The sequence below is a fragment of the Bos indicus x Bos taurus genome, chromosome 7, assembly GCF_003369695.1.
Source record: "Bos indicus x Bos taurus breed Angus x Brahman F1 hybrid chromosome 7, Bos_hybrid_MaternalHap_v2.0, whole genome shotgun sequence".
Taxonomy (NCBI): domain Eukaryota; kingdom Metazoa; phylum Chordata; class Mammalia; order Artiodactyla; family Bovidae; genus Bos; species Bos indicus x Bos taurus.
This window is the reverse complement of record NC_040082.1, coordinates 66,587,591-66,650,011: the sequence shown is the minus strand read 5'-3', so window position 1 is coordinate 66,650,011 and position 62,421 is coordinate 66,587,591. Positions and strand designations below refer to the sequence as shown.

Sequence of the window (62,421 nt, the reverse complement as noted above, 5' to 3'; positions counted from 1 at the left end):
GCGGGCGGGGCCGGGCTGCCTGGGGCAGTCCGCTGGAGTTCAAAGCGACGGACGTGGTGGAAGCTGTTAGCCGGGTGCCAACGGGCCTGAAACGGGCGGCGCGGGGGCGGGGCGGAGCGGAGCTGGGCGGGAGGGCGGGGTCTAGGGCCGGAGGCGGGGCCAATACCAAAGTAGGGGCGGGGCCGAAGGCGGGGTCGAGCGAGGCCAAACTGAACAGAGTCAAAAGAGGCGGAGCCGAAGGCAGGGCCCAGTGACCTCGAGGAACGGGGAAAGAGCGGGCGGGGCTAAGGACGGTGCGGGCGTCGAGGGCGTGGTCTGAGCGGAAGATGAGAACCAAGGAAGAAGGGCGTTACCCAGAGGCAGGGCCAATACCGAAGGCGAGGCGGGGGGGAAGGCGGGGCCGAGAGTCATCCACGCCGAACACGGCTCCAGGCGGAGGAGCCTAGTGTGACTTCGCGCAACAGAGCTAGAGGAGGCGGGACCAAGGGGGAGGGGCCGAAGGCGGGGCCGAGTGAGGCCTTGCCAGTGGGGCTTGATGGAAGAGTCTTAATCTGGGCTTTTGTATTAAGGGGCTATGACAAACCTGTTAGTTCATTTCAGTCGCTCAGTCGTGTCCGACTCTTTGCAACCCCATGGACTGCAGTATGCCACGCTTCCCTGTCCATCACCAACTGCCAGAGCTTACTCAAACTCATGTCCTTTGAGTCGGTGATACCATCCAACCATCTCATCCTCTGTCGTCCCCTTCTCCTCCAGCCTTTAATCTTTCCCAGCATCAGGGTCTTTTCAAATGAGTCAGTTTTTTGCATCAGGTGGCCAAAGTATTGGAGTTTCAGCTTCAGCATCAGTCCTTCCAATGAATATTCAGAACTGATTTCCTTTAGGATGGACTGGTTGGATCTCCTTGCAGTCCAAGGACTCTCAAGAGTCTTCTCCAACACCACAGTTCAAAAGCATCAATTACTTGGTGCTCAGCCTTTATTGTCCAACTCTCACATCCATACATGATTACTGGAAAAACCAAAGCTTTGACTAGATGGACCTTTGTTGGCAAAGTAATGTCTCTGCTTTTGAATATGCTGTCTAGGTTGGTCATAACTTTTCTTTTAAGGAGTAAGCATCTTTTAATTTCATGGCTGCACTCACCATCTGCAGTGATTTTGGAGCCCCCCAAAATAAATTCTGTCACTGTTTCCATTGTTCCCCATCTATTTGCCATGAAGTGATGGGACCAGATGCCATGATTTCAGTTTTCTGAATGTTGAGTTTTAAGCCAACTTTTTCACTCTCCTCTTTCACTTTCATCAAGAGGCTCTTTAGTTTTTCTTCGCTTTCTGCTATAAGGGTGGTGTCATCTGCATATCTGAGGTTATTGATATTTCTCCTGGCTATTTTGATTCCAGCTTGTGCTTCATCCAGTCCAGCATTTCTCATGATGTACTCTGCATATAAGTTAAATAACCAGGATGACAATATGCAGACTTGAGGTACTCCTTTCCCAATTTGGAACCAGTCTGTTGTTCTAAGTCCAGTTCTGACTGTTGTTTCTAGACCTGCATACAGATTTCTCAAGAGGCAGGTCAGGTGGTCTGGTATTCCCATCTCTTTAAGAATTTTCCAGTCTGTTGTGAATGACAAACCTAGACAGAATGTAAAAAAAAAAACAAAACAGAAACATCACTTTGCCTACAGAGGTCCGTATAGTCAAAGCTATGGTTTTTCCAGTAATCATGTATGGATGTGAGAGCCGAACCATAAAGGCTAAGCCCTGAAGAATTGATGAATTTGAAAAGTGGTGATGGAGAAGACTTTTGAGAATCCCTTGGACTGCAAGGAGATCAAACCAGTCAATCCTAAGGGAAGTCAACTCTGAATATTCATTGGAAGGACTTAGGCTGAAGCTGGGAGAAGGAAATGGCAACCCACACCAGTGTTCTTGCCTGGAGAATCCCAGGGATGGCGGAGCCTGGTGGGCTGCTGTCTATGAGGTCGCACAGAGTTGGACACGACTGAAGCGACTTAGCAGCATGATGGAGCTGAAGTTCCAATACTTTGGCCACTTGATGTGAAAAACTGACTCATTGGAAAAGACCCTGATGCTAGGAAATATTGGAGGCAGGAGGAGAAGGGGATGATAGAGGATGAGATGGTTGGATGGCATCACTGACTTAATGGATATGAGTTTGAGCAAGCTGCAAGAGATGGTAAAGGACAGGGAAGCTTGGTGTGCTGCAGTCCACGTGGTCACAAAGAGTCAGATGGGTCAGAAGTCAAAGTCTTCTCCAGTACCGCTTTTCAAATGCATCAATTCTTCAGGACTTAGCCTTTATGGTTGAACTCTCACATCCATGCATGACTACTGGAAAAACCATAGCTTTGACTATATGGACCTCTGTCAGCAAAGTGATGTTTCTGTTTTACATTCTGTCTAGGTTTGTCATTTACAACAAACTGTGGTCGCAAAGGACACGGGGGCAAGTCCTTTAGTGGTGGAATCTTGTAAAGCTTGCACTCGGTGAGGTGGGTTGGACCTGGTTGAAGCTGGGTGGGCCCACAGGGTTGGGGAGAGGCTAGAGGTAGAGGAAGGATGCTGGGGTGTTAGATAATCAGGAATTGAGTCTGAGCCATGGGCCTGGGTTCTCTTTCATTCATCCCATTTCAATTCAATGAGCATCTCCTATGCATAGGTAGAGTGTTGGGCGTCTGGCTGGGGAAGGCTGTTAGAACCACTGAGACCATCCTACCAGGAAGCAGCACGGAGGGTTGCAGCCTGGAGTTTGCCTACCCAGCACTCAGGTAGGGCTCCGGGGGCCTTCCTGGAGGGGGCAGGGGTGTGAGGCAGCGATGAGGTTTGGGCAGCATTCAGGCCAGAGGTGGGGTACTTGGATCAGGGTGGGGCAGTGTGTGCGGGGCACTACTAAAGGTAGGGTCCTCTTAGGAGGGGCAAGTTTGAGGGTTCAGGGGAGGTGATTAAGCTGTTTTTCATATTCTTTTAAAGAACCTTCTGAAGAACAGAAATTAGGAAGGTACTTCCCAGCTTTGGAGTCAGTCGCTCCCTCTGGCCAGCTGTGACTGAACAGGCCAAATGTACCTGCCTGTCCTGCCTTCCAAACTGATGTTGGGTGAATGAATGATGGAGTGGAGACAGAACCCAGAAGCTGACCGCCCCATCAGAGCAGCAGCCTCCACCCCCATTTCTTGGGAAGCCCTGCACATTGAGCAGCATCCTGCTCTTCCAGCCCCATCCAGGGCTTACTGAGAAACACCCTGGGGAGGGGCTTGGACAAATTGCTCCAACAGCCTCCGAGACACCACCACCAGGCGTGCACCTATGCAGAGGGCATTTGGTATTCAGCACCCCCCTTCCCACATGGTGACAAAAGGGAGTTTCCCAAGCAGGCAGATCTGGTTTGCAAAAGCTCTTCTGCCTCTGTGAACCAGCAGTTTTGGCAAGCTGAAAGCTTTCGTCCCACCCCCAACTTGACCCCCTCCCCTGCATCCGAAAGCCCCTCCCCCAGCTGCCCAAGGCTTCCCTGGGGTACTCGTGCTCTGGGGAGGGGGAGAGGGATGGAACCCACACAGCAATGTCCTTCGGAGACATGCTTGCATCCTGTATTTAGAAAACCACTCCTTGTTCAAAAAAAGGGGGGGAAAGTCAATAGGTCACTAGAACATGGGTCATAATGGGTCCCAGAGGGTCAGGATGGCCAGTGGCTGGTGGCAGGGGCCTGACTCTTGGCTGCTGGCTGTAATCACCAGCACTGGGAAGGGTCTGGAAACATGGGGCCCTGGGTCCACGAGGGAGAGCAAGGTCCTGACACCCGCCCCCAACTAGGGGTGAGTGACCTCCACTGTGCATGGAGAGCCACACCTGGCACCAAGAACACGACATGTCACAAGCTCTAAAATCCATACAAACATTTATTCTGCCCCTGCCTGGGGGTGGGGAGGGGATCTTGGAAGGGGGTGCTGTGGGGCTTTACAGAGAGCCCCCAGGGGAGGGCGGCGCTCTGGTGGGAGGACAGTGTCCAGAGGCCAGTAGGCCCTAGGGTTTCCAGAAGGCGAGGTCTGGGGGGCTGATGGAGGCGCTGGATTGGTTACCAGAAGCCCCAGGGTCCAGGTAGGTTGGGGAGGCCAGATCCCACTGTCCAGGCCCAGGCTAGGTGGAACTCCCAGGTCCTGGTGGCCTTTGGGGTGCCAGCTGCACTCCCAGCTCCACCCCCACCCCCCAGGAGGGAAGGCAGCACCGGGGTCTTGCACCTCCGGGTGGGGAAGACAACTGTCAAGTCATCAGGTTTAAATTCAAAATAATAAAAATAACAATACAAAATAAAAAGACAAACCCCTGTCACAAACAAACCCTTGACAAGCCTGCCACCCCCGCACCCTCCACCCACAAGAAGGGGCACCAGCAGGGCCTGTGGGGGTGGCAAGCCGGCCCCGCCCGTTGAGTCAGCAGCAGTCTGAGGACAGAGGTCAGGGGCAGAGGCGGGGACGGGCAGGGGCGCGGAGGGGCTCAGGGCTCCAGGGTCGGTCTCGGCGCTGGGCTCTCTGCCGCCAGCTCATCTGGTTCTCTCGGTTTTCTGTGTCTCGGCGACGTGGACAGGGTTAGCTCTCGAGATTTATTGCACTGTTTTGGAAGAGGCCTGGGGTAGAGGACGGGCCGGGGCTGTGGGAGAGGCGAGCGGGCAGGCAGGCGGCGGTCACCGCTTGGTCTTGGCGTCTTCTCGGATCTTCCAGATCACCAGGTGCATGCAGGCACTGGCATCCTCGCTGGAGCTGTGCCCGTCCACTGCAGGCAAATGGGTGTCAGAGCCGGGAACCTGCAGCCCCCATATCCCCCAAGGCTCCCACGTGCCTGTGCCCCAGCACTCACCATTGTCCTGGATGATCTGTCTGAGGTAGTCGGCCATGAGATTCCGCAGGGAGCGCTTGTAGGGGAGGCCCAGGCGATGTGGGAATAACACAGACGTGTCCACCACGGTGCTGTGGATGACCTGCAGGCAGGTGGGCGGGCGGTCAGGGAGGGTCCCAGAGGGCACGCCGGGGCCTGGCCTCAGATTCCACAGCTCCCTCCCTAGATTGAGAACAATGGGCCCCAGCCGCCTTCTGGGAACCAGGATGGAGGGGACAGGGTACCTTCAAGGCCAGCAGGTCGCTCTCCAGACTGTGACCGATGAGGACGGTGTCTGAGCTGAACATGCTAAGCAACACGGCCTGGACATCCCGGAGCGAGATGCTCGTGTCTGCAAGGTCAGCCTCAGTCACTCCTGAAAACCTGGGTGGGAGGAAGGAGGCATTATGGAGCTGGGAGGCCCCAACCTGGGGCCGGGCGGGGACTCGGCTGCAGGCAGGGGGTTGGGCCGTGGTGGGGAATGGGCAGAGGACGCGCACCTAGTGTTATAGTCGACAATCTCGTTGTCTGGCCTGACAAAGGTGTCATACACAACCTGGAGGTCCGTGTCCACCACTGTGACGCGCGTCAGCTCCAGGCCATACGTGGTGTAGGACTGTGGGGCCAAGGGACACGCCTCAGACGGAGGGTCCCGACAGCCCTTCCCGCTCCACAGCCCAGGGTCCCTGAGCCCCATACGTGGCAACTCAGGCCCTACTTTTAGATACAGAACCCATGCCAGAGGCCTTCCAGGGGCTTCTCTGGGGGGTCAGAGGAAGATAAGAACATGGGTGCCCTCCCCGCGCCAAAGCTGAGCCAGGGGCTGTGTTGTGCACCAGGCCCTCAGGCTCAGGTGCTGGCCAGGCTGTGACATGAGCTCGGGGGAGAGGTGGACTCACTGCCAGACACCCTCTTCTTCTGACGCCAGCACAGCCTGAGGTTCTGCAAGAGGGACTGGGAAGCCCCTCCCAGGCAGCAAGCTCCCTGACGGCTGAGGAAGTTCAGGGTAGCCGGGCCCACTCACCATCTCACAGTCGAGGGCGTAGACTCCTGGATGCGCATCTCCTGAAAGCTCTTTCTCAAAAGTCTTCACAAACCCTTCCAAGTTTTCCTTCCGGCCATCCTGCACATGTTGCTTGGGGTGGAAGGAAGGGAAGATCAGGTTGTGGACTCGGAAGGGCAAGGCTGGGCTCAGGGGCTGGGCTGTGCTGGCAGCAGTCACGGACTGTCCTTTACCCAAGGTCCCCACACCAGGCGGGAAAATCAAGGACAGGAAAAGGGAGGCTTGGGGCCAGTGCTCCCCAGGACAAGGAATGACCCAGGACACTTACCTTGGCGACCTGACAGCCGGTAGAGCCTATGGCAGCTGAGCAGCATGTATACTGAGTCTCCCAGCCACCGGCCACTATAAACAGATGCGGTCAAGCAGGTCCACCCAATGCTCCGGCCCAGTCTAGAACACTCGGTCTGCCTGGTGGGCAGGGGCTTCCCAGGCCCCTTCCCTAGGGGAGCGCCAGGCCCAACCAGGGCGTGAGGGGCAGAGACACCTGGCAGACCCCATCCCACCCTCACCCAGCACTAGTTCTCCTCACTAGGCAGTGAGGACGAGCTTGGTGTGGCCCCAGGGAGGCTTGCCCACCCAGAGAGGGTCTTGGGCAGCCAGCGGGCAGAACTTAAGGAGCCCTGTATGTGCCCGTGAGTGGGAAATGGCCACACTGACGACAAAAGGAAGCAAGCAGCCACAAGACAGGATGAAGCCTTGGTTCCCTTGGGCTAAACTGCCCCTGTTCTTCAAAGGCAACAGGGGTGGAAAGGGCACCCGGTGGGTGGGGCCGGAAACCTTCCTTTTATGAATGCTGTCACGGGAAGCCCTTTGTATTATTTTTTCCATAAAAACCCACAGTGGAAAAAAAGTTATAAACAATCAGAGCAGGTGGCCAGCCCAGCCCAGCCCGGCAGGGGTCTCACCTCGGTTCCGGCGGAGCCGCCCCCAGTGGTAGTAACACTCCTCCTCACGCACGCAGCGGCCAGAGGAGGACACGAGGTACTCAGCGCCGCAGCGGCAGCAGATCCTGCAGGAGGCTACCGGGTGGGGGGGTGGGGGTGGGGTGCATCAGGCCAGCCTGCCTGGCCCTAAACTCTGTGTCCATACCCATTGGCTGGAACACTCCCTGTCCCCAGACGGCCCCCTCCCCAGCCCCCCGACCCCAGGGCGATGGTGCAAGAAGTACTCACAGTCCTTGGGTTTCTTCTCCTCGGCTGTGAAGATGACGGCGCCACCAGGCTTCTCGGGGTGCGGGAAGGGGTAGCCATTCTCCTTGAGCTGGCCCTCCGTGAGCAGGTACTCCTTGAGGCGGCTGTACAGGGCGGCCCCTGGGGACACGAGAAAGGTGGTCAGCCCACGGCCACACTGGGGCCACACTAGGGCCCTGGGAAAGAGGGCTGAGAGCTGCCGGGGAAGCCCTGCAGGAGTCAGGCTCACCTTTCAGATCCTCCACACGGGGGCTGCTAGGGCGGCTGAGCGAAAAGCTGGTCCTGGCAGCCAACTTGCCCCCCAGCACCACTTCATGGGACACCACCCTCCGGCCGCTGGTTTCTGGAAGAGGGTAGTGAACACAGTTCAGCCTGAGTCCTTCCAAGTGCTCCGCTCCCCAAAGAAGGGAACAGCCTGACCTCCTGTGACCTTAACTCTTTGGGGACCAGTAGGCTGCCTGGAAGCCTCTTCCCCTCCCCGGGGTCTTCCCCGCTCAGAAGGGAAGGGCAAGACCTCTACATGGGAGGAGGAGGGGGCTGGCCTGCGGCAGACAAAGTGCAGAAGGCGCTAATGCATCCCTTAAGAAGCTTAGAAGTACCCTCCTGCCTCAAGCTTTTGAAGAGCCCCCCCCCCCCCCCCCCCGCCCCGCCCACCGCCATTAGCAGCGGCCCCACAGCTCACTGAGAAGGACAGTTAACAGTGAGAGGAGGCTCTTTTGAGGGCGCAGGGCCAACGTTATCCTCCACAGGGGCCAGACAACCGGGCACGGCAGAGCCTCTGTCTGACAGCCTCCTGACGGGAGGGGGGCTGCTAAAGGCCGAGGCCTGGGTCTTTTGGACATGACTTACTGTTGAGACCAGCTCCGGCACCCGGTCCCAGGCCGCGCAGCTTCTTGAGGGTGTTCACAGCCACGTTCAGGTAGATGTTCTTGCTGGGGCTGCGGTCGTAGGCTACCTTCTCCTCGTTGAGCGCCTGTGGGAGGACATGGACTCAGCCCCACTCGGCCCCGCCTCCCATCATCCCCCAACTCTCCCACCCTCACCACGCACCTTCTCTATGGCTTCCTGGTTAGAAGAGCAAAACTTGAGGCACTCTTCAATAAACAGGTTGAGATACCGCTGGCGGATGACAGTAGGGACTTTGCCCCCGAACTCTTTTGGGATAATGGGCTTCTTTAAACTCTAGAGAAAGAGACCAGCAGAGGGTGGCAGGCTTGCTCCCACCTGGCCCTGGCCTGGCCCAGCTCAGGGTCGACTCAGTTAAAGGGAGACAGCAGGCAGTACTGAGTGCTCACCTGTAAGGACGGGCTGTGTGCCACACGCTTCGGGGCCATGGTGGTGGTGGTCTTGGACGCCATGCCCGACAATGTGCGCGTCTTCAAGGGCTGGCTGCCTGGCTCGGGGCCGCTGGGGGGCTGGCTGCTGCTGGCCGAGAGGGTCCTCTTGGCGCCTGTGGGGGCTGTGGGGGGACAGGGGCCATGAGAGCAGGAGGAGAGCACGCCCATCACCGAGCTGCAAAGCACCAGGCGGCCGCGGCCGTGGAGCGCCAGCAGGACATGCATCTGGGAGCACAGAGGGAGGGTCCGGGGTCGGGCCCGAGGGCTGTGAAATGACATCAGGCTCTATTGGCTTTCAGGTAAGTCCATCGAGGGGGTGGGGGCGAAAATGGGGCTTCAGAGGCCAGCTCAGGCAAGGTCACCGCCAGGGTGGTGCGGCGAGTGGTGGGGGGTGCAGGGAGCCTCTGCCACATGTTCCGGCCCCCGACTCCAAGGCATGGAAGTGTGAGGGACGAAAGGCCCTGGCTCCCGGGTTGAGCACCAGAGCATGCGGGTTGCCCCCGGCCCGCTCATTGTGACCAGCCGGCTGTCTGCAGCCACCCCAGTGTTCTGCCGCTCCCCTTGATGAGGTCACAAACCAGACAGAGGAGGGGGCCACCAGCAGGGCTGTCTCCAAGGGCCCCAGGCGGAGCAGCAGCTGGCAGTGAGGCTGGGGAAGGGGCATGGGGACAGAGTGAGATCACCAAGGAGTGGACAGAGCGGTGACCCAAGCCTGCCCACAACAGGCTCAGCCATGAGGGAGGTGAGCTGGCCACCAGCCTCGTTTCTAAGGATGCACACTTCTCAGTGACAGGAACGCTTTCAGGGTTATGTAGAGTAGGAGGCATCGGCAGGAAAGTACTCCTGAGGCTTGGGGAAACCGCCCTGCCGCCACAGTGCAGGCAGTGACACCACCACAGAACTGTCCTAAGTCAATGGAGATGACCAGACAGCCAAGAGTAAGGTTAGGCTTCTGAATGTGCGCCTCAGGGCCACGGTTCAATGCTCTCTCCCTTCCTGTCCCCTCATGGCCTGCTGGAGATGGACTGCATGGTCGCTGGGAGCTGCACCTCAGGCACCGAGGGGAGGGCCAGGAACGCCGAGGGCTTCTCCTATGGGAGGCTCTAGCACCAGGAAACCTAAAGAGCCTTCAGAAACCTGGAGCTGTCTCCTTGAGGGGTTTGGAAGCAGCAGCAAGGACACCCAGGGAGTTAGTCAGACAGCAGGGTCTCCCACCCAGGGAAGCCCAGTTCTCTGCATCTGGATGAGCCTTCAGGGGCTGCACAGCCCTGCTCCCTTTGTACGCCTAAGCCCCATGCTTATAGCACCATTGAGGTGTAACAACTTTAAGACAAGCCCAAGTTAGAGGACAGTGGCCTCAGGGTAGGAGGGGAGGAAACTCAGGCCCAACCCCTACCCCAGATCCACTGGTTTGACTGGAGGGTTGAGGGCCTCCAGAGCCACCCCCTCATTAACACCTTGTAAGGTACCACACCTGGGTGGGAGCCTCCTAGACCCAGCCGGCAGGGGAGGCACGGAGAGTCACTCTCAGTCTGGGGACAGACAGGGAAGAGAGGAAGCCACCCTCGGACTCCCCAGGATAGCCCCGCCAGGCACCTCCCACTAGCATCGGGGCTGCTTCACAGGTAAGCATAGACATCCAGCCAGCACTGCTCAAGGCCACAGCCCCCGGCAGAGCAGGAGCCAGGCCGGGGCTCTCCCTGCTGGTGGCAGCATTCCCCAGCCTCTGGGACCCACCTGCAGCCAGGAGGGGGTTGGGGACATGGGCGATCCTCCGCTTCTCTCCTGGGGCCGAGATGTGGACAGAGCTTGGCTTCTCACCCAGCTGCTGGGCGGCCTGGAGCCAGCCGGCTGACTCCCTCTGTGCCTGCTGAGCCCGTCGGTAGCACACCTCCTGGGCGGTCGGGGGCCGGGCAGGGGGTGCAGGGCCTCTCCTAGTGGGCTCCACCTAGGTGAAGAATTCCAAGTCCAGGACGCTCTGGATCAGAGGCCAGAACAGGCCTTCCAGGGCATCAGGACAGAGGTAGCACTGCAGGATGGGGCAGGCCAGCCCAGGGACCTTCTCCTGGGCGGGCAGGTGCCCTGGAGGGAAGCAGCTGGCCTTCATCTGAGTCTGCTGACCGCCTGGACAGAACGAGCTGGGTTTCCTCCCAAGTGTGCTCATACCCAGGCAGGAACCAGCTGGGCACTTCAGCACTCAAATTCACCATGACGCTCCACTCTCCCCAGCCCCATCCGGCCCTGCCCTGCTGGCTTCTGTGTGCCCAGTCCCCTCAGCCCTTCTGTAGGCACAGGCTGTGTGTTCCCACCCACCCGTTAGATTATATCCTGCTCGATCCAATCTTCTCTGAACGGTACTTTCAAAATGCCCAGCAGGGTGCAGAGGGACTGATGAGTGGATCACCTCCATTTTTCTCTTCTGCCCCAGCCTTCCGAGTGCTGGCTCACTGACTAGCCCCACGGTGACTGACAACTGATCCTGTCTGTACACTACAAGGGAAGAACCCTAGGCTCAGAGATGTGGCAGCACTTGCCCAGGATCACAGACCACCTCCGAACTGGGGCTGGGCAGTGTGACCCTGCTGGAGGGCTGCCCTCACCTGGCTCACCATGCTCGGGGCTTTGCCCCCCAGCACTAAGCACACCTTGATGACCGGATATGGATCCTAAGAACTGCTCTGCAGGACACGAGCAGAGCCAGAGGCCCCAGCAGCAAGGGAGCGTGAGGAGGCCCTGCCTCTGTAGATGGGTGCCCATTCCTTCAGGACCCAGAGGCAGACACTTACCTCCTTGCCTTGCTTGGAGAGGTGAGAAATCCTCCTCTTCTGCCCAGGAAACAGTGTGGTCAGGCCTGAATGCCCCTTGTCCTCAGTCTTCTCCTCCTTAGAGGGCTGAGACACAGATCTGTCCCTCAGCGAGCCCACCCCACATCAGCCACAGCTCTTCCACTCGTCCTGGCCTGGGGTACACCCAGGCCTGAGACAGGAGCAGATGGGAAGACACTAACTGGCTGCCCGGCTGGAGAAGGGGTTTCAGGGTTCTCACCTCCCCCCAGAACGTGCACAGGCCCTGCCTCCAGGTGAGGACACAGACTTGGCACCTTGGGCCCACCTCTCAAGGTCCCCAGAGGGTGAGTTCTGCAGACCACCCAGCCCACACTTCCGCCCACCCAGCACAGGGACCGGTGCAGGTTCACAATTGTGGGAATGAAGAAAGAAATGAGAAAAGCAGAGGGCCAGGAACAGGGATGGGCACTAAGGAAGGGGGAGCAGGGGGTGGGGCAAGGGTCCCACTAGGGATCCCCCTGCAGCTGCAGGTTGCCTGTGGGACTGGCTGTGCCAGCTTTGTTCAGAGCAAAGGTCCCTCTGGTGGTGAGGTGGGGACACTGCAGCAGGAAACCAGAAAGGTGGAGGCTGGCTGAGTTTGGGGGTCTGACAGGGAGGAGAGGGGAAAGGAGGGGAATGGGGGCTGCAAGGAATAGGGAAGCGGTGAGAGAGGTAGGGAATAAGCAGGATCAGGAGCGGGCAAGTGGTAGCCATCCAGGGGTCTGAATTATGAATGAGTTGCGAGGCTGGTGCTGAGAAAGCCATCTCCACTGGGTGCCGGGACTCTGGTCACAGGGGAGTCAGGGAGGTGCCTGGCTTGCCTGCCCTCACCTGCCGGGCCAGGCGGCCCTTGTCCTCAGTCTTGACAGCCGTTGACTCGTTGAAGATGCGCAGGCACTCCTCCATGGGGTCAGAGTCAAAGTCAACCTCCTTCTCCAGGGCTGAGTAGTCCACGTCAGAGCCCGCCCCCGAAGAGGACGAGGAGGAGGGGGGCGGGGAGGCCTTGAGGCGCTTGGGCGGCCCCCGCGCAGCCGACAGGCCCAGGCTGGAGTCCGAGTCTGAGTCCGAGTCCGAGCTGGAGCTGAGGCTGGGGGGAGCGAGAGGCCGGGTGGCCGGCGTCTGGGGCCGCGGGTCCTCGTCCTCACTCTCATCCCCGAAGAGCTCAGCATGGCTCAGGGTCCGCCTGGGCAGCTTGGGGGCGTCCCGGGGGGCGCCCTCGTCCAGCGAGAGGGCCTTCCTCTCTGCCAGCTTCCCTGACAGGGTCTTCCCAGCTATCCTATCTGATGGTTGGCGGGCTGCCCCCTGTGCGGGGCTCAGCAGCGGTCCTGGCCATTCTGGTCGGCCTTTCCCTGAGCTGGCCACCGGAGTGGCTGAAGATGGCTTTTTCTTGGTCCCTTGGGGCCGCTCTGCTTTGTGCCTGGGGCTGCCGGCCTGCGGGCCCCTCCTGTCTGCAGCGGGCTTCTCAGCCGGCCTCCCTCGTGCACCATCCTTACCCTTATCTGTCTTCCGGACACTGTCCTTGTGGCTGGCGGTGGGTGACACCCCACTTTTCTTCTTAGGCCTCCCCTCCTTGGGGCTGCTGCGCTCTGGCGCAGCCCTGGCTGGTGAGCTGGGCTTAGCCAGGGGTGGCCTGCCCGGGCTCCGAGGGGGTGGCCCAAGATCCTCTACGTCACACTGCACCGCCATCTCCTTGGTCTCCCGAAGGCTGCCCTCCTCCAGTTCAGGGCCCTCCCTGGAGCCCGGCTTCCCCGGGGCCTTGCTCTCAGCACCCCCTTGAGCTCTTGGGGGGCTGGTGGTGACAGATTTGTCACCTGGAGCGACAACAGCGTCATCGTCTGAGTCCGAGAACCTGGCGTCGCAGCTGCCAAAGGGGTCACAGGGCTTCTTGGGTGCAGGTGTGTAGGGCTCGCTGCCACGGGAGCTCCGGGGCCGCTTGGGGGCCCTTTCGTCCTTGGTGCTGGCCCTGCTGAGCAGGCGGGCAGAGAAGTTGGACAGGGGGTCATACTCCAGGTCTGTAGACGGCTTAGAGTTGTCCACCACGTACTTGCTGCTGGAGACAGGGCGGCTGTACCGCCGGGGCTGGCCCACGGCCTTGGGGACATACTCCAGGGCGCCGCCACCCCCTCCACCATGGCCCTGAGCCCGGTCTGGCGAGGCCAGTGAATACTTGCAGCCAGGCTCAGCGGTGGCAGCCAGTGGGGTGGGCTGATAGCTGGCATCAGGGCTCAAAAGGCCATGGCCGCTGGGGTTGTAATCGAAGGACAGTGGGAAGGCGTCCCCATCCAGGCTGGTGGCGGGGCAGGCAGCAGGGCCATGAGGTGCCAGGACGGGGGCCTCGGCTGAACCGCACTCCCGGGCCGTCTCCAGGAGCTCCTGGTAGCGCCTCTGCTCCAGCTCCACCTCAGAGCGCACGGCCTCGATGGCCTGGTTGACCAGCTCCAGCTCCAGGATGTCTGAGCGGGAATCAATGCCTCTGCCCAGGGCGCCATTCTCCCTCTGTGCAGGGGGCTTGGGCAGCTCAGGGTTGTACGGGTCATAACCAAGCCCTGAAACGGAGAGGAGAAACAGCCATGAGCAGGCTGGTGCAGCAGCGGCCACCTGAGCCGGTGACCAGCCACTGCCTAATCCCAGGCCTTGACCCTTGGGGCCAGCAGGGAAGAGCAGACAACCAGCCTTTCAGAACCTGCCAGGGCCAGGTCTACAGCTGACTGCACAGAAGCTCTGGAAGCAAATCAAGGGTCCTGGAGGGTTCCTCTGTGCAGGTCCTGCCACCAAGTGGGGTGTGGGGCACAGAGCCTGGGGTCTTCCTGACCTGGAACATGGATGGTGAAGTCTGGGGAACTGGGCAAGGGTGGGCTTTCCACATGGCTCAGCCCACACTTAAGCCATACCACACAGCTCCCTGAAGCCAGGGGGGCAGGAGGACACTGGCAGAAGGCCGGATAGCCAGCCAGCCAGGGCCAAAAGCACAGGGCACAGAGCCGTCTGACTTGGGGGCAGGGAGCAGAAGGTGGGCCCGACACAACCCACCCAGAGCAGCGGGCAGACATGCACAGCCCTGCCTGGTGACTGTGCCTTTAAGGCTCTGTCCTCCCACAAGCTTTCTCGCCCACAAAAAAATCCACCGGTGGCGCATATACCAGTGAGGACATGGAAAGTCCTGAAGTGTCGACTGTGAGGAGGTGGCAGCTGGGTGTACGCAGAACATGGCAAACTTCACAGGGGAAGCAAGGCATACTGTCCCCAGAACGATGCCCAAGTTTAAGATGTTCAGACAACGCGTGACATTGGGGAAGCACAGTGGGGTGGACGACAGGGCGGGCATGGGACACACTCATGTCTGCATCGGAACAGGGGTGGCGGGGCAGCTGGCGGGCAAGTGGCTGCTGTTACTGACCCGCCTCCAGGGTACATTACACAGGAACAGCCGAGCACCACACAAGCTGGCAGGGACCTCACAGAAGACTCCCTTATGGACAAAGGTGCAAAGCTTCTCCGTAAGGTGTGAGCAGGTAAAGCCCAATGCTCCCAGAAGTGAGTAACTAGATTCAATTGTTTCAGAATTTAAAATGGTTTCTGGTTAGAACGTCTCCCGGACACGAGTCTGTGAAACTCTGAAGAAAAAGTGACTTGTTCTGATGCCCTGTGCTTGGCCATGCTCCAGGAGCCTCAGGATGGAACCAACTGTGCCCCACTCGGGGCCTCTGACCTCCAGAACCGCCAGAGGAAACCCTGTGCTCTTCTAAGGTACCTGGTGAGGAGGGCTCTTACTGTAGAAACCCCAGGAAGCGCAAACACCCTTGAGAGGGGACGCATAGGAGAACTGGCGCTGCTGCAGGACAAGGGTGGGTAGCTGGGCTGCTAGACGACCAGGGGGCCAGGGGTGCAGGTTCCATCACAGACCTACTGTCCAGCTTTTACCCTGGAACCTATTTCTCAAGTGACACTTGAGAGGACGTGTGTGTCTGTGCTTCAGACCACCCCAGACACACCCAGCCTGCAGGTTATAGACAGGGTGGCAAAACCAAGTCGCACAGGCCACAGCGGGACTGGGTGCTGGTGACTGGTCAGAACACACAGGCACTTGCCCCTCTGCCCCAGAAGAGGTTCAGGAGGAAGCGACCATCCAGAGGTCCAGAAACCCCCAAGGGCAGGATCCAGGACCCTCCCCACAGCTGACCCTAACCCACAGCGGGCCCACAGGCACTACCACAGACCCACCCCAGCCACTTGCGGCCCATGCGAACAGAAAAGCCAGTGCTCTCTCCTCTCCTCGAAGTCTTGGTTGCCCAGCAGAGTGGAGGGCCTAGAACACAACCTGGGGGGCACTGACAGGGCATGTCAGCAAGCGGTGGACTGGGTCCTGCAAGTCTTGGGGGACCTCCAGCCCCAACCCCCCTCACTCCCTGACCTCCCTCCTCCTGAGGCTGAGATGGCTCCCAGTAGCAGGGCTCATCTGGGGGAAATGCCCCTCACCCCGGAGAGAGTGGGGTTCTAATGGATGGAGGTCCTCCCCACTCTGACCAGCTCTGGAACATGTGGCAATGTGCCCCAGCAACACAGAAACCCCCCGGAGTGCCTCATGCCCTTCTCATGCCAGAGTTCAGACCTCTGCACTTCACGGTGTGACAGGAATCCCATCACAAGCAGGCCTGCACTTGGGAAGCAAGGAGAGGAAGGAGGTGCCCAAAGGGCCAGGCCACAAGTAAGGAAGAGGGTGGCAGGCTGCCAAGGCCCCAGGGGGCCCGCTGGGCACCCTGATGGGGAGAGGAGCTCCTGCTCTCTGATGAAGGCCTGCTCTAGCATCAGAGGGCTTTCTGAGGGCAGTACTCCCTCCACTTCCTGCAGCCTCCACGGCCCAACACTCAGACTCTGAAGAGAGTAAACCCCTGGCCAGGCCCAGCCCCCGAGATCTGGGCATCCCAGAGCCCTGCCGAGGTGGGATGTTTCAGTACCAGGGAGGCTCCCTCTCCACACCCCACCATGCTAAATTGAAAAAAAGAAAAGAAACATCCCCAGAAGAAAGCAGAGGGTCTAGGTCAAGACCCTCCCCTCTAAGCCTCAGCGTCCCTGAGGTGACACAAGGCTGCAGGTCTAGGCACATCAACCACACAGCTGCTGGGGCTCGGCCGCAGCCCCTGCAGCTCAGAAGTGTGTGGGGCCCAGAGTTTGACCCCCATGCTCCTGCTGAAGCTTCTGGAGGCCTCTAGGGGGAGGCAGGTAGATGGAGAAGGCATTTGTGATGCTACCTAGCCCCCACCCCACCCTGCCTCAAGGGACCAGCCCTCAGGGGACCAGGAGGAACTGGAGAAACCAAGCGACAGGTGACCCTCAAGAGGTGGAGAGGGGCCGCGGCGCCGCAGAAGCACCTTCCCGTTAACAGGGAGTTAATCTGGCTGGAAGCCAACGGGCGCTCCTTCGGGGTTTGTACCAGGGAAGAATGCCTTTGGTAAACAAGACTAATTGGCTGTTTTTCAGCAAGGGGTCGACTCTCAAGCTGACTGGGAAACCTCCTGGAAGGCCTGGCTGCCGGGGTTACACTCTCAGGAGAAGTTCCTGCCCCAGACCCAGGGCAAGAAATGGGCTGGCAAGCAGGGCCACCACGGAAGAGACACCCTAGGGAGGCCCCTGGCAGCTCCTGGGCTGTCCCCGTGCCCGGTCTTTGTGTGCCAGCCCCCTCCTGGTCTGGCACCCGAGGCCGCTCTCCCCGTGACCTGGTCCCAACATGCCCTGGTCACCAGCTCCAGGTGGCCAGGTATCCAGCATGGCAAAGCCCAGGCCAGCTGTCCCATCTCCAGCCAGGAACACACACGGCCACAGTGCTCAGGGAACAGATCACCCAGAGCTCACTTTGGGTGGAAGGACAGTGTGGGGTGGCAGCTGCCCCAATACCTCTGAGCCCTGTCCTCTGCTCCCCCCTACCACCCTCAATTGAGGAAACACTCTGAAGACAACTGGCCCGCAGCTCCAGCTGCAAGTGCAGTTAATGAGCAGACAAGTGGGCAGGAAGGCCTCACTGGGAGGCACGGGCCCCAACCCAATCGACTCTAACTCTGAGGCCTTCCCCTTTAATCCTCACGCCCATCCTGCCTGCTTTGGCCTCCCTCACAGAGGAGGCTGGGACTGGGGCAGTGCCATACCCCAAAACCCTGGCTTCCCTCCCCAGACCAGAAGACCCAGTGCCACCTGATTCTCTACGGTCCAAAGGACTCTCCACCACCCCACCTTCCCCTTACGCCTCTGCCCCCCATCAACAGACGATATGCACATGGCAGTGCCACCCCCTACTTTGTGCCCTGGTTAGACAACAGTGGGGACTCTTTCGCCTCAGGGGATGGTCACAACCCAAGGGGGCAGGCCAGGGGGTCAGGAAGGGACAGGCACCATCCCTGCTACATGAGAGATGAGTAGGACAAAAGAACCAGTCAAAGGAGAGCAATGAGGCCCACTCCTTCGGCAGGAAGCTGCCCAGGCGGCAGAAGCCTCGAAGGCAGAGAGAGGACTATCAGCTTCCAGACACCAGGCAAACTCCTATTCATCCCTCAAAAGCCAGCTCAGCAACCACTTGGCTGCGGATACTTGCCCGACATGTTGCAACCACAGGTGCCAATGGCTCGCTCTCCTGGATTCTGGCCCAGATATGTCCTGCTGGACACTCCTTCCCTCCCAGAGGATCTACAGATGAGTATTGAATTCAGACAGACCCGAAGAGCCCTAGAGGATGCCAGAGCCAGCTCCAGATTTCACAGCTGACTCAGAGGCTGGGTGGACCATGCCTGTGTATCTGTGCCGAGCTCACAGCTAAGATGGCCAAGCCGCCCTCCCCGCCACCCCCCCCCACCCCCCCCCCACCACCCTCCACGAGTGCTCAGGTCCGTCAGCCACCCGTCCTGCTCCCTACACTTTTCTGTGCTTCCAACCCTGCCTGCCACCTGTGCAGATCGCTTGGGGCAGGGTCAGCCTTCACAGAAAGCCTCAGCCATGGACCCATCACCCTAAAACGACTGGCACAGTTTTTGCTGTGAGTTAGATCACACTGACAGAAGTCAACCTTCCACACGGGCACGGCTTCGACACCAACAAACCAAGTTCCTGCACAACCACTGTTCAAGTCCAGTGTTCTGGTCATGGGGATTCTGAGGGAGGAGCCGGGGCAGAGGAGGATGGCAAGGCAAGGATACTGCGCAGGACAGCTGGGTGAGACAGGAGAGGCGCACTGCTTATTGAGAGGCCTACCTCAAGACCCCACCTGGCAGAAGGGGTGGCCAAGGCTGAGGCGGTGACACTGAGCAGTGGGAGGCTAGGCTCCTCGCACCATGGAGGACACTGCCCCAACGCCTTCACCTGAGGCTCCACTCCGCCTGCAGGGCTGCAAGCCTGCCATGGGGCTTGTGCCTCCCCTCTGCCGTACACTCTGGGGATGGGGTGCACTCAAGCATCTTGCATAGCCCCTGAGCTCGCCGGGCTGCTGTGCTGTCCTCACTGATCCAACCCTGGCGCTTGGGCTGCTCTGCCTCTCACCTTGGGTCCCGGAGGAGCTGGGGCGGGAGGGGTGGGGGGGGTTGGTGTGGCAATTCTCGGGGTGGTGCTCTCTCAGCAGGCCAAAGCCGGCTCTCTCAGCCCATCCTCAGATACAGAAACAGGCCAGGGCTGGGACACTGTTCAGGCTCCTCCATCTCGTTTGGCAGCACTGACACTTGGAGCTGGACAAGGCCACATGTGTGCAGGGAAAGGGAACTGCCCCGGGCACTGTGAAGTGCTGAGCGGCATCCCTGGACACCCCTTTGCCAGGAGCCCCCTCCATCCTGACAACCACAGATGTGTCCCCAGGAAGGTCAGTGTGAACTCCAGGCAAGACACTGCTTTGCTGACACTAAGCAGAGAACCCTAAAAATGCCAAAAAAACCCCCAGCTCTGGGGGCAGCTGTATCCTTATTCAAATGGCCCAAGCCTGGATCTGGGCAAGAAGGCCAGTCTAGAAAGCTCCCCAGGTGCTTCAAGAGGGGCCACCAGGTGTGGGAACCAGAGGCACAGGGCAGGCCTCACACCTCGCTGGGGTTTCTGCAACCTTGACAGAAGGACCCAGCTCCCCAAAAGGGCAGGGTTACAAGTACAGGAAGGACAGACCATGTCCCAGGCTGGGAGGAGGCACAGAAAGCCCGCTGATGCGGGAGTGGGGACATCACCATTTACAAGACGCATCTCCTTTGACTTTCCAGTGTTCTCCTGTATGTTTAAAATGAACATTACTCCGAGACCAAAAAGAGGCACTCTAAACAGAGATGACTTAGCTGGGATGGGACACTGCCTCTGAAGACAGGGGCTGCACCACCCACTGAACTTAGACTGCCCTCATCCTGTAGTAAGAAAGGGATTCGTGCTGCTCTGAAAAGCCACAGTACCTCTCCTCCACTCCCTCTTCACAGAGAAGTCAAGAACAATGGAACAATGGAACCACCCACCGGATGGCAGTGCAGGCTCCTCCCCTGGGAGGTGGCAAGCCTGGGTCCCGAGCCTGGTGGCCCAGCTCCCTTGGCTGAGCTGCACCTGTGCACACAGCTCCCCAGGATGGGTGGGAAGGTGAGACTGATGACCCGGGTCTTCTCCAGGGTGCTCCTGCCCCCAGGGAACACTGGGTGAAGTCTGGGGACACCTGTGCTTATTAAGACTGGGGGACTGCTGGCATCAAAGAGGTAGGGCCAAGGAGGCTGCTCCATCCTGCACAGAGCCCAGGATATCCCCCCCTACAGCCCCCCATCAGTTTCTGGCATTATTCATGGCTCCACCGTCTCCCGACAAAGTCAGAGGTCCTTGACAGGCCTGACCCAAGACCACACCTGGCGGTAAGCTAGGGAAGCCCTGGAGGTAGTCAAGTACCCGGCCAGACCTTCAGATACACAGGTGACACTGCTCTTTGCTGGGCTTTCTCTCCCAGGAAGGGTAGGAAAGGGTGTGTATGGCTCATTCAGGAAGAGAAAGCACCAAACAGAAGAACACTTCCCTTCTGTCTCTGAGCATGGCCATCAGGGCAGTGGGGAGTCATGCCCTCGTGAATCCCGCTGGCCCCCAGCCCATGGGGAAGGCAGTGAAGGGCTACTGCCCCTTCGGAAGCACACACTTCTCTGGCTACACTCTCCCTTCCCACCTGACTCCTGGCCCTTAGCATCCCTTAAGAAGCAAGGCTTGCTCTCAGGACACCAGACCACAAGGGTCCCCCAGGGGCCCAATGTGAGACCCAGGCAAGCTGGGGCCACCCTGCCTTCCAGCACAAGTCAGGGCTTCCTTCGGCCGGTCTTTGGGAGATTTCAGTGCTCAGGCCCTGCAGAATGGGTGAGGCCCTTCCCCAGGTCTCACTGCTGCCTCTAAGCCTTGGGACACAGCACTGAGCCCACACGTGATGGGCACCCAGGTGCCCAGCAACAGGAAGTGAGGGGGCAAGGGCCTGACCACCCTGATCCGACCCCAAGAGGCACACTTACCAACCATGCGTACACAGGTGCGTAGCTTCCCCTCTCTGGACCCATCTCCTTGTCTGTAAAATTGGGACAATTGTCCCTCCCACCAGTTAAGAGTTATGAATAAAGAGCATGCCTGAGGGTGCACGGGAGTAACTGGGCAACCCCAGCAGAGCATGGGGGTGGGGACCCTGGAGCACAGGAGGGCGGATCTAAGGGCCAGAAAGAATGGGATGGGCCCTACATGGGCCTCAGGGGGCCGGCAGACCAAGGCCGGAGGTGCTGGAACCCCTACATCCTGCCTGTAGGCAGTCAGTACCATCTGCATCCCTGCCCAGCCCACCCTGGCCAAGCATCTGCTCTTGGGCCATGTCAGTCTGCTCACAGGGGGACCCAGACAAAATCTGGCCTGTGGCTGCAGCCTCTCCAAGCCCCACAGGAAGTGTGCCTGTCAAAGTCCAGAGCAAGGGGGAGCTGAAAGGTGCGGGGGGGGGGCGGGGGGGGGGAGGGGGGATTCACACCTGAACCCGTCAAAGAGGAGGAAACAGCATCAAAGAGGTCCCACAGCAAGACGGAGGCTGAGCTGCAGGAAGAGCCCCACCCGCCCCACGAGAGGAGAGGAGAAGAGGACTGCTTGTTCTCACCTGCAAAAGGAAAATGTAGACACACTGGGGTCAGGGGTAGGCAGCTGCACTTTTTCCTGCGGGAAAGCGAAGCAGACAGGACCACATCACCAACGGGTTCTCAAAAATGACACTTTGGGAAACTGGCCATTTGTGATGCAGGAAGACATCAAGAGACCAATGAACTTGGAAGAACACACAAGAGATAAATCAGCGCTCTCAGACGGCTGGAAGTCAACCTGTGGGCCTGCAGACGAGTCACTGCCCAGGGTCTGAGGGAGCCGGCCTGCCCCTAGACATCAGGGGCTCTTTACAGAACATCATGCAGACCGCACCAGCACGTCAAAAGATGGAGCGAGAAAGTGCACCGGGGCAGGGTGGCCCCCAAGGAGCGTCCCACACTCAGGCCTAAAGCTCAGGCACCTGTGGGCACAGCTATCTTCCTTCCTTGAGGGAAAGTTTCCAAGAGCCAGGCCGGTGTCCCACCCAGGTGTGCAGCCTGACCTTGAACGATGGCATGTGGGCGGCTGATGCAAGGCCAATGGACCAAGAAAAATTTAGGGTGGAAATTTGAGACAATTCTTTTCTTCTCCTTTTAGGGGGTGGGGGAAACAGGCCTTCATACTAGCAAGGGTGCTTCTCAAGTAAAAAAGCTCTGAGATGAAGATCTGTGTCTTAAGCAGAGAGAATAACTGAACAAGGCAATCTGGGTCTGATGGAAAGAGGGAGCCAGTCCCCGAGAACAGGGGCTACAACCGGAGCCTGAATTCCCCTGAAAGGAACGACACACATCCTCCCTGTGGACCTTTCCTTGTGATGCCCCTCTTTTTACCCCCGTTCTTCATGTCTCTGCTCAAAGCCTACAGCTCCTAAGAGAAACAGTGCCTGCCTCCTGGCAGCTCTCACCTGAACTCTGTGACATTGACAATCACCACGCAGAGAGACGCGCAGCCTCTGAACGTCCTCTCGGAAGTCTGCCCCCATCCCAACACACACACACACGCAATCAATCAGGTTTGACTCCCTCCCTGACCCTAGTATGACACACAGGGCTCGACACCCAGTCGGTGAGCTCCTAAACAAGACCCTCTCGACTCCGCTGTTGTCAACAGGGGCGGCCACGAGCAGAGGTGCGGCGGAGGAACGAGCGCGGAAGTAAACAATGGCTGCAACCAACACCCCGGGCCGGGGAGGGGGCGGGAACGGTTCCCCCAGCAGGAGTCCCGAGCCTGTTGACCAGTGCTGGCCGCGCTCTTTTCCCGACCCCCACTCGCTTCACGCTCGCGACACCACTAGGAGGGCAGGTCCTCTCGTTTAAGTTTTACAGTCGCGAAAACGCAGGCATAGAGGACCCGAGACCGGCACTGGGCTCTGGGATGGGTGACCCCGGCTTGGAGGGACGTCGCTCGCGAGTGTATAGGGAGAGAGCTGAGCGGGGAACGGGAAACCGAGGAAGCCTGGGCGTTGGGGTCCAACCCTCGACGGGGAACCGAACTCGGAGCGGGCAGGCAGACATTACCTGCTGCGGGGGACACCGCTCCACCTTCGCCGGGCGCGCCCGGGCCCCGGGCCCCGCGGTGCCGGAAGTGGCAGTAGGGCCGCCGGCAGGGTCCCCCGGGCGCCCCAGCCCAATAGGGGCAGTCGATGGCCCGGAAGAAGCCGGTGGAGCGTAGCATGGTCCGTCCCGCGGCGGCGCCCCGGCCCGGAGCCGCCGGGCCCCCGGGCCCCCTCACTGACGCCGCGGTCGCCGCCGCCCGCGCCTCACGGACCCCGCCGCCGCCGCCATCTTGCTCCGAGGTCCCCGGAGGCCCCCGGGATGCTGCCGCAAGGGACCCCGGGAGCGGCTGCCCGAAGTGCGCCTGATCAGAAATGCCTGCTCCCGCGGGACCGAGACGGATCGCAGGCCCCTGGTCTGAGACAGATGGCCCCCAAGGGAGGGATAGAGGACACAGGCTGCCCTGTCTGAGGCCTCAGAGCGCCTCGCTGGCGCCTCCGCCGGGTCCTCTACCAGCAGCAGCGCCATCTTGAGCCCCAGGCCCCTGCGGCGCCAGGGCTGTCCAAGGCGCGCCTGATCCAAAAAAAAAAAAAGCTCCTCACTGCCCCTCTACGGCTTATTTGCATTCAATTTGCGTTTTTTTAGCTTGTCTTCCTAAGGCGCCCTCTGGTGGTCTATTGGAGTTCTGCATATGCATCTCAACGGCACCTGAGTTACCCACCCAGTTCAGGCTGTGAAACTCAACTCCGCCCGGGTTGACTCGCGGTAAGTGCTTCATTTCTCCCACCTGAACACTTGCGGCAGTTAAATATCCAGGTACACCAGAGGAGACCTGTTCCAATTCATTCATCGGTCTACCTAATATTTGAGCACCTACTGTATACCAAGGCCATGCCCCAAAGTATTTTATCCAGTTACCAGATGATGGAAATTTCAGAGGTTTCTGGTTTTTGCCTTTGGTGAATTGTGCTACTGTGAACATGCATATATAGGTATGTGAGCACCAGTTTTGTTTCAGTACTAGTTTTTCAAATGGTGTAAATGTGTTTGTTGCCCGTTTAAAAAGTTGTGAGAGGACTTCGCTGGCGGTCTAGTGGTTAAGACTGCGCTCTCAATGCAGAGGCATGAGTTTGATCCCTGGTCAGGGAACTAAGATCCCAAATGGCTGCACGGTGCAGCCAGGAAAAAAAAAATTGGGGGAAATGTTGCAAGAAAAACTACAATTTCCAGGCTGTCCACCATCTGGCAATTACCAAGGATCCCCCTGAGCAGGGGATAGTCTTTTTAGGTCACCTCCCACTTATAGCCCACTTTTGTCCCTACCTCAGCACCTGGCCCTGCAGACACAGAGGCTTGAGACCCCCTCACCCCCCGGGATCTCTCGTTGTCTCTCCTCCACTGCCAACAGTGGGGTGGGCTCCTGAACAAAGCAAATATCCTCACCCTGGTGGAGGTAGTGTCTACATGTGGACAGACAACAGGAAATCAGTAAGTGAGATATCACAAGTACAAGGTGAAAAGTGCTATGGGGTGGGGGGAGTAGAACGGAGTAGGAAGTTCAGTCTCTCAGTTGTGTTCGGCTCTTTGTGACCCCATGGACTGCAGCACGCCAGGCTTCCCTGTCCATCACCAACTCTCGAAGCTTGCTCAAACTCATTTCCGTCTGGTTGATGATGCCATTCAACCATCTCATCCTCTGTCGTCCCCTTCTCCTCCTGCCTTCAATCTTTCCCAGCATCAGGGTCTTTTCCAATGAGTCAGTTCTTCGAATCAGGTGGCCAAAGTATTGGAGTTTCAGCTTCAGCATCAGTCCTTCCAGTGAATATTCAGGACTGATTTCCTTTACAGTAGGGGGGTGGGAAAAGGGAGTGGTCCATGTGGTCCTATGGGAAAGGTGGGCTTTGAGCAGTTCTGAAGAAGGAAATGGGATGACTGAGCAGACATCTGGTGGAAAGGCATTCCAGGCAGAGGGCATTGTATGGGCAAAGGCCCAGGGGGACTGCATCAAGCTTATCAGAGCGACCGTGGTGAGGAGGCCGGTGTTGGAGCAGAAAGAGTGAGGGAGGAGGGGAGAGCAGGGAGGGGAACCGGGCAGGTCATACAGGGCCTTGAGAGCCTAGGGGAAGACTTGGACTTTTACCCAAGGGAGGTGGGAGCCCTGGGGGCTGTGCGCAGAGAAAGGAAACCTGACTCAGGTGCTCACGGGCGCCCCCCTGGTGGCTATTGTGGGCGGCTGTGGGTGCACCAAGCAGGGGGAGGCTGGACTGGTTCAGGTGAGCCATTGATGTGGGAAGGTGGAGGCAAAAGAGAGGGGAGAAATGGGGGGACTCTGGATATGTTTGAAGGTAGAGCTCCAGGGAGATTTCTGGAGGTACTAGATGTGGATGGTCAGCCAAAGCTGGGAGTCAAGGACGACCCCAAAGATTTTGCATGCTTGGAAAGATGAATATGCAGTGGGGGAGGGGTAAGAACATACTGGGCCCGAAGTTGAGGGTGAGGCTGGCATGAACCAGGGGTTGTCTTTGCACAGGGGGACCTGAACCTGGGGAGGGGGGCTAAGGGTCCCCGAGATCACCTGCCAATGGAGCGTCTAGGAGGCAGAAATCCTCTTGGTGATTCCGGGACACGGAGAGTGCATGCAAGAGAGATTTAAGGGGGCTCTGAGCTTGCGGACCTAGCATTCCAGGAACCCTGCCGCAAAGGAGCAGAGAAGTCTGCCAGAGCTGGAGTGGGACAGGGGTCCGGGGAGGGACATCTGCGAGCTTTCGGGCCATATTCCATTAAGAAAGAGAGCAAGGAGGGAGGGGGTTCCAGAGGGTAAGACGAGGGCCACGTGTCTAGATTGGAGCGACCTTGGCGGCCCCAAGGGCAGGACCCTGCGGAGGAGAATTAACGGTGTCGGTATTGCAATGCCGTGGGCGACCACCAGATGGCGGGGCTGCCACCTTCTCGAGGGCGGGAAGTAGCAAAACCCTTGGGAAGTGTCTGCGCTGCGTGTCACCACAGCCCCACTGTCCTTCCGGGCTCTAGAGATGGCTGTAATCTGGGGTGCACTTTTCCTAAGAAGGGGATCAGAACTCTCACCAATTTCCCAACGCTCCTTCCTCTCCCTTCCATTTGGGAGCCGGCATACAGCAGGCATACAATACAGGAGCGGCCAGACGACTGGACACAGGAGTGCTGCGGGGTACACTCGGGAGGAACCCTGTAGAGCAGTGTAGAGAAGTGCGGGATCCCCGCGCCCGCGGCGCCGGAGAGGGGCGGGCAGCAGACGCCCCCGGACGCCATGTCACCGTGCCTCAGTTGCCGGGTAACGAAGCTGGAAGGCGGGCCGGGGGCTCAGATGCCCGAGGTGTGGGTGCCTCTGGTCTGCAGCGCGAGCTGAAGAGGGCAGCCCCCTCCTCCGGCTTTAGGGCTAAGGGGCGTTGCCAAGACCGCCTGCAGGTCCGCGGATTCACCAGCCCACTGGCTCAGTTCCCGCAAGAGGAGGCTGAGGACCCACATTGGCAAGCGGGACAGAGTCCCAGGAGGCCCACCACCTTGAACCGGCGAAGAGAAAAACCACACAGTCTCCGGAATCGGGTTTAAAAAAGACTTGTTTAATTAAATACCAGGATGAGGCCAGGCAGGACAGGGGGGAGGGAGTCACCCGAAAGCAAAGTCCCTTGGGGCCCTCCCCCTCCACCCACCTCTAGAGGCCACAGTTAAATGGCTGGAACCAGGTCCAGGTGAACACCGGTCCCTTCAGGCCCCCGGACACTGGGGAGGGGCGGAGGGGCAAGTTCTCAGCTCCCTGGGTCCTCAGACCACAGTCCACCTCCTGTGGACAAGCACCGGCCAGCGCTGGGACAATATGGGGAGGGGCATCCAGATGGACACAAAGGGAAACAAGGTTAGGCCCGCCCCACCCCTCCCCACTTCCCTCCCCACCCCGGGCTAGGGCTAAGGCATCTCACCATGGCGCAGCCCCCTCCCCGGGACCCTAGGCGCTGCCCCTGGATCCTGCCAGGGCCGGTTTGGGTCCACACTAGTGCCGTCCAAACGCCCCAGCCCCCTACTGGGAGACAGGAAGTTTCTGGAACAGGTTGGGAGGGTGCCACAGATCTGCAGCCAAAGGCTATGCAATAGGCCTTTTCACGGTAAGGGACAGGGAGCCTGGGTCCCTTCCCATTCCAAGGCCGGGGTCTTCAGTCTCTCTCCAAAATGAAATCCAACCTCAGCCACAGTGGGAGAACCCCAGGAGGGGATGTGGCATTTATCCCTCCCCTACCCTAAATTCAGACCACGAAGATCCTCCCCCCACACCCACAACCCCTGAGGACAACAGACCACCCACAGGGGCCCAGATCAAGGAAGGGATTGGAGCCTGAAAAAATATTCTACCCGGTCCAAAAAAAATCGAGCTATACTTCCCGCCCCCGTGGGTGGGGCCTCAACCGCGGGTCCAGGGGCCACCCTGCTGCCACCACCAGGAGGGCAGGATGGAGCCAGGGCCCAGGGCCTCTTCGCCCCCATCCGCAGTGCTGGGAAGGGGTCCATTTGGCCCAAAGGCTGTTCTGGTCCAAATAGGAGGGACTGATTGTCACATGATACTGCTCAAGGCCAGTGTCGGGGACTCTTCCCCTGCAGGAGGGAGGCCGGCGATGGCACCAGCTTCTCCCAGTCTCTCACTCACACAATCGCACACCCACCCAGCGAGGGGCAGTGCAGCCCCAACTCCAGCAGACAGAGAACAATAAATAAGCCTGCATTTACTCATATCCCGTGATATCCACCCCCCAAGTGAGTCTAATTGCTCTTTGGAAGAACCCCCATTTCTCTCCCTCCCTATCCCAAGTCTCAGAAGCAAATCAGGACCCCTTGTAGAGACCCTACCACTTCCCCCACCCCCACCCCGCCCCGGCGGCTGGGGAGCTGAGGGGCCCCTCCCTCGGCAGTGGGCCAGTGTGGACACCTGAGATTGAGTACCCGAATGGGGCGGCCAGGCCGCACCCTGTTTCCCTGAACATCTCCAATGGCTTTCGATGGGGTGAAGGGCTCCCGGGGCGGGGTATGGGGGGACAAGAGGCAGCCCACGCGGTAACCCCTAGTTCACCTATGGCTCTGCACACTTCATCCCAACCTGGAGAGAGGGGCCTGGGGGCCAGGTCTGAACGCTGGTTAGGGGGTGCCTTTCCTGGGGCACCTCCCCCCAAGGCCCACATGCCACCCAAAGCAGGGAGGTGGTGAGGGAGAAGGGATGCCTTCTGGCCCCCCACCTAGGGTCCCTGTTCAACAGCTGGGAAGAGAGTTAACATCATGGCTATGTACAGACACGGGGCCATGCTCCTCCCGGAGAGCAACCTCCAAGGCCCAGATGACCCCGGTCCAGTCTCAGGCCCCCTCCTGGTTTTCTCGAGGGGGCAGGGGCAACTCGGGGGGGCCCTCAGGGGGACACTGGAAGGGGCTGGTCTGGCAGTCAATCCGAGCCCCACCAGGGCCCGGGACAGCAGGCGGGTTGCTGGTGCTCCATGCCCAGGCCCAGCGGGGGTGCACTCAGGGCGGCTGGAACAGGGCTCTACAGGCCGACTGGGGCCGGGCTGGGCACTGGGCTGGGCGCAGGGCTGCCCGCCAGGCTGCAGGGCAGCGAGTCGCTGGGCGAGGTGCTGCGGGTGCCCTGGCGCCGGAGAAGTTCCGGGCGGAAGCCGGGGTGGCGACGCGCGTGCTTGGTCAGGTGGTCGCTGCGGGTGAAGCGCTTGGAGCAGAGCGGGCAGGGGAAGCGCTTCTCGCCGGTGTGCGTCCGGTGGTGGCGGGCCAGCTCGTCAGAGCGTGCGAACTTCTTGTCGCATCCCGGCCAGTCGCAAGCGAAGGGGCGCTCACCTGCGTGGAAAACAGACAGTGATCAGTGTGTGGGGAGAGAGAAGGCCGTTCCATCAGATCTCAAAGGGTGCTGGTCATTTGTCTCATCCCCACTTCCCCCGCAAAACTCGTTCGAGAGGCTGAATTCTGGGTGTGAATTTAAAACGTGTAAATGTATGAAGAAAATGACCCCAACTCATTTCCCGAACACTGTGAATATCCCCTAGTCTATTTCTTACGACTAATGGTAATTACTAGCTTTTCCAGGTGGCGCCAGTGAAAGAATCTGCCTGCCAATGCAGAAGACAGTTCGATCCCTGGGTCAGGAAGATTCCCCTTGGAGGACACGGCAACCCACTCCAGTATTCCTGCCTGAAGAATCCCATAGACAGAGGAGCCTGGTGGGCTACAGTCCATGGGTTCGCAAAGAGTCTGAGCACAATGGTAATTACAGACTGGGAGCAGCTGCCACGAGTTGAAAGGAAAACCTACAGAGACCTGGTTCTCCCAGGCCTGTCCGCCTACCCCTACCCCTAAGACGGCGTCACCTCGGTGACATGTGTCTCCCAATGTACTTGCCACACACGTGACCGCTCCGATCTTAAGGCAACAGTTCCTGCTGTCCCCGCCCCCGCGAAACTCCCTTCTACCTTTCCTGTGGGGCATTCCGAGGGCTCCCAGGTGCTGGCGATCCCAGCTAAGCCCCTTCCTCTGGGAAATGACCACCAGGGGCGCAGGTGCCGGGCATCATCTGGGCGGTTTCCCGTGCCTGACGCCACCACTGACCCTTGTGGCCCTCTACGAGCAGAGGAACATGTGAAGGGACACCCCCAACCCCCCGCCGCGCTAGCAGGGTGGAAAGGGTCAGAAGGCGCGGCGGGGATTGCCCCTGGGTTCGGGCGCGGGAAGGGGCGGAGCCCGAGGCAGCCCAGGACTTGTCCCGCCCCCGCAGAGCAGAAGGCTAGGGGAGGGGCGGGCCGCCACCGGCAACTTCCTTCGCAGACCCCTCCCACCGCCAGGCCGGCCTCGCCCATCCTGCCCCGGCGGCCGCCGCCATCCCCGCCCGCCTGTCCCCACCCGCCCATCCCATGGGGGTCTCCGCCCTACGACAGTGCCGCCCGATCCCCTCTCAACCGCGTATCGTCAGCGTGTCCCCAGCCGACTCGGGGGGACCCCCGCCACGCCCGTCCTAGGGGCGGTGAGCTTCCCAGAGTTTGCACGCTCCGGGACCCAGCGCGGGGTACCTGGGACCCTGGAACCCCCCAGACGTTGTGTGCCCAATGCGGTGGGGTTTTGCGGGGTATGTTGGGGAGAACAGATGCGGATATGTGGGCAGGGTCTCCCCTCGCGGCATAGAATGGAACCCAGAAGAGGAAGGGGGGACGCCAGCTGGGGGACAAAAGAGGGGAAGCCACAGTGGGGTTAGGGTAGGTTACACACTGGGAGGCCCACACCAGGCCCTGGGGACTTTGGTGACCCAGGCTGACCCTGCACACGCCCACTGGGAGGAGGTGGCGAGGGAGACAGACTTGAAGGGTGTCCTCTGCCAGGGATCAGAGAAGAGACCTGAAGGGGCTCTTCTCTGATCCCTGGCAGAGATGACCAGGAACCAGCGGCAGGGGCCATGGGACAGAGCCGCAGCCGTGAGGGAGTGGGGGAGGGCTGGAATCTCAGGGTGACCCAGTGACATCTCCGCTCTGGAAGCAAGGCCTGCCTAGGGAGAAAGGCTAGGAGGGAGGAACCGCAGAGGGGCACCAGTAGACTTCAGAGAGGCTCCTACTATCACCCGCGGCCCTGGAGGCCCAGTAAAACCTCCCCTCCCACATCGTTCCTCCTGGCCAGACTCGGGACACCCCCAGCACGGCACGAAAGGGTCCTAGTAGAAACTCCCCCCAGAAGATTTCTTGTGGGATACCTGTCGGTTATGCTTGCAGCTGGGGGAGGGCAGGCCCCAGGAGGCTGCGAACCCAGAAGTGCTGGTGCCACCTCCCTGGGGGAGGATAGTTACACGGGCCACAACCGTGCTGCTGGAGGGAGAGCAACTGTCCCCAAGACCACAGGTGGCCCCAAATCCCCGAGGCTGTCCCTCACCACCATTCGCCTCCCCTGGAACAATCCAGAAGGCAAAGTCCACAGCAGCTGGGGAAGGGGTCCGGGCGGGGACCTCCTCAACGGAATCACGGGGCTCAAAACAGCGCGGGAAAGGACCCCCCACCCTACTTGGAACCGACAGGTTCCGAGCGCCGAAGTCTGGGGGAGGGGGCGATAGGGGCGGGGCTGCTGGCTTCCAGGCAGACAGTGGCGGGGGCGGAGGCGGGACGCCCCTCCGTGGGGCATGCGGCCCTGTCGCCATCTTGCAAGGCGCAGGCGGGGAGGAGCGGAGGGGCTGGAGGGGCAGGTGGTGCCGGTGGCGGGGGAAAGGGCCCTCCCGCTCGGGTTGGCTCACTTCCCCATTTAGGGCAACGGGGCTGGTCCCGCCTCCCACCCTTCTCTCCCTCCCTCCGCCCCGCAGCTCTCCTTCACCACCACCGGCAGGTTGCAAGAGCGGTGCCGGGGCCCGTAGGGGCTGAACGCACGCAGCCGCCGGGAACACAGCTGCCACACGTATCTCGGCGGCCGCAAGGACAGCCGCAGGCCCAGCCGGCCCTGCTCACGTGGTGCCGCTCCAGCCGGGGCCTGGGGTCGCCCCGCCGGCTGGACGGCTGCCAGCCCCGCCCCACGCCGGGTGGCCCGGGAGTGCGGAGCACGTGCACACGTGGGTGGCCGTCCCGGAGCGCAGGCTTCCCGCCCCCACAACGTTAGGCGAATGCCTGCAGGATGCCATGTCCTGTCACCCTCTCAGTCCACTGGCGGGGGTGGAAAGGGAGGTGGGGGGTGGGCGTGTTGTAATATTCGGAGGCTCAGAGCCTGGCTGCACCTGGCCTGCCGCCTGTCTCCAGAGTCTACCTGGGCGCTGGAGAAGGATGCGGTGGGTGGGGCTGCGGTGGACTTGACCCTCTGACTTGGGCTGGGCTTTGGGGTGAACTCAGGACAGCCAGAAAATGAAGGCCAGGAGGTCCGGGCGACCGTGCGCCAGGCCTGGCTCAGCCTGCTCCGCCTTTGAAGAGGGCGTGGGGTGGGGCCGGGAAGCCAGTGCCCCACCTCCCCAGGCTGGAGGCCAAGGGTCCGACAGCTAGCCTTCTCCGTGACCTCCGGAGGTCATCTCTAATCTAAGGAGGGGAAGGTGCAGCCCACAGCCAACCCTTGCACAAATGCCCACCTGCCAGGTGGACTGCACCGGGGGCAGGGCTCAGGTAAGGCAGCATCCCAGGACAGCTGGAGAAAGCTGGGGCTGCAGCAGGTGGCAGGGTGGGGGGCCGGAAGCAGGGAAGCTTCCCGAAGGAGATGGGGCTGAACAGGCCACAAAGAACCCAAAGGGCAGTACAGAGATGCAGCCAAAAGAATGGAAAATTGATGGTGAAGTCTGGAGACCCGGGCCCAGGGCCCCTGTGTGCTGGCCATCCTGAAGGCTTTACAAGGACCAGCAGGCATGAGGATCCACTCTGTGATCTTAAATACCTGCCAGATGTTAGCCCCCTTCCCCCAACCCAAGACTGCCCACCTCCCTCCCTCCCAGTCCCCACTCCTCCTACAGGTTTTCCATTTCAATTGCTCTGCCTGTTGCACCAAAAGCTTATTAGGCAGAGATCTCCCAGGTTCTCACCTTCCCAGGTGGTACCTGGCAACAAATCCCATCAGAGCCCCCTTCAAACAAAATATCTCCAAACCTCCTTGTCTCCAGGCCCTAGCTGGCTTGGACTGGTGCGGCCCGTGTCGGAGCCGCCCACTCAGTGCTCTGCTCTTGGGCTCAGGGTCCAGGCTGAAGTCTTTACTGGAGCCTGGATGCTTCTCACACCCCTGATTCCTGCTGGAACCTCTGTCCCTTCCTCCATCGCATGTCTGCTCTACCCTTCAGAGCACACTCTCCTAGTGTATCCCCTCCACTGTCTCCGTTCTCAGCTTTCCTATGCTGGAGCTCAGTCTCTCCTGGATGTGATCTCTGCCCCCAGCCAACCCTAAAGCTGAGGGCGCAAGCCTGGCCCCCTGAGGGTGCATCATACACATGTGCAGAGTCTACAGGGCCTGAGTAGACAGAATGACGCTGGAGTGGCTGGCTCCAGCAGCAGCTAACCAGCTGCCAAGTGTGCTGGTGCATCATCTGGTTTACCCCCCAACCCCCAGGTAGGAGCCACTCCACCCCCCACCCCAGCCCTGTTTAGTTAAAAGGTGGACCCCCTGCTGCCTCACACCCTGCCTCCCTCCCTGGGAACCCAGGCAGCCCCGGCTTTACCACATCCCCCACCCAGACTGGCGTCTTCAGCGTGGGGGCTGGTGGCCCTCTCAGTGCCTAGGGCTGAGGGGTCACGGCCCTCTCAGGCCCCAGAGCATGTGTGTTCCGAAGCCCTGCTGTTCTGGAAATAGGACTGGGCGAGGGTGGCTCCCTCCCTCTCTGGGAGGCCGGCTCCTCAGGCTGGTATCATATGCCCACTCCCGGGCCATCTGGGCCACCTTTATCAGGGAGCCTGGGTGGGGGGTGGTTATCGCCTCCACAATGTTGGGGCACCCTCTCCACCCCCAAAAAATGTTGGGGCACCCTTCCCCAGCCCCCAGCTGCTCACTGCACTACTGCAAGAGAAGGGGGCTAGATGGGGAGGCAGTCCTGGGCACTCACACCCCCCACCCCACCTCGGCATTGCCACACTCTGGCCCCCCAGATAACCAGTAGTCTTCTGAGCCCCACCTGGCCCTAGGGGCACTCATGGCTCTGCAAGGAGTAGAGGTGGGATCTGCCTCCATACATAGCCCCCATGCCCGCTGCTGCCTCAGTTTCCCCATCTGCCTCCCCTCCTGGGGGCCTGTTCAGCAAAAAATACCCCCACGTGCACCCCCACCCCCGCCCCCGGGTCAGCACACAGGGGTTCCCCTAGCCACTTCTTGTCCCCAGTGTCACGGGGCTTCTCTTGGCCTCCCACACCACAGCCCCCCTCCTCAACCCCTCTCCTGGACCCTAATCCCGTCCTCATAAACGGATTTTCCTCTGCAAAGCCGGCCTGCTTCCCCACCCACCCCCACCCTGCCCTGGGGATTAACCAGACTGCTCACCTGCTCGGCCCCCTCCCCACCTTCCACCAGAGCCTAGCCTCCCAGCCCACCCCCCAGGGCCCCTGCCTCCACCCCCTGCAGCCACGGTGCTGCCCTTCTCCTGAGACACGCCTTTCCAGGCTGCAATCAACCCACAGCATCCGCCAGAGAAGCTGCTTCCTCCAGGAAGGCTTCTCCATCACCACTGCTGTCACCGCCCCCTACAACGTTCCAGGGGTCCCGGGGGACAGGGATCGGGTCATCCCCGCAGTGCCCCTCTCACACACAATCAACATTCAGCTACTCTTTCTCAGGCGTAACCAGACAGGGGTCTCTACAGGAGAGATCCCGCAAGCCCCAGGAGACAGTGTGTGCTGTCTGAGGACATCTGTTATTGTCACAACTGAAGGTGCCCCAGGTGGGGGCCAGGGAGGCTGCTCAACACCCTACAGTGGCCAGGATGTCGGACAGAGAATGACCCGGTCTAAGAGTGAGCAGTGCCAAAGACTAACAGTCTCCCCCACTCCAGATCTGAGCTCCTTGTGGGGAGGGGCCTGAGCCCCCCAGGAGGTGCTGGGCATTGGGGGCTCTGAGGCAGGAAAACAGTGGTAGATGAGGGAGGTGGGGAGAGCAAGGAGTAGACTGCCAGCTCGCCTCCGCCCCCGCCCCACCTCCCTCCCTCTCCATCTCGGTATCCATGGCAACCGCGTCAACATCTCCTGCAGCTTCCAAGTCTTTCCCTGCCCCACGCGGAAGCAGGGGAGCTCATTGTAGGCCAGTGACTGCAGGGCAGACCCAGGGGACTAGAGGCCAGCCATCCCCGCTCCCAGCTGCTCCCCTGCAGCTGTGTGGCCCCAAGGAAGACCCCATCACCCCTCCACATCTCCCCACCCCAACCCTCTGTGCCAAATGGAGCAGAGACGATGATGGCTCCTGCTGGGCCTGCTTGCTCATCTGTAAAATGGGGCCAGACCAGGAAGGGAGTTCTCTCTACAGAGAGAAGAGCTGCTGTCAGGCAGCGATGGGTGGGACAGGACCCCCTCCCAAAGACCCTTGGGGCACAATGGCTCCTGCAGCAGACAGCCAGCATCTAATTAAGTCTGTTCATCAGATCTGTCCCCAGGCTTGCCCCTGGCAGTGGGCAACACCACTCTATCATACAGACCTAAGACAGGTATGACTTCCCCACCCCTGGGGGCTGGAAAAGCCAAAAGGCCTTGATACAGAGGGTTTTGGTAAGGTAGAGTCTGGTGGTCCTGAGTGCCAGAAAGATGCTGCATTAGCCATCATTAAGCACGAAGGTACCCCAAAGCATCCAAAGCTGGAACCAAGGGAGCCTGGGTGCAGGACTTTGACTCTCAGTACCCAGGTGCCCCCCAGTGCCCAGCACAGTTATTATCAAGGGAGCAAGGAATGGAGGAATGGCTCCCTGCCCTCCCCCACCCATCACTGGAACACCCCGACTCGGTCTCCTGGGTCTCAGTTTCTCTTTAAAGCCAGGAATGGCAACACTGACATACACACAGGCACTGGACAATGAGTCCTTTCTCCTCCACGGGCGTAGGGGGCAGTCAACACTGCCTAGGGACTCACGGAGGTCCTTAAAACCCCAGCAAACCCTGGGGAAGTGTCCCTGGGGAGCCACAATGGGAGGTGGCCTGCCCCCCCCACCCTTCACCAGACCTAGAGAGCAGGACAGAGTGCGGGAAAAAAACCAAGGCACCGGGGGTCTGAGCCGCTTTCAGGGGTCACACCATCCCTGTCTCTGCCACAATTCCAGGGCCAGCCCCACCTCGGCCCTCCACGTGTCCCTACAAGGGGAGCATGTCCACTGAACCATGTCCATGTGCCCTGACGTGACCCACGTAAGGACCCTCAGGAGAAGGCGTCAGAGAGCCCTTTATACAGACAAAAAACCCACCCAGAAGAGGAGGTCTTGTGCTAGAAAGTGGCAGAACCACCGAGTCCAAGCCCACGCCCACCCAGCTTCCCTGCCCTTCCCAACCGAAGGATCACCTCCAATGGTCAAACTCAGGCTGGTGACCACCATCCCCTGGCCCCCAGCTCAAGAAAAAATTCTCAGGGTTGAAGATGGGACTTCATAGGGAGAACTGGAAGGAACCGCAAGAGGAAAAAGAGGGGGTGCCCGAGTGAAAGGGTGGCCAGAGCCCCCTGCCGCCGGGCTGGGCTGTGAGACGTGACAGTATCGCGGAGCCCTCCCCCGCCACCAAGCCTTCTCGGATCCCGGAGCAGGTGGGAGGAATCCAGTACGCTGGGAAACAGGGGGATAACATGACGCCCTCAGGGATCCCCCTCCTCCCGAGGCTCAAACCCTAACCCGCACTCCCAGCCCCGCCTTCCGCCTTACTAAAACACAGCAAAGGACAGAAAAAACGTGCCGGGCATCCCCCAACCTCGCCGAGCACCAGGCGCTCGGCCGCTCTCCGGGGTGAATCCTCGCGACCACCTCGGAGACAGCGCCACGGTGCCTGCTGCCTTTCTACAGATAAGGAAACCAAGGCAGGGGAGGAGACGAGAACCTCAGAACTGAGCGCTTCGACCACGTTGCCCACCGCCCCGATCCGAAACCAACGGAAAACAAAAGAGAAACCAGGCCGAAGGCGAAGGGGACTACCCAGGAGCCCCGATCCCGCCCGCGGATCCCGCAGCAACCGGCACCCGGCGAGCTCCTGCGGCGGCCTCCGCGCCCGCCATCCGCTCGCCACCCGACCGCGTGGCCGCCACGCCCCCCGCGCGCGCCCCACCCACCGAGGCCCCGCCCTCCCGGCCGGCGCGGCGGCTGCCCGGGCGCGCCCCCCTCCCCGCCCCCGACGCGCCACGCAGTTTCGGGGTCCCGGCGGGGGAGGGGGCGCGGGAGACCGCCCCCGCGCGGGTCCGGCTCGCGATCGGGCTCACCTGTGTGCGTCCGCAGGTGCGACTTGAGGTGGGAGGACTTGTAGTACGCCTTAGCGCAGCCCTGGAAGGGGCAGCGGTGGCTCTTGGCGGCGGCGGGCGCGGCGCCGGGGGCGCGGCCAGAGGACGGGGACGAGGCGGCCGAAGAAGAGGAGGCGGGCGAGGCGCCCCCCGGAGCGGCGCTGGGCCCACCGCGCAGGTCGGCCAGGATGCTGGCGGCCAGCAGGTGGGGTGCGGCGGCGGCGGCGCCGGGGCCTGGGCCTAGGACAGCGGGGGCCGGCGGCGGCGGCCCAGGGGGTCCAGGCGGGGCGGCCTCGCGGCGCGGCGCGCGCACATCCAGGCCGGTGGCTGGGCCCGCGCCCTCGGGGCCCGGCCGCCCGCGGTGCACCACGGCACCCGAGGAGATGGCCATGAGCACGTCGGCGGCGAAGTAATCCACGCACGCCACGGCTGCCGACATGCCAAGCAGGGGCGAGCGGCGCGGCCGAGCGGGCGGAGCGGAGGCAGGAGCGGCGCCCGTCCGGCCGGTGGCGGCTGCTCGAGTGCGGGAGGAGGAGGAGGAGGCCGGCGCGCGCCGCCGCCGCCGCCGCCCGCGCTCTGCCCGCCCCGCCCCGCCTGACGCGCCCTGACGCACCGGAGCCCGCGGGGGCGGCCGCGGCCCGCCCCGCCTGGAGGACGCCCCCTCGGGGCGCGCTGCCACGCCCCCCGCCCGGCGCGCCCTCTACCACCCTGCCCTCCGCGCGAGGCCTCCGGGGGCGGAGCCCGGGCCGAAGGAACCGCCCCCTGTCGCGCCCACTCTGGCCCCGCAGTACGCCCTCCTCCCTCCCCGAGCGCGCCTTCCCCACGCCGGGCAGCAGGCTGAGGAGCCAGCTCCCTCTGGCGCGCCTTTCCCTCAGTAGCTCCCTCCGGTCCGCCCCCAGAGAACCCCCTCCTCACGCCAGGAAACTCCGCCCGTCCCTGGTAGGGTCCCGCCTCCGGAGCGAGTCCCGCCCCATCCCGGCACGCCCCTCCTTCCTTGGGTGGGCCCGCCCCCTAGGGCGAGTCCTTCCCTGCTCGGCGCGCGCCCCGCCTCCTCGCGGGCTCGCCCACCGCGCGCTAAGGCGCGCGGCCGGCGGGGGCCCGCCCCTTCCCCGGACGCTTCCACCCGGTCCAGGGCGCGCCCCAGGTCGGGATGGGGGAGGGGTCCGCTCCCCACGTGGCCCGGTGGGGGTGCGGAAGCGGCCAGCCCCGCCCCCCGGCCACGTGCGCGACCCTTCCCCCTCTCCTCTTCCCCAACTTGTGGCCCTGCTGGACCGCGCGCCCTTGCGTTTCCTCGCCCTTTCTTATGGGGGACCCCATCGCCTTTCTCGTAGACCCGCAGCTAGACTGGGAAGGGAGGAACTCCTCTCCTGGCTGTGTCGAGCGAGCTTGCGCTCGTTTCTCTTTTTGCGCCCCATTTGGGAGTTAGGACGACCAGGGTCACAAAGGGCGGGCAGGGTTCGGGGTGCTTTGGGGAGAAAGAGTGCCCAGCCTTGTCAGAATACGGGGGTCGGGAACTTCGCTCCCTGGCGCTGGCTTTCGGGCGCGAACAGGGAAAGTGGGGCCTCGCCCCCGAGAACGTCCAGGCCAAATTGTTTAACTTCGTCGGTAACGCGGGAAAGCAGACGCCCGGGGTCCGCCTAACCCGCAGGTCTAAAGCAGCGGGCGGCGGAAGTGGGGCGATGGGGTGGTCCCCTCCATTGCAGCCACGCCCCCGCCCCTTCCTAGGCTGGCCACGGGACGATGCAGTGCCCGAAGCGACCTCCAGGGGGCCTTCCGTCACGGGTTCCAGTCTTCTCAGTGACCCACCCAGGTCTGGGTTTGGACAGCAGCCCGGGACTCGGGCCCGACCCCCATCCCAGGGCAGTATTCTCACCCCCTCCCCCTCGCACCGTGGCTTATATAGCCTGGCTCAGACCCTTGTCCCCAGGCCTGTCGCTGTCCCTCGGGTCCATCTGGTTTAAGCCTGACCATCCTTGGTGGCACCTCCCTCTCTGGCAGGGAGAGGCCTGCTGGAGCTTTGACTAAAGGCTGCAGAGACACTCAGCCCCTTCCTCTAGCAGAGAAGCCCACTCAGGACAACCACTGTCCAGGTAAGCACCCGCTGGGCACTGGCGGTCAGCATTCCTGCTGGCCTGCGCCTCCCATGCCTTTGAAATTCAAACAGGTGGACCACCCGGGCAGGCATTCACCCTCCCCTATCTCCACAGCCCTCCAGGGCCTCAGCACCCCAGCCCACAGGTGGTCCCCAGGCCCTGAGCCCAGCCTCTCCCAGGTCCAGGTAAGGCAGGAAGTGCTCTGCAGGCTGCCCCATGGGCCCCGGGTCACTCCAGCACGCGGGGAAGAAGCAGGGCAAGAAGGAGGCAGGGACCCTTTGTCAGTTCCTTCCAGTGATGTTTACCAGGCCCAGAGCAACATCACCCGCTGTGGCCTTGCCCTCCAGGGGCCCAGAGTCTAGGGCAAGGCAACTGGGACTCAAACCTGATGCGTGGAGGGGCTGGGGGAGTATCCCAGAGCTGGCTCCACTGGAGCCTGCTGTTCAAGGGGGCACCCAGAGGAAAGTGGGGCAGTAACGGAGGGGGGCCTTCTCCCCATGGGCAATGCGGGGGGTGGACCATGTCAGAGCAGTGGTCAGCACTGGACAAGCCTCAAATGTGCATCCACTCCCAGGGAGAATCAGGGTCTTGGAGCTGTGGTTTTCATCTACCAGCCACTCTGCGGGCAGGAAGCCCCAGCGGGGCCCACTCTCAACCCGCAGTGTTTGTATTCACACCCTGGGCCCAGGGGAATGTGAGAATGTGAGTGACCCGTGGAGCCTGATGACCGTGTGCTCACTTGCACCTTAAGTTCTGTCACTCCGTCCTCACTACTACCCTTCAAGAGTTGTCAGCCCCATTTCATAGATGAAGAAGTCAAGGCTGGGAGGGGATCCAGAAGTGGCCTGGAGCGGCTGCCCACACGCAGAGCTAAGAGGCAGCGGAGCGTCTGTCCTGTCTGGGCAGACACAGAGTGCTCAGTCCTCTCTTTCTCCAGACCTCAGTTTACTGATCTATAAACGGGGGTCCATCTCCAGGCTTCCCTTCTGGGACCAAGGGGTTCACAGGGGTCTCTCACCAGACCGCGGGCCCCACAGAACCATGCTGCACAGGTGGCAGACACAGGAAGTTACAGAAGCGGAGGAGAAGGCAACATACAGGGGCTCCCTGACAGGTCCAGGTCAGAATCAAGGCTGCGGTACAGATGTGTATCTGTGTGTATCTGTATGACATGCTGGAAGGGCCACAGTTGTTTTTTTTTAAACAGTGAAGTCTTTACTATTTTTTAAATTAGGGTACAGTTGCTTTACAATGTGTTAGTTTCTGCTGTACAAGGAAGTGAATCAGCCATATGTATACACATATCCCCTCCCTCTTGGGTCTGTCTCCCACCCTAGCCTTTACTTTTTAATAGTACTTTCTCTATAGTTCAACTTTTTTATAATCCACGTGTATCACTTCCATTTTGTTTTTGTTTTGATTTTTGGCTGTACCCCACAGCATGTGGGATCTTAGTTCATCAACCAGGTATCAAACCCATGCCTAATCACTGGACCAGCAGGAAAGTCCCCCCAGAAATATTCTTAAGGAAACAAGTATATCTGTGTATGGCTGCACTGTTGTAATGGGAGAAAAGGAAAATGGACAGATGAACTTGAGTGTCTGTCACTGCATCAGGGAGCACGTGGCCATGGGGGCCCAGGATATGGACAGGGTCAGCCACGAGCTCCAGCTCACTGGAAGTCACGTGCCCCCTCACGCTGTGAACTCTTCGTGTTTCCACCTGTCTTGGCAGCCTGTTGGTGCACAGTGGCCTCTGCCAGCATGTCCACAGTGGTCACCTCTGCAGGGGCCAGGAGACACAAGAAACACAAGGGGACATGGCGGGGAGTAGGGGTGGGGTCCATCTTCTCAGAGCGGCACACTGGACAGGCAGATGCACCCATTTCTGCCACCTGCCTGGCACCAGGTGTATGTGGGTGTGACCTTCAGCCTCTCCGTGTGGGTCCTTCTTGTGGCTCTCAAAGGACCAAAGCTCCCATCCCTCCTGAAGATGAGGTTGCTGTACTTTGATGAGTGTTTTTAAGATTCACGCCTGTTTTGCCTTGTCTGTAATCCATCCGTGTTTATTTCTGACGTGTCAGATTATTCACTGCAGTCCAAGGGGTCGTCACACAAAAGAGGAGGTGCAGTGGGCCCCTGGCCAGGCCTAGGCAGGCAGTGGGCATGTGGCTGTCTTCCCCCACGGAAGGCGCCAGGCCCCTTTCCCAGCTGCAGGGAGAGACCCAGGGCCCTCATATCCCTTCTCTAGGAGGCGGGAGGGAATAGGATCTGGCCTGCAGGATCAGGGCTCCTTATCCCCTACTCCTCGATGGCCCAGGACCTCCCTGAAAAGCATCTACTCCCAGAGTACCTTTCAGATGTGCAGTTGTAATGGGGGTCACCCGTGGGTCTGGCCTCCCCTTGACCTTCTGATGGAGGTGACAAGCCCTCTTCTGTAACACAGCAGGTCGAGTGGCACTCTGCTAGGCTTTGGAGAGCACCCAGCCCAGCTTCTCCCAGCTGTGACCATGACCGAAGCCAGGCCCGTTCACCTCGCCAGCAAGTGCTGTGGACACAGACGTAGCTCTGACCTGTGTCCCCGGCCCTGGTGTCTGGCAGCGGGGCATGCCTGTGTCCCGAGACCGTCAGAGCAGCAGAGAGTCTAGGTCTGAGCCCTGGGGCTGCTTCTCTGGGCAGCTTGGCCTGAGCCATCTCCCCCAAAGTGGGGACAGCAACCCCAGCACCCCAGGGTTGTTGACGTGAAGATCCCCAGCAGGAGCTTCAAAAATTAAGAAAGGGGGAACCCGACGTTAGGCTGGCACCCCCACCTCATGGAATTCCATGGTTAACAGACTGGCCCTGCACCCTGACCATGAACCAAACAGACAAGTGCCTGCCTTGGGGAACACCCAGGCCTGAGATGGGGGTGCAGGGGGCCTTGAGAGGTGGCACCCTCCCCGAGGCCCCTGCTTGTCAACCACAGCCACCAGGGGCCGAGGACACTTAACTCCCTGCCACTCTTCTGGAACCTCTGAGGCCCTCAGTTCACATGGAGAGCCAGAGGGGTGGGTCCCACCAGCTCAGTCTGATGGGTGGTCAGTGAAGCAGGGTTGCCAGAGGAAGGGAGGGGAAGATGGATGGTTGGCCCTCGGGGGCTGGGACTCCAGGGCCCACAGGAAGTCCAGTAGGGACTCCTCAGGGAGAGGGGCCTGTGCACAACCCAGATCCCACCCTCGAGAACCTCACAGCCCCTGGGCAGGCTGTATCCCCTGGGGTCTCTGGGTGTCAGGGCGTACCCAGGAGCTAACAGAGAGCCAGAAATCTGCTTCTGGGACTCAGGAGCCAGGTGTCAGGTGAAGTGTGGCAGGCCAGGTGTCGAGGGGAGGACCTGAGGTTCTGGGGAGCCATGGCGCCTGCTGACCAGGGGGAGAACGCTGCCACTTGTGAACACATGTGTCCTGGGAAATCCACAAAATGGAGAACCGAAAGTTGGCCCCTGTCCCAGGCGGCCTGGCCCATGGGCTGTACCAACTGAAAGGAAGAGGGGAGCATCCCGGAAGGTACCACTGGCATCCCTCCCATTGAGGCCCCTTTATGGTTCCCCAGAGGCCACAAACTGAGCCCCTCAGAGGCACCCACTGCAGAAGGGCAGAGCCCACAGGCCAGGCCAGCCTGAGGAGCCCCTGGCCTTAGCTTATCCTTTCTGCTCACTGGGCAGGCATGTAGGGGAGGGGGGTGGTGGTAAAAGCAGGGGTGTGGGGCTCCTGACAAAAGCTGCTGCCTCAAGCAAAGTCAGCACTGGGGTGCAGAGGAGTCCCTAAAGCCTTAAGTTTTCAGAACCCTTTCTAACAGAACTAGCATTACACTAAAGGCGTGCAAGCCATCAACTACTTCTTAGACAGTTTTCTCTTGACTTTCCTGAGGGGAGACGGGGCCTCTGGACACCCAGTAGAGAAGTCAGCAGGGTTCAGGCTAGCTGGGATGACAGGGTCTAGAAACCGACCCCCTCCTGTGGTCAAGGCTAAAAGGTGGGCTTTAGTTGGCAAAGAATGGCTTTCTGGGGAAATAGAATTGGGGACAAACGATTTGGGGAAAAGCAGTTTGGATTTCTATCTCACTCCTTCCCAGGAGTCGGTTCCAGAATTAGATACAAAATTTAAACATATACTTTAAAAAACAAATTATTTACAGAAGAAAAGGTCAAAATGTTTTATAATCTTGGAGTAGGGAAGATATCTCAGCATGATTTGAAATGCAGAAGCCATAATTGATAAATTAATGACTGATAATGATTTTAAATGCCTGGCAAAAATAAAATTAATAAACACAAAAAAATCCACATACAATCCAAGTCAAACCCAATGACAAGTTGGAAAAAATACTTTTTCTTCACAGTGGGATAATTTTCTTAAATCTATTCCTAGAAAACAGTAATGCCAAGAACCCAATAGAAAAATGGACAAAGAATGTGAAATACAAATGGCTTTTAAATATCTACTGTTTAAAATAGTTTCCAGTTTCAAAATGACCATATTAGTGATAGGAATGATCAACATAAAAAATATAAGTCTGACAGAAGCACTGAGATGTTTGATTATATTTCTAGGAAATATGAAGCTACAATGAAATACTATTTTAAGAGATCATATGCCCATTTACAGATCTATGGAAAGCCCTTCTGCAGTAAGGAATTCAGTTTTCAGGAATACCCGTACTTAGGAAGAGAAGTGTATAAGGATACTGGATCTAGCAATGCCTGTTACAGACTTGGGGGAAAAAAACAAATTTCAACCAAAAAGTAACAGGAATAATAAATTACAGTGCTAATAAAATATAGTGCAGCCATTAGAAGGACTGAATCCAATCTATGTAGGGGTAACTGAACATTCTCCAAGCCACGATGATAACAGGACCACATTTCTGTATAAACTCTTTGGCTACACGTGCACTTTCTCTGTTGACACCTAAAAAACTGCTTGTCTGTGCCGCGGTAGACGGGAACACTGGAGGTCAGGGGTGGGAAGAGCAGTGAGTTACCACCCAACACTCATACTCTGAAGTTTTTACTCTGCCCGAAAACATTTCTGTTCAATCGTAAGCCGTCGCTTTGGACTTGCTGCACCGCGGAGCCCCAGCCCTCGGGGAACTTGTATTCTGATGGGGTGAAAAGCCGGCGGGCTCTGTGACAGGGGCAGCAGCGGCGGTCAGTGGCAGCACAAGGCAGGAGGATCAGGGTAGGGGCTTGCGGAAGGAATACTGCAGCTGATGGCCGAAGAATCGGACGTGCTGGGAGGGATCGGTAAAGATCCGGCTACTTCGGTCACCAGGACCAGCCAGTACAAAGGAGGCTCTCTGCTCCCGGGAGTGCACACCCACGCTAAGTTTTGCTCCCAGACATCCTGGATTATTAAATGGGAACCTAGATTTCCAGCGGGAGGGCCCGGGGACTCGGGAGGGACAAGCCTCGGCAGCGTCCTCGGTCGGGGACCTCAAGACCAGGGCTCCCGCCGGGCCGATCTCGCGTGCCCGGGGCCACTCTTGGCTTTCCCAGCACCCAGGCCCGACGCCCAGTTGAGAGCCACAGAAAGCGCTGACACACATCCGCCGGCGTCGGCCAGCCCGCTGGGCGCGCCCCCACGGCCGGGACGGCGGCAAGGGCAGGGCCGGCCGCCAGGGCGCCGCCACTTACCGGCCAGGCCGTGGCCTCCACGCCTGCCACTGCAGCCAAGCGCACGCCACCCCACTTCCGCTTCCGCTCGGCCGCCCCCTTCGGCGTCACCCCCGCCCCCAGGCCGAGACACCGCCCCCTTCTTTAAAGGGGCCTAGGACCCCGAGGGGACGAGGCGGAAGCAGCGGTGGCTCTCGGCCTCGCCACTGTCTGGTGTCGGGCACTCGGAGCTGCCGCCCGACTTCGGCGTGGACAACAGGTCGCCCGTCTCTGAAGCCTTCGGCGCTCCAGGGCGCCGCCCTTAGAGGTCGCAGGGGGCACTCCGGGGGGCGGAGATGAGCCGGGCGTTCTGCCAGGATCCCGGAAGACCTAGGCCGTCCCTGTCTTTAAGGGCATCCCCCGCGGAGTATTGAGCTCAGACCAAGGTCCGGAGGTGTGCTGCAGGAGTGCTCCTCGTGACCCCATTCCTGGGGAGGCCGCACGGAGCCTCGGACCTACCACTGCCCTCCACTGGACGCAAGCGTGCAAGACTCTTCTTGATCTTCCGCGCAGGGGGAGCTAACCCTAACCCTGCGAGGTCTACCACACGGGTACGGAAGGGTGTCTGTCTCGCTGAGGGTCCAGAGTAGTCCCAGCCTAAACCCGCGGGGGCCACTTCCACCCTCAGGGTTGTCTTGTGGACAGGGAGCCAACCACCCTCCCCAGGCGTGCCCTCGGAGCACGCAGGGTCCTGGATTCGAATGCTGTCGCCCCTCCATCACCACCTAGGCAACCGACAGCCTCAAGGACCGGAACTCTGACCTGGCATCTGCAGTTGTGAACTCCCCTGGAGGGTTGGGGACAAAGCCTGGTCCCGCCCCCGTCTTGGGCTCGCTGAGCCCCATGGAGAGCACGCACAAGCCAAGAAAGGGAAAGGAACCTTAAAATTTTAAATCTTTAATTTCTGTTTTCACGTTTTTCTTTCGTTTTGCTTCCAAAAGGAAAGGTGCACATAGCTACGTCACCTGTACATTGTCCACGGCCCAGGGGCCGGGGCAGGTCCCGACCCCTGCCGGCCGGCTGCCTCTAGGGCGTTGGGCGCCCGGGGGTTCACATGCAGCCCCCGGGGCCGGGGCAGGGTCCGGGCGCCGCCTTATTGCTGAGGTCCTGGCGCGGCTCGGGCCGGCCACTAGGCTAGGCGCGCTGGCTGGGGAGCTCCTGGGAGATGAAGCGGCGCAGGCGCTCCAGATACTGGCTGTAGAGCTCGATGTCGTTGTGCCCGGCGCCCTCCACCCACAGAGGCTCCACGGCCTTGGGGCAGCGCTCGTAGAGCGCCAGCCCATGAGAGAAGTCGATCACCTCGTCCTCCGTGCCGTGGATGATGAGCACCGGCGACGTGATCTTCGACACCTTCTCGATGCTGCGGGGCGGGGCACGTTAGGCCTCCTCGCCCCGCCCCTCCAAGGTCCCGCCCCGCCCTAGTCCCCGCCCCCGCCCCGCTCCACCCCGCCCCGCGCTCACTTGGGGAACGCGTCAAAGCAGTAGGTCTTCTTGGTGTCCGGGAAGGCGACGCGCATGCCCGAGGTGAGCGGCGAATGCAGCACCACCGCGGCGCACTCGTAGCGCGAGGCCAGGTCCACGGTGGGCACCGTGCCGATGCTCTGTCCGTACAGGACAATGCTGTCCGGGCTGATGCCGTACCTGGCGGCGGTAGGGGCAGGATCAGCAGCGAAGCAACTCACACACCCCTCCCACTGCCTGTCCACCATTCTCTGCGCTGGCTCCAGGAAATATGATAGGGTCCTGGGACCCTCCCCAACCTGCCAGCACCGAGGGCGTTGGCTCAGCAGGGGAGGCAGGATCCCCAGGTGTGAGGAGAACTGATTGCCCGCAGCCCAAACCCTCAGTTTCGATAGTATGTACTTGGTCACACCTGGGCAGTACACCTGTGTAGGCCCTACCAGCGCTGTGGTTCCTGGAGGCAGGTCCCTGGGGCTTCTTCTGGTCACCCGGCCCTCCCGACCCATACACACACTAGACCAGGGCCACATGCAGAACCTGCTTGGAGCCTTCCTGCCGCTGCAGTTCGAAATTTGACAGCCCTTCCTGGTCCCACTGCAAGGGGGCGTGTCTTCCCTTCACCCTCACTCACTCCCTTGGCCTTGGGGAATGAAGACAGTTCCTGCCCAATTATCTCAGCCAGTATGCAGCCCCTCAGGTGCTTAGTAAAATGTCGGTGAGCAGGAAGTGGCCCCTGAGGGCAGTGAGTGGTCACTACCTCCTTCCTTGGGCACCTTTCCTACATAGTGGTCAGGTCCTATGCCCCTTTCCCCCCTACTCCACACACAACTCCCAGAGCACCACCTCAGCGCAGCTCTCCTGACCACTCAAGGACTCACCACCCTCTGGGTATAGGAGGTCTCCATGGCCTTACCTCCACACACCCTCAGCTGTGATCTCAAAGGGGGTGCCCCTCTTCCAAGTGGCCAGGGCACTCGGGCCCCTGGGCACCCAGGGGTCATGAGCACCTGTCCTTGCCCTCTGGCCCCAACCTCAGGCCTTGGGGATGCCACCCAACCTTGTGCCAACCCCCCTTGGCCACTCCACCCCAGTCTGCTCCCTGGTTTGCCAGGAGCACCGCTGTGCTGAGCACCAGCACGGTCCTGTCACCCAACTCCAGGCAGGACTCCCAGCTGCACCTGGCTGTCTCCACCTGGACAAACACAGCAGGTGCTGGATTCCACAGTTTTTCCAGCCCTTCCCCACCCTGCACCACTGCTTGGGCCCATGCCTCCCGCCCTCCTAATGATTCTCAATTGTTGGGGCTGAGGAACAAGGTTGCTGGAGGTCAATGCTGGCAGCAGGACAGATGGACGGATGACAGAGCTCAGAACCCTCACCCTTCGGCAGGGCATGATTCTGCTAGCAACCCCCAGCCAGCGGGGACAGGCTGAGGCAGCTGAGTGTGGAACACCTGCACCAGGCCACCCAGCATGAGTCCCCAGTACCACAGAGGTGCCAGGGGACCCTGTTCCCAGGGCCTGCATCAAGGACTCCTGGAGCATCACTACAGCAACCAGGGCCCTGCCTCCCCAGGGCAGGCTGGCTATGGGCCCTGAAGGAGCTGGTCGCACCAGTTGGCTAGGCAGGGCCGAGGTCAGGCCGCCCTGGGCAGGCAGAGGGCACCACCTCCAGGAGGCTGGGGGTCAGGTGCTCCCTCCAGGGCAGCATGGGGCACCAGGCCACAGGCTGTGTGTGCTGACTCTGAGACTGAGCCACCAGGCTTCAGTGAGCAACCATGGAGTGGAAGGGGGTTGCCAGGACCTGGACGACAAGGGTGGTGAGCTCCAGGGGCAGAGGCGTAGACAAGACCACAGGGACTCTGTCTGAATCAAGCCAGCAACTGTGGCGGGTACTGTGCCTGGGGAGGCCCCAGCCTCTGCTAGCTGACCTCCCACAGGGGCTGTGTTGGGAACTAAGCTGTCTAACAACACCTCTAGGCCCAGAGACCCTCCCCAGAATGAAGCCAAGCTCCACAACAAGGGGTCTGGCCCCTCCCCACCCCTCAAGTGCTCCCTTAGGTGTGGGGATCTCCGAGTCTTTTCACACCACCCTCACACACCACGTACCAGGCCCAGGAGAGGTCTGAGTCCTCTGCCTAACTCCTCCCTCCAGGCAGAGCCTCCGTTCCCATGGAGAGAAACCCAGGCCCTGTCCCCACCCCTCTCAGACTGGGGCTCCCAGGAGGAGATCACTCCAAGGAGGGTGGAGGGCCCCATCCAGCCTCCCTGCACACCAAGCAGACAGAACTCGGGTCAGGCTTCACCCTGCAGCCCCCTACCTGGGCTTCTTCCCACAGGGTCCAGTCACCTGTGAGGAGACGCGCACCCTTGCCCCCCCGTTGCAGCCAGGGCTCACCTGGTGCGCAGGGCCTGCCAGGCAGCGTCAATGTCAGCGTAGAGGTTCTTCTCGGAGGGTTTGCCGGAGCTCACGCCATAACCAGAGTAGTCGTAGGAGAAGATGTTGCAGTTGATGCGTGTGCCTAGGCCGATGTAGAAGCTGCTCATCTGGCCCAGGTCCACTGCGTTGCCGTGCGAGAAGAGAACTGTGTACCTGGTGAGGCGGGGAAGCACAAGTCAGAGGGTGATGGAAGGAGGGGGCTGGTGCCCTTATAAAAGGAGCAGAGAATTGGTTCTACTCACTGGGACTTAGGCCAGGATAGACAGTGAAGCCTCAGGCTCCCCATCAGCCAGGGGACCACCCAGTGTGAGCCCGAGAAGCCACAGTGACCTTCACATCGATGGCCCTGGGTGGCAGCTGCCTCCCCCTGGAATCATTCCTGATGGAGAGACTCTGAGAGCCTAAGGATGGTGGTTCATCTCCCTGCTGCTCTGAACCTTCCTGGAGGATGAGACTGCGGGGGCTCCGACCACAGGGAGGAAGGCCAACCCCTGTTCACTGCGGGACGGCTCTTCCCTCTCCATGGGAAAGGACCAGAGCCCTTATCTCTGCCCAGGGTCCCACACGGCCCTGCCAGGCAGTCTGACCAGTCTGGATCCTGGTTGACAGGCTCCCAAAATCTTCTTCCTCCAGCACCACTGGGCCCTAGCCCAGCCCAGCCGAGGTAAAAGCCTGCCCTTTGGACCTGGCCTCCTCTGCAGGCAGAAGCAGCTGGAAGGCCCCACCTCTGTGCCACGCTGGGGCTCGGGGAGTCAGACCTGGCCCCAGTTGCCAGCCTAGTCTCAGGGCCACCACCTGAAAGTGGGTGCCAAGGCCTCACTGGGCACTCAGGGCCCAGGAAACTGACCCAGGGCATATGAACACTGATACCCAGAGGCAGGAGGCTCCCAGAGAGGGCCCCCAAGAGGCTGCATGTGGAAGGACCCCAAACAGTTTCTCGGTGGCCGTGGGCAGATCTCACCTGCTGCTCCTTGGCAAGAATCATCTCTGGGACACCCGCCCACCCAAATGGGCTTTTGCTGGCTCTGGCCCTCTGGTGGTCTCCATGGGCCGCAATGAGAGGCTGAGAACAGAGCATATCTGGGGCCCCCATCCCAGTTGGCCCCTCCACCACAGGGGTCATGTCTGCGCGGCTCACCTGGCACCAGGCACACAGCGCACGTACATGCAGGAGATGCGGTTGCCCCGGCTGCTCTTGGTCAGGAAGACCTCGATGGTGTCCAGCTCACGCTGGCTGTACTGGAAGTCAGCGCGCTCCATCAGATGGAGTTTCCAGCGCCCAGGGGTGCCAGCTAAGGCCCGCAGGTTCCCTGAGGGGGCAGCCCCGGCCCCACCAGGCCCGGGCTCAGGCTCAGGCACCAGCGAGTAGGTGGGCTCCGGAGGCAGGAAGGCGAGCTTAGCGGCAATGCGACCGGGGCAGGGCGGGCAACAGAAGAGGCAGCAAAGCTCGGTCACTGACAGGCCGTTCATGGCGGGTGCCGGGTGCCGGGGCGGGCCTCACCCGGCAGGGGAGGGCTGGGGGTGCTCGGAGACGCGGGCAGGGGACAGGGCGACCCCCGGCCACCTCCCCAGATAAGAGCCCCGTTAGGAGGCTGTGGCACAGCCCCATCGCGGTCCAAGCTGAGCCCTCAGGAGCCTCGCAGCCTCGCGTGTCCGTGTGGCACAGAGGGAAAGCCTGTAGGGGGACAGCATGATGTGGGGTTCCCCTGGGGCTCCCACGGGTCCCAAGCCCTGGGCCTTCCCCTCCGCCCAATCTCCACAGCTCCACCCACTGCCCCACGGCCTGGCCTGCCCTCCCTGGGGAACCAGCCTTCCAAGCGACCCTGGTGGGACCCAACCAGCCCCCTGCCTGCTACCACACTTCCTCAGCCTGCAGGTGACTCTTGCCATTTAACCCCATTCATCAGTCCAGCCTCTGCCTGCAGGCCGTGCTGGGTGATCAGCACCCTGGCTACCCAACTCTCCCCAATACTGCCCCTGCCCCAGGTCCAGGGAGACTGGTACCCCCAGACCTCTGTCCACACAGCTGGCCCAGACTCTCCTCCACCCCCTCCCATCTGCCACCCCCAGGTGACACAGCTCAGCCAAGGGAGGACAGACTGCTGACCACAGGGACCCGAGAGCATGCTCCCAGGGCCTGCGATGTCCGGAGACAGGAGCCCAGGCAGAGGAAATACAACAAACAAAGGCTCTGGGAACAAAAGCAGGATACATCTCCAGGCTGGGAAGGCCCAAGGAGCCGGGACAATGGCTCTCTCCTGTGCTTGGGGCCAGGCCGCAGTGGGGGTTGGGGTCCACAGGAGCCTGGGGCACCTTCCCCTGCTCCGCCAACTTAGGGGTCTGTGGCCTCGGGGAAGTCACTTAGACTCCCCAGGCCTCAGTTTACACTTCCATCAGTACAGACACCACACAGGTCACAAAGAGAGTAAATGAGATGAGGGGAAAAGAGGTGGGACAGGCAGGGCTCAGGACAGGCACAGAATGTCCTGAACGCTATCTCAAGCAGACTACAGCTGAGCTGCTAAAGCAGCTATACTCAATATGCATGGAGCTGCCAACAGAGAGGCTGGAAGAAAATACAGAGGTCTGAGAAAAACCTACTCACTTACTACGTTGTCCTTACAGCCTAGAGCGAGGGAGGGACACACGTTCACAGCTCACTGTTGGCAGCAGAGCACCTGAGCCTGTTCTGTTTCCCGGCCACAGCATTTGAAAACCACTGGGCCAGGGCCACACGGGTGCAGAGCAGGTTGGTGCAGTCCAAGGCCCAGAAACACACCTGCCTGCTTCAGACCTGTGATCTGAGACCGGGGGCCGCAGAAAGCTACATCTCACAGTCACTTGGATCAGGGGCACATGGAGGGGTGTGGGAGAGGGAGGCAGGGACACAGACGGCCTCCAGGAGCCCCCAGACTCCCAGGTGGGAGATTTGTGTTACGTGCAAGCATGTTCAGAAGGGAGAATCTATCACATTGGTTCTCAGACCAAGGCAAATTTATGCTCTGGGGACATGGGCCAACCACTGGAAAGACAGCTATGGTTGTCATGACTTGCGGGGGTTACTATTGGCATTGAGTGGGTGGAACCCAGGGATGCTGCTCAACACCCCACCATGCCCAGGACACACTCCCCAGAGTGTCAATCAAACTGAGGCTGCTCCAACATATTCTCAGAGATGTCCAGGCCCCAACAGGTTGACATTCCATCGGTGCTTTGATGGCGTGGCAGGTCTGGAGTTTGGGCAGCAAGGCGAGGCTGGTTTTGAGAGGGAGGCCTGGCTGAGAGCCAGTGGGCAGGTAGGAGGCCCCTGGAGACCCGAGGATGAACAGGCACCCCAAGATGGACAAGGGCCCGCTGACCAAGCCAGAAACCAGGATGCCATCCTTGACACCTCCCTGTACCCTCAAGACCGGCCCATCACAGGGCTTGCTGACTGCCTCTCTCCCTCCCACCACCACCTGGGGCACACAGTCTTCTTCCTTGCTGGTTCCCCCCAACCGTCGACTACCGCCACCCTGTTCCATGCCATTCTGCCCTCTGCAGCCCAAAGATCTCTTCACAACACAAATCTACCAGCCACTGGGCTGTTCCAGGGGTCCCACTATTTTTATGATGGAGATCAAATCCCTCACCACCGTCTGCTGTGGCCAACCTCTCCAGCCTCCCTTGCTCACCACTAACCCACTTTCCCCAGATGAACCACACTGTCCTCTCCTGCCTCAGAGTTGCAGCCCCAGCAGTTCCCCTAATTGCACGGCCTGGGCTCCCTGTCCCATCCACCTTTCACATCTCCCAGTGCCCTTCCAAACAGGTTAGTCCCTTCCCCACAGGCTCTCTAGGCTCCAGATCTGACTCCACAGCTTGTATGTATAAATTCAGCCTTCACCCCACGCCTCCAACCAAAGAGAAACTCCATGAGGGCAGTATCACCACCGGTTCTCACTCAATCAACACTGGCTGAATGAACAGACAAAGGACCGGGGGGAAGGGGGGGCTCTACAGTCTGCCATGCCTGACAAGAGAGCGGGGACAGTCTCTTCTCAGGCCTCCCAGACCTGGGACCTCCCGCAGTCTTACACGGATATCAATGAGGGTGCCAGATATCAATGAGAGTGCCGGCCCTCAAACTGCAGAGCACACCTAGATGCCTCATTCACTGGGCAGGCACTCCCAGCACTCAGAGCCCAGTGATTCTGTCCACAAGCACATATCCGGCACCCCGCTGCCAGGCCCAGTGTGGGCTCCTGGTATCATGAGGATCAACAAGGAGCCAGGCAGTTACAATTCTCCAAGACGACCTAAATACGGACAACTGTGACCGCACCTCTCCCAGTCAGTCTGAAAGGCGCCTGCAGAGTGCCTGGTGACAGCGACCAGGACAGCGGGGAGAGGATAGTTAAACCCCAGAGGTGAGAGCGGGTTCCAGGAACTAGGGGTCCTGGACTAGACAGACTGGGAGGAATAGTGAGCAGAGGGGTCCTGGAGAGAGCTGGGTCAGGCCCCGCCCGTGAATCCTGCTGCAGAATTTGGGGGAAATTCATCCTGGGGGAAACGGGGAGCCTAAGGAGTGGGGGTCTGGGGTCTAAGCCCATGGGTTTGGCGCTGTGCATGGTGCCCTGGTAGCAGCCTGCAGATGGGACTGGAGCAGAGGCTGGGAAGCCTGCCCAGGTGTCCAAGCCGGACGCAGGACGCCCGCGAAAGGGCAAAGGTGTCTTGGAGATGTTTAGGAAGCAAGGCTCGGCTCCGGCTGCTGTGGCGGGCGAGGGTGTCAGGCTGGGGCATTTGTTCGGGGCCGGGGGTCAGAGTCCGCGGCTCGGACAGCGCACTCCTCGAAGGCGGGGCCGCGTCCCCGGGAGGGTGAGCGCATATCCCACGTCGGAGGACTGAATGGACTGTGGACGTTGCTCTGCCAGAGTCGGAGACGCTGTCCCGCGCCTGATCAGTGGTCCTCCACCCGGGACCGCAGCCGCCCCGGGAGTGCGGGGTCTCAGGGACGTCCGGCCGGACTGCCCCAGCCTCGCGGCCCGGCCCGGCTCTCCAAACGGCCGCGGGAGGCAGAGACCGCGGGAGGCACTCAGAGCCGCAACGCCAGCCCCTGCTTCACACTCACCGCCGCGGCCCGCGCCACCCGGCCCCGGGGCCGCGCTCCATGGCTCCCGGCCGCCCGCCCGTCAATCCCTCGGCGCCCCGGACCGGTCCCCTGCGCCGCCACCGCCGCCGCTCCCCCGCGGGCGGAAGTGAGCCTCACTCCCGCGGCCGCCCCGGAAATGACGTGCAGGTGTGCGTGGGGAGCCGGAGGGGCCGGGGGCCAGAACCGGGAGCAGGCGCGGCGCGCGTCCGGGGGCGGGGTTAACTTTCATGGTGGGCGGGGCGATTGGGTGGGCAGGAGCCGAGCTTCAGGTTCCAATCAAGGTTTCTGTGAGTGGAGACTCATGACCGTTCACTTAATCCTTCTCTTATTCCAGGTCTAGGACTCTAGTGAGGAACTCTTCTGGTATCAAAATTTACAGGGGGCCAAAAAACTCAGTGGGGCTTCCCAGGTGGCGCTAGTGGTGAAGAACCTGCCTGCCAGTGCAGGAGATGTAAGAGACTAGAGTTCCATCCCTGGGGTCTGAAAGATCCCCTGGAGGAAGGCATGGCAACCCACTCCAGTATTCTTACCTGGAGGACCCATGGACGGAGGAGTCTGGCGTGCTGCAGTCCATAGGGTCGCACAGAGTCGGACACGACTGAAGCGATTTAGCACAGAACAAAAACCTCAGTGGTCAACATAAGAACTATTTTAATGCACTACTAAAAAAACAAAGTTTTGGGACTGAGCGACTTCACTTTCACTTTTCACCTTCATGCATTGGAGAAGGCAGTGGCACCCCACTCCAGTATCTTGCCTGGAGAATCCCAGGGACGGGGGAGCCTGGTGGGCCGCCCTCTATGGGATCCTACAGAGTCGGCCACGACCGAAGTGACTTAGCAGCAGCAGTAACAGCAGGCCCCTGGCTGGGATGATTCAGCCTTTATTTCAAATCTTTATGTGTTGTTCATCATGGGTCCTTTTGCATCACTTTAGGCTCCCCCTCCCCACGCCCCTCAACCAACCACCCCCACCCCCATCACCAGTTCCCTGGTGGCTCAGTGGTAAAGAATCCGCCTGCAATGTAGGTTTGATCCCTGAGTCGGGAAGATTCCCCTAGAGGAGGAAATAGCAACCCGCTGCAGTATTCTGGCCTAGAGAATCCCATGGACGGAGGAGCCTGGCGCTACAGTCCATGCAGTGGCAAAGAGTCCGACACAACTGAGCACACACACACATTAGGCGTTTTCATTGAGCATTAAAATATTAGGGTTTCCGACTGTCTCCCATTCAGCTCACCCTGCGGGCAGGGAGACAGCGGCTGGTGACACAGCTGAAGGCAAAGCAGATGGACAAGAATGAGGCTTGGAAACAAAGTGGCAGTGTGGCTAAAGGTGACCCGGGCGGTCAGGGCAGGCCTTTCTGAGGAGTGATTGGGAGGAAGACAGAAAAACTGGAGGCTGACAGTGCCTAGTCAAAGCGGGACAGTGAGTTAGTGGGACAGCCTCGGCCTTGGCCAGGCCAGCCTATCGCAGCTCAACATCCGCCCCACCTGCTACAGGCAGCCCCGGCTCCCCGTCCTCCCCCAGAGAATCTAACTTTCAGCTTCATTTGCAGAGATAGGCCTCCCTGGCCAGTCCTTCCCCAAGGCCCCATTCCCTGGGGTCAGCTGCCAGGAGAGGATTCAGGCTCAGGATTGGACACTCTCCAGAGGTGGTTTCCAGCTGGTTCCCTCTGACCCCCTGCCCAGGCCCTAGCTGACCTCCCTCAGCTGTGTGCTCCAGGGGGCTGTCCCTGGGTGCCTGGACACGCCCCTGCCTCAGCTGTCCCCTCAAGGCTCCCGGCATCAGCTGTCCTCCTGAGGTCCAAATGTCACACCTAAGCCAGGCTCCTTCCATTTCCTTGTGCCAGAACAGGAAGAGGCCTGTCCACAGCCTTCCTCCACACTCCCCCACCCCACAGCCCTATCTTCCCCTCCTCCCCTGGGCTAGAAAGGGCCAGAGCTGCTGCAACACCTGAAAGCCCAGCTTCTCCAGGACTGAAATGCCCCAAGGGGAACATCTGTGTGTGTGTGAGGGGGTGGCCAGGAGGAGGGGATAGGCTTAGTCCCCACCCAAATGGGGCCTGCCCCACCCCTGCGGAGTTCCCCCACCCACCAGAAGGCATCCAGAAAAGATGAAGGCACTGCTGTGAATTCCCCAAGGTCTCTGAAGGTCAGTCCCAACACCTTCCCTTCCCAAAGCACCTGCTTGGTGTTGCCCAGCACCTACTGGCCCATTTTCCCCACCTCTTTGCCCTTGCTCTCTCTGCCCCAGCCAAGCCACCCTTGAGAAGTTTGTCCCTGGTTGTTCAGTCACTACATTGTGTCCAACTGTTTGTGACCCCATGGACTGCAGCACTCCAGTCTTCCCTGTCCTTCACCATCTCCCGGAGCTTGCTCAAACTCATGTCCATCGAGTCAGTTATGCCATCCAACCATCCTGTCCTCTGTCATCCCCTTCTCCTCCTGCCTTCAATCTTTCCCAGAATCAGGGTCTTTTCCAATAAGTCACTTCTTTGCATCAGGTGACCAAAGTATTGGAGCTTCAGCTTCGGCATCAGTCCTTCCAGTGAATATCTAGGATTGATTTCCTTTAGGATTGACTGGTTTGATCTTCTTTCAGTCCAAGGGACACTGAAGAGTCGTCTCCAACACCGCAGTTTGAAAGTGTCAATTCTTCAGTGCTCAGCCTTCTTTACCGCCAGCTCTCACATCCATACATGACTACTGGAAAAACCATAGCTTTCACTATACAGAACTTTTTTGGCAAAGTGATGTCTCTGCTTTTTAATATGCTGTCTAGGTTTGTCATAGCTTTTCTTCCAAGAAACAAGTGTCTTTTAATTTCATAGCTGCAGTCACTGTCCAGTGATTTTGGAGCCCAAGAAAATAAAATCTGTCACGGTTTCCATGATTTCCCCTGTCTATTTGCCATGAAACGATGGGACCAGATGCCATGATCTCAGTTTTTTGAAAGTTGAGTTTTAAGTCAGTCTTTTCTTAAAACTGGATGAAGCACAAGGTGGAATCAAGATTGCCAGGAGAAATATCGATAACCTCAGATATGCAGATGACACCGCTCTTATGGCAGAAAGTGTAGAGGAACTAAAGAGCCTCTTAATGAAGGTAAAAGAGGAGAGTCCTTCCGCAAGGCCCCATTCCCTGGGGTCAGCTGCTGGGAGAGGACTCAGGATCAGGACTGGACACTGTCCAGAGGTGGGTTCTAGCTGGTTCTCTCTGATCCCCTGCCCAGGACCTAGCTGCCCCCTCCCTCAGCTGTGTGCTCTAGGGTGCTGTCCCTTGATTCCAGCTGTGGTTCATCCAGCCCAGCATCACGAATGATGTACTTTGCATAATAAGTTAAATAAGCAGGATGACAGTATACAGCCTTGATGTATTCCTTTCCTAATTTGGAACAAGTCTGTTGTTCCATGTCCAATTCTAACTGTTGCTTCATGACCGGCATACAAGTTTCTCAGGAGGCAGGTAAGGTGGTCTGCTATTCCCATCTCTTTAAGAATTTTCCACAGTTTTTTTGATCCACACAGTCAAAAGCTATAGCATAGTCAATGAAGCAGAACTAGATTTTTTCTGGAATTATCTTGCTTTTTCTATGATCCAAATTTGTCCCTACCTCAGGGCCTTTCACAAGCAATGTTTCCTGCCTAGAATGCCTCCAGATAGACACATGGCTGGCTCCTCCTCCTCCTCAGGCACATGCACAAATATCACCTCCTTAGGAAGCCCTCACTGACCTCCCTCAGCCAAAGTCCCTACCACACCCTATTTATTTTTCTAATAGAAAACTTGCCATCATTTTACGGAGTTGTTTGTTTGTCATCTATCCTCCCCATATTCCACGAGCTCCAAGCTCCCCCCAGGGCAGGGAGCCGGACTCTTGTCCACTATGTCCCCAGCTGTCCCCCATGCTTTCTGAAGAGTCGATAGATACATGGGAGGAGGATAACTCCCAGCCAAGAGGAAGGCTTTCAGGAGGATGGCGGGAGGCTCTGGAAACTTTTGGTTGCCACTGGCACAGACCTCAGTCTGTCCGGAAAATAATGTGACCACAGGAATCAATGCTCTTGTCTTTTTTTCCCCCAAACTTTAAAATTTTATGTTGTATTGGAGTATAGTCAGTTAACAATGTCATGTTAGTTTCAGGTGAACAATGAAGAGACTCAGCCATACAGTTATGTATCCATTCTCCTGCATCTGCCAATGCAGGAGACCTAAGAGATGTGGGTTCAATCCCTGGGTCAGGAAGATCCACTGGAGAAGGGCATGGCAACCCATTCCAGTATCCTTGCCTGGAGAATCCCACGCACAAAGGAGCCTGGTAGGCTATAGTCCATAGGGTCACAAAGAGTCAGACACGACTGAGCACGTATGCACCCACCTCCACCAGGTAACCGTAAGTTCCTTTTCTAAGTGTGGGAGTCTCTTTCTGTTTTGTGAGTTCATTTGTACCACTGCTTTTGAGATCCCGAATATAAGGGATGTCATACAATGTTTCTCCTTCTCTGTCTTACTTCACTGGTATGACACTCTCTAAGTCCATCTTTGTTGCTGCAGATGACATTATTTCATTCTTTTTAATGGTTGAGTAATATTCCATTGTATATATGTACCACATCTTTACCATTCCTCTGTCCACGGACATTTAGGTTGCTCCTATGTCCAGGCTACTTTAAACAGTGTTGCAATGAACATAGGGGTACATGTATCCTTTCAGATCATGTTTTTGTCCAGATATAGGCCTAGGAGTGGGATTTCAGGGTCATATGATAGCTCTATTTTTAGTTTTTTAAGGAACATCCGCACTGTTCTCTGTAGTGGCTCTGTCAGATTACATTCCCACCAACAGTGTAGGAGGGCTCCCTTCTCTCCACATCCTCTCCAGTATTTGTGTGTGTGTGTGTGTTTATGCTGCTGCTGCTAAGTCGCTTCAGTCGTGTCCGACTCTGTGCGACCCCATAGACGGCAGCCCACTAGGCTCCTCTGTCCCCGGGATTCTCCAGGCAAGAATACTGGAGTGGGTTGCCATTTCCTTCTCCAATGCATGAAAGTGAAAAGTGAAAGTGAAGTCGCTCAGTCGCGTCCGACTCCTAGCGACCCCATGGACTGCAGCCTACCAGGCTCCTCCATTCATGGGATTTTCCAGGCAAGGTTTATGCTAGCCATTCTGTTTTTTTTTTTGGGGGGGGGGCTTATTTATGAACCCCCTACAGACTCTGCGTGAATTTCCTAGTGATTCAGAACAAGAGGCTCCAAGGTTGTCCCTGAGATCCTGAAATGAAAACCGTGGGACTGGGAGGAAGGGAGGGGAGCCATACCCTCTATGCTAGCCATTCTGACCAGTGTAAGGTGATATCTCATTGGAGTTTTGATTTGCTTTCTCTAATAATTAGCAGTGTTGAACATCTTTTCATGTGCCTGTTGGCCATCTGTATATTCTCTTTGGAGAAATGTGTATTCAGGTCCTCTGCCCATTTTTTGAGTGGGTTGTTTGTTTTGATGCTGTTAAGTGTCATAAGCTGTTTGTAAATTTTGGAGACTAATTCCTTATTGGTCACATCATTTGCAAATATTTTCTCCCAATCTGTGGGTTGTCTTTTCATTTTGTTTATTGTTTCCCTGGCTGTGCAAAAGCTTTTGAGTTTACGTAGGTCCCATTTGTTTATTTTTGTTTTTATTTCCATTGTTCTGAGAGATGGGTCAGAAAAGATGTTGCTGTGGTTTATGTCAGAAAGTGTTCTGCTTGTTTTCCTCTAGGAGTTTTGTAATGTCTGGTCTCACATGTAGGTCTTCAATCTATTTTGAGCTTATTTTTGTGTATGGAATTAAAGAGTAACCTTATTTCATTATCTTAGATGTGGCTGTCCAATGTTGTCTTTTTTAATTTCTTAGATATTTATTTATTTACTTGGTTACTCCGGGTCTTAGTTGCAGCACGTGGGATCTCTTAGTTGTGGCATGTTGGATCTAGTTCCTGGACCAGGGATTGAACCCAGGTCCCCTGCATTGGGAGTGTAGAATCTTAACCATTGAACCACCAGGGAAGTCTCAGGAATCAATGGTCTTAAAAGCAATCCTGTTTGAGGAAAAGATCAAGAGGTTACATGTTTCCCATCCTGGGGACAAGGGAGACACTGCACATGTACGGAAAAGCTCCTTGGGTGTCAAAGAGGAAGGGCTGCCCCCCCATAATAGGTGATCTCAAGCCTCCCTGTTGGCCTCTAGGCTGGAATCCATCTTGGAAAAAAATTGTGTCCACATGTTGGGGAGGGTCCTAGGGTGGGTGAGGTGTGGAAAAATAAACCAGGTAATTGGTCAAAGGTAAACAAAGACCCTGAAGAACTACTGAATATAAATGATTTAATCATCTCTTCACTGCACTCTGCCTTATTAGGGAAGATGCTCACACCCTTTTCCATGTGTAGGGGGATCTCTACCTTGCTTCAGTCTTTTTTTTTTTTTTTTAATGTTTGGAAGCTCTTTAAAAATATTTATTCATTTATTTGGCTGTGCCAGAATCTTAGTTGCAGCATGTGGGATCTAGTTCCCTAACCAGGGATCGCACCCAGGTCCCTTGCATTGGGAGCCCAGAGGCTCAGCCACTGAACTACAGGGAAGTCCTTTAACTAAACAAATTGTTTCTCTGTGTGCTCTCCAGCTTATTGTGTTGTATCTCTAATAATAGGCTTTGTAGTGTTTCTACAGATTTTGGCTTCCTTGAGAAATGCATTTTTCAATGGGATAGACAGCCAGGAGGAACTCTGCCTTAAGCCTGAGGCCCCTTGTGGACTAGTAGTGGCCAGGATTTCTGATTTTCATCCAGGCTTCCCAGATTCAGTTCCTGGGCAGGGAACTAAGACCTTGCTTCAAGCCAGTGCTCACTGCTGTCTGTCTCTGTGATCAATCCTGCCTGGATCAGTGAGCTCCAGTCAGGTGCTATTCAATAGGGGCTTCCCAGGTGGCGATAGTGGTAAAGAATCCACCTGCCAATGCAGGAGACATAAGAACTACAGGTTCAATCCCTGGGTTGGAAAGATTCCCTGCAGAAGGAAATGGCAACCCACTCCAGTATTCTTCTCTGGAGAATCCCATGGACAAAAGAGCCTGGTGGTCTATAGTCTTTAGGGTCACAAGGAGTCAGACATGACTGAAGCAACAGCACACACACTCTCCAATAAGGAGGCCATCAGCTCTGAGCTGCTATTTACATGTAAATAAATGGATGAAAAGTAAATACAATTTAAATTGGACTTCTTCAGTTGCAATGGGGTCCTTTCAAGTACTCAAGAGCCATGCAGCGCTGGGGGCTCCCATTGTGGAAGGCACAGGTGGAGAACAAGTCTGTCACTTGGAAAGTTCTAGAAGTTTCAGTCTAGCCACTGAACTCCAAGACAAAAAGCATCTGCATTGGTTTCCTTTTGGTCTCCTGTTTAACTCTGGTGCCCAGTTTGGGGCTCAGCATTCAATTGGTTCTCAATAAATGCTTACAGTAGAGAGGGGAGGTGGGAGGGAGAAAAGGGAGTTCTTTTAAGAAGCAAAGTTAATCATCCGATGAAACAGAAAAATATCCTCAAAGTGAAGAGAGGAAATTAAATAAAAAGATTATGTTTGGGGACTTCCCTGGTCATCCAGTGGTTAAGACTCTATGCTTCCAATGCAGGGGACACAGGTTCAAATCCAGGTCTGGGAACTAAGATCCTACATGCTATGTGGTTCAGCCAAAAGATTTTCTTAAAAAAATGATTATGGTTGACGCTTGATGAAAAAGACTATTTCTGCGTGGAGAATCCCCATGGACCAAGGAGCCTGGAGGGCTACAGTCCATGAGGTGACAAAGAGTCAGACATGATGGAACAACTGAGCACACCGAGATATGCAGACCATTACAAAGTGGCTGGTCTTTTCTTTTTTTTATTTTAATAGCTTTACTTCGACTTATATTTTTATGGGAAATAATATTTATATGGTTCAAAATTCAAAGGGTCAGTACGGTTGTGCAGAAAACATCTCTGCCCCAATCTCATTCTCTGGGAAACATGACCCCATCTCTCAAGGCAGCCACTATTCCAAGCTGCAACTAATTCAGGGTTGAGAAACCCTGGCATCTGTGTCCACCTATGAGCAGGTGTAAAGAGACTGTCCCATTTATTATTCTATTTTTTTATGTTTTGGCTGCTTCCCACAGCATGCAGGATCTTAGTTCCTCAACCAGAAATCAAACCCACCCCTCCCCTGCAGTGCAAGCATAGAGTCCTAACCACTGGACCACCAAGGAAGTCCCTATTTTTTTTTTTAAAGTCATTATTCCCTATTATTATTATTGATACACACAGCAGGTTTTAGCAACACTGCCCAGATGGTCACTTCTTCCCCCTGGGCCCATCTTGCAATCCTATCATGCAACCCCAGGGCCGGCCCCCCTGCTGTGTATTCAGTCCCCTCCTGCTGGACAAGTAGGTTGTTTCCACTGTGTTGTTATTCAGTTGCTAAGTCATGTCTGAAACCCTATGGACTGTAGCATGCCAGTCTCCCCTGTCTTTCACTATCTCCCAAAGTTTGCTCAAACTCATATCCATTGAGCCGATAATGCCATCCAACTATCTCATCCTCTGTCACCCCCTTCTCCTCCTGCCTTCAATCTTTCCCAGCATCAGGGCCTTTTCCAAGGAGTCCTCACTTCACATCAGGTGGCCAAAGTACCGGAGCTTCAGCTTCAGCATCAGTCCTTCCAATGACTTTTCAGAGTTGGAAGGATATCAACCCTTTAGGATTGTCCTCTATGGGCAGGACTAAAATAGTACCTGGGCATTTCCCACTGGTAGGTGGGGATTTCGG

The 62,421-nt window shown here is 58.7% G+C and overlaps 3 protein-coding genes across 5 annotated transcripts; all 3 read right to left on the bottom strand.

Annotated features, from left to right (window-relative positions):
• Positions 1 to 3,903: 3,903 nt before the first annotated feature.
• REXO1 (RNA exonuclease 1 homolog) lies at positions 3,904 to 23,185 on the bottom strand. Of its 3 annotated transcripts, XM_027546534.1 has the most exons (16): positions 22,907 to 23,185; positions 12,141 to 13,855; positions 11,271 to 11,375; positions 10,222 to 10,432; positions 8,443 to 8,606; positions 8,198 to 8,329; positions 7,997 to 8,120; positions 7,377 to 7,490; positions 7,130 to 7,267; positions 6,863 to 6,976; positions 6,226 to 6,299; positions 5,919 to 6,029; positions 5,395 to 5,510; positions 5,140 to 5,278; positions 4,877 to 4,997; positions 3,904 to 4,792 (listed from the first exon to the last, which is right to left on the bottom strand). In XM_027546534.1, exons 1-16 carry the CDS (start codon positions 23,061 to 23,063, stop codon positions 4,704 to 4,706), a joined length of 3,624 nt encoding a protein of 1,207 aa, XP_027402335.1. In that variant the 5' UTR covers positions 23,064 to 23,185; the 3' UTR covers positions 3,904 to 4,703. The 3 variants fall into 3 exon arrangements, 2 of the variants coding, with proteins under 2 accessions (XP_027402335.1, XP_027402336.1); XR_003511826.1 differs by lacking the exons at positions 3,904 to 4,792; positions 4,877 to 4,997 and having other exon boundaries at positions 6,226 to 6,396; positions 22,907 to 23,157; XM_027546535.1 differs by lacking the exons at positions 3,904 to 4,792; positions 4,877 to 4,997; positions 5,140 to 5,278; positions 5,395 to 5,510 and having other exon boundaries at positions 5,937 to 6,396; positions 22,907 to 23,158.
• Positions 23,186 to 26,460: 3,275 nt separating this feature from the next.
• On the bottom strand, positions 26,461 to 37,335 carry KLF16 (Kruppel like factor 16). The gene is made up of 2 exons (XM_027546533.1): positions 36,758 to 37,335; positions 26,461 to 28,741 (listed from the first exon to the last, which is right to left on the bottom strand). The coding sequence occupies exons 1-2, from the start codon at positions 37,212 to 37,214 to the stop codon at positions 28,440 to 28,442; spliced, it is 759 nt and encodes a 252-aa protein (XP_027402334.1). The 5' UTR covers positions 37,215 to 37,335; the 3' UTR covers positions 26,461 to 28,439.
• An 8,103-nt stretch (positions 37,336 to 45,438) lies between these two features.
• ABHD17A (abhydrolase domain containing 17A) lies at positions 45,439 to 53,693 on the bottom strand. Its single transcript, XM_027546532.1, has 5 exons — positions 53,568 to 53,693; positions 49,596 to 50,132; positions 48,416 to 48,610; positions 46,019 to 46,198; positions 45,439 to 45,917 (listed from the first exon to the last, which is right to left on the bottom strand). Exons 2-5 carry the CDS (start codon positions 49,925 to 49,927, stop codon positions 45,692 to 45,694), a joined length of 933 nt encoding a protein of 310 aa, XP_027402333.1. The 5' UTR covers positions 49,928 to 50,132; positions 53,568 to 53,693; the 3' UTR covers positions 45,439 to 45,691.
• Between the last annotated feature and the right edge of the window lie 8,728 nt (positions 53,694 to 62,421).

Coding starts and splice junctions, on each gene's coding strand:
- ABHD17A (XM_027546532.1), bottom strand. CDS start 49,927: ATGAACGGCCTGTCAGTGACCGAGCTTTGCTGCCTCTTCTGTTGCCCG. Junction 48,611..49,595: donor CGCTGTGTGCCTGGTGCCAG/GTGAGCCGCGCA, acceptor CCGCCTCACCAG/GTACACAGTTCTCTTCTCGC. Junction 46,199..48,415: donor TGGCAGGCCCTGCGCACCAG/GTGAGCCCTGGC, acceptor TACCGCCGCCAG/GTACGGCATCAGCCCGGACA.
- KLF16 (XM_027546533.1), bottom strand. CDS start 37,214: ATGTCGGCAGCCGTGGCGTGCGTGGATTACTTCGCCGCCGACGTGCTC. Junction 28,742..36,757: donor GCACCTGCGGACGCACACAG/GTGAGCCCGATC, acceptor TTTTCCACGCAG/GTGAGCGCCCCTTCGCTTGC.
- REXO1 (XM_027546534.1), bottom strand. CDS start 23,063: ATGCTACGCTCCACCGGCTTCTTCCGGGCCATCGACTGCCCCTATTGG. Junction 11,376..12,140: donor AGGGCCGCCTGGCCCGGCAG/GTGAGGGCAGGC, acceptor TCTGTGTCTCAG/CCCTCTAAGGAGGAGAAGAC. Junction 8,607..10,221: donor CAACCCCCTCCTGGCTGCAG/GTGGGTCCCAGA, acceptor GTCCCCCCACAG/CCCCCACAGGCGCCAAGAGG.